General features: G+C 44.6%; 1 protein-coding gene across 3 annotated transcripts; it reads right to left on the bottom strand.

Annotated features, from left to right (window-relative positions):
• Nucleotides 1–40181: 40181 nt before the first annotated feature.
• Nucleotides 40182–42805, bottom strand: LOC120966400 (uncharacterized). 3 transcript variants are annotated; one of them, XM_073501346.1, is made up of 4 exons: nt 42097–42805; nt 41943–42012; nt 41033–41110; nt 40182–40375 (listed from the first exon to the last, which is right to left on the bottom strand). In XM_073501346.1, the coding sequence occupies exon 1, from the start codon at nt 42768–42770 to the stop codon at nt 42462–42464; it is 309 nt and encodes a 102-aa protein (XP_073357447.1). In that variant the 5' UTR covers nt 42771–42805; the 3' UTR covers nt 40182–40375; nt 41033–41110; nt 41943–42012; nt 42097–42461. The 3 variants fall into 3 exon arrangements, with proteins under 3 accessions (XP_073357447.1, XP_045085812.1, XP_045085813.1); XM_045229877.2 differs by having other exon boundaries at nt 40182–41199; nt 41943–42805; XM_045229878.2 differs by having other exon boundaries at nt 40182–42012.
• Between the last annotated feature and the right edge of the window lie 29284 nt (nt 42806–72089).

Below are 72089 nucleotides of genomic sequence, written 5' to 3'. Positions count from 1 at the left end.
GCCATCTAGCTACTAGCTATGGACCCGTAGGTCTGAGGTAAACTAATCACGCTTCATCGGAAGGGCAATAGGGTTGATGTTGATGCCCTCCGTGATCGAATCCCCTCCGTCAGGATGCCAGAAAAGGCCCCAAGATGGGATCTCACAGGAACAAAAGGTTGAGGCGGCGAAAAAGTATTTTTGTGGCTTGCTCTGAGGGTTTTGGAATATATGTGAATATATAGGATGAAGAGGTAGGTCAGAGGATCCCCAAGGGGGCCACATGGTAGGGGGCGCGCCACCCTAGGGTGCGCTCTCCACCCTTGCTGCCGCCTCGTGGCTCTTCTAGCTTGGACTCCAAGTCCTCTGGGTGTTTTCTGGTCCAAGAAAAATCATCGTAAAGTTTTATTCCGTTTGGATTCCTTTTGGCATTCCTTTTCTGCGAAACTCAAAAACAAGGAAAAAACAGAAACTGGCAGCAGGCTCTAGGTTAATAAGTTAGTCCCAAAAATAATATAGAATAGCATAATAATGCATATAAACATCCAAAACAGATAAAATAATAGCATGGAACTATAAAAAATTATAGATATGTTGGAGACGTATTAGCCGCCGCCGCACCATCTTCATCGTTGTTGCCATATACCACCACCACCAACATCTTCCTTATCTCTACCATATACATCCACCTATCCAACACCAATCCGAGTACACATATACATCCACCTGTCCACCACCAATCCAAGTCCACATATACATCCGTCTGTCCACCACCAATTTGAGTCCACATATACATCTGCATGTCCACCACCAATCCGAATCCACATATACCTCTGCATGTCCACCACCAATCCGGGACTTTTCATATTAGGTTTGTTTTTTAGATCCATCTATTTTCATATTCGTGTTTCCTTGCCTGAGTAGGTTTTGAAAAAAGAGTCTGGAGACCCCCGGGCAGTTTTTAGGCCAAAAGTTCAACAGGTGAAAATATTTTTTCCCTATCCTGTTTTTAGGCTTTTCTGAGTCTTTTGAGACACGTGCCATCATAGTTATTTTTATCGCACTTTTTGGTCGTCGCTGCCCTGATTTTCGAAAAAATAGTCAAAAGAATTTCGTTATTGCTACCTCTTGAGCACTGCGTTGGTTTTTCCCTTGAAGAGGAAAGGGTGATGCAGTAAAGTAGCGTAAGTATTTCCCTCAGTTTTTGAGAACCAAGGTATCAATCCAGTAGGAGACCACGCTCAAGTCCCTCGCACCTACACAAACAAATAAGAACCTCGCAAAAACGCGATAAAGGGGTTGTCAAGCCCTTCACGGTCACTTACGAGAGTGAGATCTGATAGATATGATAAGATAATATTTTTGTTATTTTTATGATAAAGAGAAATAAAGATGCAAAGTAAAATAAAGGCAATAGAAATAGCTAAGTGTTGGAAGATTAATATGATGGAGAATAGACCCGGGGGGCATAGGTTTCACTAGTGGCTTCTCTCAAGAGCATAAGTATTACGGTGGGTGAACAAATTACTGTCAAGCAATTGATAGAATTGAGCATAGTTATGAGAATATCTAGGTATGATCATGTATATAGGCATCACGTCTGTGACAAGTAAACCGACTCCTGCCTGCATGTACTACTATTACTCCACACATCGACCGCTATCCAGCATGCATCTAGAGTATTAAAGTCATAAGAATGGAGTAACGCTTTAAGCAAGATGACATGATGTAGAGGGATAAACTCATGCAATATGATATAAACCCCATCTTGTTATCCTCGATGGCAACAATACAATACGTGTCTTGATGCCCCTGCTGTCACTGGGAAAGGACACCGCAAGATTGAACCCAAAGCTAAGCACTTCTCCCATTGCAAGAAAGATCAACCTAGTAGGCCAAACCAAACTGATAATTCGAAGAGACTTGCAAAGATAACCAACCATACATAAAAGAATTCAGAGAAGATTCAAATATTGTTCATAGAGAATCTTGATCATAAACCCACAATTCATCGGTCTCGACAAACACACCGCAAAAGAAGATTACATCGAATAGATCTCCAAGAGAATCGAGGAGAACTTTGTATTGAGATCCAAAGAGAGAGAAGAAGCCATCTAGCTAATAACTATGGACCCGAAGGTCTGAGGTAAACTACTCACACATCATCGGAGGGGCTATGGTGTTGATGTAGAAGCCCTCCGTGATCAATGCCCCCTCCAGCAGGATGCCGGAAAAGGCCCCAAGATGGGATCTCACGGGTACAGAAGGTTGCGGCGATGGAATTAGGTTTTCGTGGTGCTCCTCGATGTTTTCGGGGTACGTAGGTATATATAGGAGGAAGAAGTACGTCGGTGGAGCAACGTGGGCCCCACGAGGGTGGAGGGCGCGCCCAGGGGGGTAGGCACGCCCCCTGCCTCGTGCTCTCCTCGTTGATTTCTTGACGTAGACTCCAAGTCCTCTGGATCACGTTTGTTCCGAAAATCACGTTCCCGAAGGTTTCATTCCGTTTGGACTCCGTTTGATATTCTTTTTCTGCGAAACACTAAAATAGGCAAAAACAACAATTTGGGCTGGGCCTCCGGTTAATAGTTTAGTCCCAAAAATATTATAAAAGTGTATAATAAACCCATTAAACATCCAAAATAGAATATAATATAGCATGGAACAATCAAAAATTATAGATACGTTGGAGACGTATCAAGCATCCCCAAGCTTAATTCCTGCTCGTCCTCGAGTAGGTAAATGATAAAAACAGAATTTTTTGATGTGGAATGCTACTTGGCATAACTTTCAATGTAATTCTCTTAATTGTGGTATGAATGTTCAGATCCGAAAGATTCAAGACAAAAGTTTAATATTTACATAAAACTAATAATACTTCAAGCATACTAACTAAGCAATTATGTCTTCTCAAAATAACATGGCCAAAGAAAGTTATCCCTACAAAATCATATAGTCTGGCTATGCTCTATCTTCATCACACAAAGTATTTAATCATGCACAACCCCGATGACAAGCCAAGCAATTGTTTCATACTTTTGGTGTTCTCAAATTTTTCAATCTTCACGCAATACATGAGCGTGAGCCATGGACATAACACTATATGTGGAATAGAATGGTGGTTGTGGAGAAGACAAAAAAGGGAGAAGATAGTCTCACATCAACTAGGCGTATCAACGGGCTATGGAGATGCCCATCAATAGATATCAATGTGAGTGAGTAGGGATTGCCATGCAACGGATGCACTAGAGCTATAAGTGTATGAAAGCTCAACAAAAGAAACTAAGTGGGTGTGCATCCAACTCGCTTGCTCACAAAGACCTAGGGCATTTTGAGGAAGCCCATCATTGGAATATACAAGCCAAGTTCTATAATGAAAATTTCCCACTAGTATACGAAAGTGACAACATAAGAGACTCTCTATCATGAAGATCATGGTTCTACTTTGAAGCATAAGTGTGGTAAAAGGATAGTAGTATTGTCCCTTCTCTCATTTTCTCTCTTTTTTTATTTTTTTCTTTGGCCTTTTCTCCTTTTTTATGGCCTTTTTTTTAGTCTGGAGTCTCATCCCGACTTATGGGGGAATCATAGTCTCTATCATCCTTTCCTCACTTGGGACAATGCTCTAATAATGATGATCATCACACTTTTATTTTCTTACAACTCAAGAATTACAACTCAATACTTAGAACAAAGTATGACTCTATGTGACTGCCTCCGGCGGAGTACCGGGATATGCAATGAATCAAGAGTGACATGTATGAAAGAATTATGAACGGTGGCTTTGCCACAAATACAATGTCAACTACATGATCATGCAAAGCAATATGACAATGATGGAGCGTGTCATAGCAAACGGAATGGTGGTAAGTTGCATGGCAATATATCTCGGAATGGCTATGGAAATGCCATGATAAGTAGGTATGGTGGCTGTTTTGAGGAAGGTATATGGTGGTTTTATGATACCGGCGAAAAGTGCGCGGTATTAGAGAGGCTAGCAATTGTGGAAGGATGAGAGTGCGTATAATCCATGGACTCAAAATTAGTCATAAAGAACTCATATACTTGTTGCAAAAATCTATTAGTTATCGAAACAAAGTATTACGCGCATGCTCCTAGGGGGGTAGACTGGTAGGAAAATACCATCGCTCGTCCCCGACCGCCACTCATAAGGAAGACAATCAATAATCATGCTCCGACTTCATCACATAACGGTTCACCGTACGTGCATGCTACGGGAATCACAAACTTTAACACAAGTATTTCTCAAATTCAAAACTACTCAACTAGCATGACTCTAATATTACCATCTTCATATCTCAAAACAATTATCAAGCATCAAACTTGATGCAGAGAATCCTACGGTCATCCCCATGGACCTACCATCGTCTCATCAAGAGCCAAGAGGACCCATGACACGAGCACGAGCTAGAGCTCTCGAGAACGAGGTGACTTCTCTCCTTAGTGATATCACGTATGATCCACTCGAGACATGGCTACTACCTAAGTCCGATATGCTATGCATGATTAGGTTTCAAGAGGACCCTCCCGGAGATGTACATGAAGACGGACAAGTCGCCAAGTCCATGGATGAAGAGAACCAACGGAAGAAGGCAAGTTCACCTCCCAGGCCCCGGATATCCGGCCAAGGCCACGGACATCCAGCCCCTGGAGCGTCCACATCAGCAACAACCCAGCCGCCCAAGTCTACAGGGCCCGGACATCCGACGTCCAACTCGGACATCCGGCCCGAGCCCGGAAATCCGGCCAGAAGCCCGGACATCCGGCGCCATGCACCAGAACCTACATAAGCTATCGCCAACAGCCCGGACATCCGGCCCCCAGCCCGGACATCCGGCTCCTCCTGAAGGCCCGAACATCCGGCTCCGCCTGTCTGCGCACAGTAAAGGGCCGAGGCCCATGTACCTCTTTGCCCCCCTAGACTATATATACTCCATCCCCTTCCTCTTTCTAGGGTTAGCATTGGTTTAGCTCATATGTGAGATAGAGCATTGCTCATCCATTACGGATCTACTCCACGAGAGAGACCGCGGCCCCTCTACGGAGAAGATCACCTTGGATTCAAGACCCCCTCTTGGGTGGCCCCCATCAAGACCTCCTTACGGAGAAGAACCGGTTACCTTTGTATCGTCCTTTGTTGGATTTGGATCCTGTATCTCACATTTGAGTTCATCGATCTAGCGCATGTGTGATCTATTCTCGTTGGTTGAGTGATTCTCTCATGTTTCCTCTTGTGATTTCCCTCATTTTCCCCTCGTGTTCTTCGTGTCCTTAGTTGGGATCCGCTCCTTTCATGAAAGATCAGCCGTCTAGGGTTCCACCCTACATCATTTTGGTATCATGAGCCACGTTGATCATGATTTTGGAGCCCCCTCTATTTGTTTTCTAGCTTGACTTTGTCGTTTTTTGTCCTAATCCGAAAATTGCCCCACAAAAATAGCCCCAATTTTTTTTTGTGATTTGTTGGTGTGATGAAGTTTTGTTGGATTTGATCCGCGGATTTCGTGTGTTGCAGGTAGATCTAGCTTTTCCCCATCTTTTTCCCAAATTCCATTCACAAAATCTTCCGAATTTTACCCCGGATTTGCCCTCTCCACGCGGTGTTCTTCGAGTTCGTCCACGGATCCCGAGCCCGGACATCCGGCCCGACAACCCGGACATCCGGCCCGACCCGGACATCCGGCCATCAGCCCGGACATCCGGCCCCTGACAGCATCACTTCCATCCTCCACTCCGTTTCCCGCCTAACTCTCACAAAATTTTCTTCCGGTGCCCACATACACTTCCGTAGACCACCACCACTTCTGCATAGCACCACCATAGCCTTTCCCGCTACCAACTCCGACAATTTTGACCCGTTTTGCTTTGAGAATTTGAGTTGTGGTTTCCGTGTCCAATTGTGTTTCGGCTATCTAGGTACGGTTCGGCATCAACATCCCCACCGCTCATCTTCGCCAAGGACTACTACAAACGGCTACATCACTTTGGTATCAGCTTCACCTTTATATCATCTTGGTATCGTGATATCATCATACTCTCTTGCATTTGCATTGATAACCCCATAGCCTTACTTTTGCGTCACTTACCCATCGAGACTAGCCTTTGAGTATTGCCGGCAACGTGACTTGTGCACATTAGTGATCATACTTCCCATAGCATCCATACCATAACATCGTGCTGCATATCTTGGAATCATCTCTTGTGTCACAAAGTTGTCATCTCATACACAATTGCTATCGTGGTTCGTGAAGCATTGCATGAGAAAAGAGCTCAAACAACAAAGAGCCAAACAAGCTTTTAAGCAAAAGAGGAAAGATAAGCAAAGAGCTTATAAGCAAGAACCATAGCATCATACAACATTAAGATTTTCATACTCGATCGTCTTGGATCATACCATCGGTATACCATACATATAGCATACTTGGGATAGAAGTCGTTGCATTTTTGCTTAGTAGGTTGTGCACAAGTTCGTATCCGCCTATTGTGCAATCGTGCTAGCGTCTCTCTAGTGTTGTGCAACAAGAGCATCTTGGTGGATTCCACATTTTGGCTCACCCTTGGTTGCACAACCCCACATTATCTATTTGCGTGTGTGTTTTCGTGTACCATATATTGCTATTGGTCTACTTGTTGCATTTGCAAATTTGCGAATCTTTTCCAACATTATTGAGTCTCACTTACAATTGCATCAAATTTTGTGCCACCATCCTAACCAAGCTCCACAATAAGCTTTTACTTGTGTAGGTGTGAGAAACCGACAAGAATTGGTACCAATTGTGCTATTTCCTTGTTACACATTGGAGTGATCCTTGATCCATCTTCAACATCGGTCAAGGTACATTTGGTATTGGTTCTTCTTTCTCTCCCACTCACATATATTTGTCTGGAATGATGGATAGGCCAAGTACTTCTACCAACCCACTCTTATTGGAGCAAGACGACGACATGTCATCCTACGCCACCAAAACACAACTATTTGGCGCACACCGAGCTTTGCATCAAGAACAACTTGCTTTGGGCGACTGCATCGACAATCTCGCCGCCGACCTACGACACTCCGAGCAACATACAAGAGACTACTTCGACACATCCATGAGTTCCCTCAAAGAAGATATCCGAACCATGATGGTCAACCTCTTCTATAACTTCGTCCTCTTCAAGACGGAGCCGCTCAAGTCGACACTCCGACGACACTATCTCCGGTTCAAGTACACCGACATTGAACACTCTTCGTCGTGCCGCGCGTCAAGACCGTCAAGCAAACCGCAATCCTCTACACGACACCGATTCTCAAGAGCATCGTCAACGTCAAGCCCAAGCTGCATTCGCACAAGCACAAGAACGGCAACGCCAACGACAACAAGAACAAGAGGAGCGAGCGCGACAACATCAAGATGCACAAGACGCCGAGGCACAACGCCAAGAACAACAACTATGAGAACTCAAGCACTTGAGGCGCAACGTGCCCTTCGAGATCCAAGTAGAGCCGTAGCCAACCGAGGCCGACAAGCTCGTCTACATCAAGAAGCACTTCGCGACGAAGCCCAAGAAAGGATTTATCAAGCACGTGTGCATCGACAAGCTCCCCAACAAGCTCGACAAGTTCCTCCTCAAGCTAGACAAGAACATCAAGTCCATCGAGAGCATGAAGACAATGGACCCCCTCCTCGCCAAGAGCAACATGAGGTCGACAACCCTCCTCGCCAAGAGTAACATGAGGAAGACAACCCTCCTCGCCAAGAGCAACATGCGATTGTCAATCCTCAACGATATGGACGTCATCATCCCCGACCCCAACACAATGAAGAGCAACGATATGGCAAGCTAAAGTTCACCATGCCAAAGTTCACCGGAAGCAATGACCCCGAAGAGTACATCTCATGGGCATTGAAGGTTGACAAAATTTTCCGCTTGCACAACTACGAAGAAGAGAAGAAGATCACAATGGCATCCCTTGAATTCCAAGACTACGTCCTCATTTGGTGGGAACAAGTCATTGAGCGCCGAGTGGCAAGAGGTGAACCACCCATCACTACTTGGGCACAAATGAAGGATGTCATGAGAGCACGATTTGTGCCAAACTACTACAACCGCGACCTTTTCAAGAAACTCCAACTCCTCAAGCAAGGAACCAAGAGCGTTGAAGAGTACTACAAGGAAATGGAGATTGCCATGATACGAGCCAATGTCAAAGAAGATGATGAGCAAACTAGGCACGTTTCTTGAATGGACTCAATTACCCTATCAAGAAGATTGCTGACTTCCAACCATACTCAAATCTCATCGAGCTAGTGCACCAAGCAACCAAAGCGGAACGCCAAGTGCAAGACGACTTCAAGTATGCCAAGTTCTCATCCAAGTCCTATGGCCTCTCCAACAATCAATCTTCGACGACTCCAACACCTTCTACCTCAACCAAGCCATCTACAAGCAACGGCGACAAGTCAAGTTACAAGAAGACTTCGACAAGCTCAAGTCGTCCTCCTACTTCAAGCAACTTCAAGCCGAAAGCTTCATCATCATCTACTCCAACCGATGAGACCATAAAGACGAGTTCCTTCGCTTCACATGCGGCGGCCGAGGCCACAAGTCCTCCGAGTGCGCAAACAAGCGCACCATGATCCTCAATGACGACGGAACCTATGACTCAATGAGTGAAGGAGAAATGCAAGCCCTTGAGCAAGTGGCCATGCACCGGCAAGTGAACAATGAAGAAGAAGATGATCACATCTTTTGTGACGAAGATTCAAGCCCCGCTCTTGTTGTCTCCAAGGTCTTGACTCTTCAACATCAACAAGACGAAGACCAAAGATGCCATATCTTCCACACAAAGGCCGGCATCAATGGAGGGTCCGTCAAGGTCATCATCGATGGAGGGAGTTGCCATAACTTAGCAAGTGAAGAACTATGCTCCAAACTCCAGTTGGTCAAGATGAAGCACCCGCACCCATACAAGGTTCAATGGCTAAGCGACATCGGCACCATCCAAGTCGAGCATAGAGTACAAGTCTCTTTCAAGATCAGAGCTTATGAAGACACTTTGGAGTGTGATGTCCTTCCGATGACCGTGTGCCACCTCCTTCTTGGACGAGCATGGCAATTTGACTGAGGTGTCATCCACAATGGGCGTACAAACCACTATAGCTTCAAGATGAAAGGGAAGGAGTTTGTGCTATGACCTATGTCTCCAAGCCAAGTGCTCGCCGACAAACAAGCCACCCATCGTGGAGAGAACAGTGAGAGAGAGCGAACCACCAAAAAGAGAGTGAGCGCCACAAGCCAAAATTGAGTGCCTCCACGATGAGCGACAAGAAAAACTTAGTTTTATTTGCCACCAATCGTTAGATGAGAGAAGTGTGTGAGAACCCATCAAGTGTCCTACACTATGTCCTATTGTGCAAGGATGGGGCACCAAAAACTAACACCTCTCACGATCTACCTTTGGTGTTATCTTCTCTATTGTAGGATTTCCAAGATGTTTTCCCCGACGAGCTACCTCCGGGTTTACCTCCACTACGAGGCATTGAGCACCGAATCGACCTCATCCCCGGAGCGCCACTTCCAAACAAGGCCCCATACCGCGTCAACCCCGAAGAAACCAAAGAAATACAAAGGCAAGTAGAGCATCTCATAGACCATGGACATGTGCGTGAAAGTTTGAGTCCTTGTGTCGTACCGGTCATTCTTGTGCCAAACGAGACGGTAGCTTTCGCATGTATTCCGATTGTAGACCTATCAATGCTATCACCGTTCGATATAGGTACCCCATTCCACGCCTTGATGATATGCTTGATGAACTTAGCGGTGCCACTATCTTTTCCAAAATTGATCTTAAAAGTGGTTACTATCAAATCCGCATACAAGAGGGTGCTGAATGGAAAACCGCTTTCAAAACAAAGTTTGGTCTATATGAGTGGTTAGTCATGCCTATGGGTTTATCGGAAGCACCCGGTACTTTCATGCGTCTTATGCATTATGTGTTTCGCCCTTACATTGGTGAATTTGTTGTTGTCTACTTCGATGATATCCTTGTGTTTAGCAAATCTCTCAAAGAGCATGTCACCCACCTTCGTACCGTGCTACAAACTCTTCGAAAAGAGCAACTTTATGCTAATATGGAAAAATGCATATTTGGTGTTGATAAGCTTGTTTTCTTAGGTTTTGTAGTATCTTCTAAGGGTGTTCATGTTGATGAATCTAAGATCAATGCTATTAAAACTTGGCCCCAACCAACGAATTTGCAACAAGTGCGTAGTTTTCTTGGTTTAGTCGGTTTCTACCGTCGATTTGTGAAGGATTTTAGCACCATTGCTTCACCTTTGCATGCTTTGAGTAAGAAAAATGCACCGTTTGTTTGGGGAACATCCCAAGACATCGCTTTCAATGAGCTTAAGAATTTGCTTACTCATGCTCCTGTGCTTGCTTTACCCAACTTTGACAAACCTCTTGAGATACATTGTGATGCTAGTGGTAATGGCATAGGAGGTGTGTTAACACAAGAGAAGAGCCCAATTGCTTATTTTAGTGAGAAACTCTCCGGAGCGCAACTAAATTATCCCATCTATGACAAAGAGCTATATGCTTTAGTGCGAGTTTTGCGTGAATGGGAACATTACCTCCGCCCTCATGAGTTCATCATCCATACCGACCATGAAACACTTAAATACCTTAAGGGTCAAACTAAGTTGAACAAGCGTCATGCTAAATGGAGTGAGTTTATTGAGTCTTTTCCTTATGTCATCAAGTATATTAAAGATAAGGAAAATATTGTGGCGGATGCGCTTTCCCGTATATGCATGCTTGTTACTCAACTTGAATTGAATGTCATTGGTTTTGAGCACATAAAAGACTTATATGAGCATGATCCTACATTTTCTATTCCTTATGCCAAGTGTTTGACGCATACTTCTTCGGAACGCTATTACATCAAAGATGGTTATCTTATGAGAGCTAACAAACTTTGCATCCCCGAGTCTTCTCTTCGTTTGTTACTTTTGCAAGAATCTCATGGAGGAGGACTAATGGGACATTTTGGACGCGACAAGACATTCGCCGCACTCTCCAAGAACTACTTTTGGCCTAAGATGTTTCGCGACGTCAACCGCTTCACCAACCGATGCTCTACATGTCCCAAAGCTAAGTCTACAGCCCAATCTCATGGCCTTTACATGCCACTTCCAATTCCATATCAACCATGGGAAGATATTAGCATGGATTTTGTGCTCGGTTTGCCTATAACTAGAAATGGCAAGGATTCCGTTTTTGTTGTTGTGGACCGATTCTCCAAAATGGCACATTTCATTCCTTGCAACAAGATAGACGATGCTTCACATGTTGCAAAATTGTTGTGTAGAGAAATCTTGCGACTTCATGGAGTGCCAAAGACGATTGTCTCAGACGGCGACGTCAAGTTCTTGAGTTACTTTTGGAAGACCTTGTGCGCCAAGCTCGGAATCAAGCTTTTCTTCTCTTCGGCATACCATCCACAAACTGACGGCCAAACGGAGGTGACGAACCGCACGCTCTCCACTCTACTACGCGTGTTGATAAAGAAGAACATCAAGGAGTGGGAGGAGTGCCTACCTATCGCCGAGTACGCCTACAAACGTGCAAGACATTCGACTACCGGCAAGTCCCCCTTCGAGGTCGTCTATGGCTTCAACCCATTGTCACCATTGGACATTCTACCTCTACCGCTACAAGAGCGCACAAACATGGACGCGAGTGCCCGAGTCAACTTCCTCAAGAAGATGCATGAAGATACAAGGAACACCATCGAACGCCAAGTACAACGACTCGCGACCAAGCTCAACGTCAACAAGCAACCCATGATATTCAATGTTGGAGATCTTGTGTGGCTACACCTTTGCAAGGACCGTTTCCCTAACGAACGCAAGTCCAAACTTCTACCACGAGCCGATGGACCCTTCAAGGTGCTTGCACGCTACAACAACAACGCATACAAGATCGACATCCCACGCGACAAGTACTCCGTGAGCGACATCTTCAACATCAAAGATCTCTCCCCGTACCATGGTGATGAGGATTTTGATCCGAGGTTGGATCTTTCCCAAGGGAGGGGAGATGATGCGGAGCATCCTACGGTCATCCCCATGGACCTACCATCGTCTCATCAAGAGCCAAGAGGACCCATGACACGAGCATGAGCTAGAGCTCTCTAGAACGAGGTGACTTCTCTCCTTAGTGATATCACGTATGATCCACTTGAGACATGGCTACTACCTAAGTCTGATATGCTATGCATGATTAGGTGTCAAGAGGACCCTCCCGGAGATGTACATGAATACGGACAAGTCGCCAACTCCATGGATGAAGAGAACCAACGAAAGAAGGCAAGTTCACCTCCCAGGCCCCGGACATCCGGCCCCTGGAGCGTCCACATCAGCAGCAGCCCAGTCGCCCAAGTCTACAGGGCCCGGACATCCGGCCCGAGCCCAAAAATCCGGCCAGAAGCCCGGACATCCGGCGCCATGCACCAGAACCTACAGAAGCTATCGCCAACAGCCCGGACATCCGGCTCCTCCTGAAGGCCCGAACATCCGGCTCCGCCTGTCTGCGCACAGTAAAGGGCCGAGGCCCATGTACCTCTTTGCCCCCCTAGACTATATATACTCCATCCCCTTCCTCTTTCTAGGGTTAGCATTGGTTTAGCTCATATGTGAGATAGAGCATTGCTCATCCATTACGGATCTACTCCACGAGAGAGACCGCGGCCCCTCTACGGAGAAGATCACCTTGGATTCAAGACCCCCTCTTGGGTGGCCCCCATCAAGATCTCCTTACGGAGAAGAACTGGTTACCTTTGTATCGTCCTTTGTTGGACTTGGATCTTGTATCTCACCTTTGTGTTCATCGATCTAGCGCATGTGTGATCTATTCTCGTTGCTGAGTGATTCTCTCGTGTTTCCTCTTGTGATTTCCCTTGTTTTCCCCTCGTGTTCTTCGTGTCCTTAGTTGGGATCCGCTCCTTTCGTGAAAGATCGCCGTCTAGGGTTCCACCCTACATCAAAACTTCTCATAGTATTCAGCTCACTCATAAGAATTTTTTTACTAATCTTGGATGCCTATCATAATTAAAGCAAATTACCATGCTGTTTTGTAGGACTCTCGAAATAATCTAAGTGAAGCATGAGAGAACAATAGTTTATATAAAACAAATCCAACACCGTGCTCTAAAAGATATAAGTGAAGCACTAGAGCAAAAACTATATAGCTCAAAAGATATAAGTGAAGCACATAGAGTATTCTAACAAATTCCAAATCAAGTGTGTCTCTCTCAAAAGGTGTGTACAGCAAGGATGATTGTGGCAAACTAACAAATAAAGACTCAAATAATACAAGATGCTCCAAGCAAAACACATATCATGTGGTGAATAAAAATATAGCTCCAAGTAAATTTACTGATGGATGAGGACAAAAGAGGGGATGCCTTCCGGGGCATCCCCAAGCTTTGGCTTTTAGGTGTCCTTAGATTATCTTGGGGTTCTATGGGCATCCCCAAGTTTAGGCTCTTGCCACTCCTTGTTCCATACTCCATCAAATCTTTACCCAAAACTTGAAAACTTCACAACACAAAACTTAAACAGAAAATCTCGTGAGCTCCGTTAGTGAAAGAAAACAAAATACCACTTCAAGGTACTGTAATGAACTCATTATTTATTTATACTGGTGCTAAAACTACTGTATTCCAACTTCTCTATGGTTTATAAACTATTTTACTAGCCATAGATTCATCAAAATAAGCAAACAACACACGAAAAACAGAATCTGTCAAAAACAGAACAGTCTGTAGTAATTTGTAACTAACGCAAACTTCTGGAACTCTAAAAATTCTGCCAACATAGGACGACCTAAATAATTTTTTTATTGATCTGCTGCAGTTGGAATCAATATTATATCACGTTCTGGTAATTTTTAACAATTGTTTTCGTGAACAGAAAGTTTCTGGAATTTTCAGCAAGATCAAATAACTATCATCCAAGAAGATCCTATAGGTTTAACTTGGCACAAACACTAATTAAAACATAAAAACAAATCTAACCAAGGCTAGATCAAATATTTATTCATAAACAGAAGCAAAAAGCAAAAAACTAAAAATAAAATTGGGTTGCCTCCCAACAAGCGCTATCGTTTAACGCCCCTAGCTAGGCATAAAAACACGGATAGATCTAGGTATTGCCATTTTTGGTAGGCAATCCATAATTGGCTCTCATAATAGATTCATAAGGTAATTTTATTTTATTTCTAGGGAAGTGTTCCATGCCTTTTCTTAACAGAAATTGGAATCTAATATTCCTTTCCTTTATATCAATGATTGCACCAATCGTTCTAAGAAAAGGTCTACCAAGAATAATAGAACATGAAGGATTGCAATCTATATCAAGAACAATAAAATCTACAGGCACATAATTGCTATTTGCAACAATAAGAACATCATTAATTCTTCCCATAAGTTTCTTGATAGTGGAATCCGTAAGGTGTAAGTTTAAAGAACAATCATCAAATTCACGGAATCCTAGCAAATCACATAAAGGTTTTGGAATCGTGGAAACACTAGCACCCAAATCACACAAAGCATAGCATTCATGATCTTTAATTTTAATTTTAATAGTAGGTTCCCACTCATCATAAAGTTTTCTAGGGATAGAAACTTCCAACTCAAGTTTTTCTTCATAATATTGCATTAAAGCATCAACGATATGTTTAGTAAAAGCTTTATTTTGACTATAAGCATGTGGAGAATTTAGCACAGATTGCAACAAGGAAATACAATCTATCAAAGAGCAATTATCATAATTAAATTCCTTGAAATCCAAAATAGTGGGTTCATTGCTATCTAAAGTTTTAACTTCTTCAATCCCACTTCTACAAATTTTAGCATCAAGATCTAAAAACTCCGAGTTTTTGGAACACCTTCTAGGTAAAGGTGGCTCATATTCAGTCCCATCATTATCAAGATTCATATTGCAAAATAAAGATTTAATAGGGGACTCATCAATAACTTTTAGATCTTCATCTTTATTCTCATAAAATTTAGAAGAACACGCTTTCACAAAGCAATGTTTCTTAGCACGCATCCTAGCGGTTCTTTCTTTGCACTCATGAATGGAAATTCTCATATCTTTGAGAGACTCATTGATATCATGCTTAGGTGGAATAGATCTAAGTTTAAAAGAATCAACATCAAGAGAAATTCTATCAACGTTCCTAGCCAATTCATCAATCTTAGGCAACTTTTCTTCAAGCAAAGCATTGAAATTCTTTTGTGAATTCATAAATTCTTTAACACTACTCTCAAATTCAGAGGGCATTTTATTAAAATTTCCATAAGAGTTGTTGTAGGAATTACCATAATTGTTAGGGGAATTACTAGGATACGACCTAGGATTAAAGTTTCCTCTATACGCGTTGTTACCAAAAATATTCCTACCAACAAAATTCACATCCATAGATTCATTATTATTCTCAATCAAAGTGGACAAAGGCATATCATTAGGATCAGAAGAAACACTTTTATTAGCAAATAATTTCATAAGTTCATCCATCTTTCCACTCAAAACATTAATTTCTTCTATTGCATGCACCTTTTTACTAGTAGATCTTTCAATGTGCCGTTGAGAATAATTAACCATAATATTATCTAGGAGTTTAGTAGCCTCTCCTAAAGTGATTTCCATAAAAGTGCCTCCTGCGGCCGAATCTAAAAGATTTCTAGAAGCAAAATTCAATCCGGCATAAATTTTTTGTATAATCATCCGCAAATTCAAACCATGAGTAGGGCAATTACGTATCATTAATTTCATTCTCTCCCAAGATTGTGCAACATGTTCATGATCAGGTTGCTTAAAATTCATAATATCGTTTCTAAGAGAGATGATCTTAGCGGGAGGAAAATACTTAGAGATAAAAGCATCTTGCACTTATTCCAAGAATCAATACTATTTTTAGGCAAAGACGAAAACCAAGCTTTAGCACGATCCCTAAGCGAAAAAGGAAATAACTTAAATTTAACAATATCATTGTCCACATCTTTCTTCTTTGGAATATCACACAAATCAACGAAGCTATTTAGATGGGTAGCGGCATCTTCACTAGGAAGGCCGGAGAATTGATCTTTCATGACAAGATTCAACAAACCAGTATTAATTTCACAAGGTTCAGTATCGGTAAGAGGAGCGATCGGAGTGCTAAGAAAATCATTGTTGTTGGTATTGGTAAAGTCACACAATTTAGTATTATCTTGAGCCATCGTGACAAGCATGCAATCCAACACACGAGCAAACAAGAAGCGAGCGAAAAAGAGGCGAACGAAAAAGAGAGGGCGAATAAAACGGCAAGGGTGAAGTGGGGGATAAGGGTTTGTGATGGGTACTTGGTATGTTGACTTTTGCGTAGACTCCCCGGCAACGGCGCCAGAAATCCTTCTTGCTACCTCTTGAGCACTGCGTTGCTTTTTCCCTTGAAGAGGAAAGGGTGATTCAGTAAAGTAGCGTAAGTATTTCCCTCAGTTTTTGAGATCCAAGGTATCAATCCAGTAGGAGACCACGCTCAAGTCCCTCGTACCTACACAAACAAATAAGAACCTCGCAACCAACGCGATAAAGGGGTTGTCAAGCCCTTCACGGTCACTTACGAGAGTGAGATCTGATAGATATGATAAGATAATATTTTTGGTATTTTTATGATAAAGAGAAATAAAGATGCAAAGTAAAATAAAGGCAACTGAAATAGCTAAGTGTTGGAAGATTAATATGATGGAGAATAGACCCAGGGGCCATAGGTTTCACTAGTGGCTTCTCTCAAGAGCATAAGTATTACGGTGGGTGAACAAATTACTGTCGATCAATTGATAGAATTGATCATAGTTATGAGAATATCTAGGTATGATCATATATATAGGCATCACGTCCGTGACAAGTAAGCCGACTCCTGCCTGCATGTACTACTATTACTCCACACACCGACCGTTATCCAGCATGCATCTAGAGTATTAAGTTCATAAGAACGGAGTAACGCTTTAAGCAAGATGACATGATGTAGAGGGATAAACTCATGCAATATGATATAAACCCCATCTTCTTATCCTCTATGGCAACAATACAATACGTGTCTTGATGCCCCTGCTGTCACTGGGAAAGGACACCGCAAGATTGAACCCAAAGCTAAGCACTTCTCCCATTGCAAGAAAGATCAACCTAGTAGGCCAAACCAAACTGATAATTCGAAGAGACTTGCAAAGATAACCAACCATACATAAAAGAATTCAGAGAAGATTCAAATATTGTTCATAGAGAATCTTGATCATAAACCCACAATTCATCAGTCTCGACAAACACACCGCAAAAGAAGATTACATCGAATAGATCTCCAAGAGAATCGAGGAGAACTTTGTATTGAGATCCAAAGAGAGAGAAGAAGCCATCTAGCTAATAACTATGGACCCAAAGGTCTGAGGTAAACTACTCACACATCATCAGAGGGGCTATGGTGTTGATGTAGAAGCCCTCCGTGGTCAATGCCCCCTCCGGCAGGACGCCGGAAAAGGCCCCAAGATGGGATCTCACGGGTACAGAAGGTTGCGGCGGTGGAATTAGGTTTTTGTGGATGCCTCCGATGGTTTGGGGGTACGTAGGTATATATAGGAGGAAGAAGTACGTCGGTGGACCAATGTGGGCCCCACGAGGGTGGAGGGCGCGCCCAGGGGGGTAGGCGCGCCCCCTGCCTCATGCTCTCCTCGTTGATTTCTTGACGTAGACTCCAAGTCCTCTGGATCACGTTTGTTCCGAAAATCACGTTCCCGAAGGTTTCATTCCGTTTGGACTCCGTTTGATATTCTTTTTCTGCGAAACACTGAAATAGGAAAAAAACAACAATTTGGGCTGGGCCTCCGGTTAATAGGTTAGTCCCAAAAATAATATAAAAGTGTATAATAAAGCCCATTAAACATCCAAAACAGAATATAATATAGCATGGAACAATAAAAAATTATAGATTTGTTGGAGACGTATCACCTGTCCTGTTATTTTCACTTGGGAAGAGTTTTGAGACACTCGCCATTATATAGATTTTTCGCAAAAAGAAGAGAGCGCAAAAAAGAGCGAGAAAAAATTCAGAGTGTGCTTTTCTCTTGTTTACGTGTCGCGTCGCGCTTTTGTTAGCGTTCCAGGCTAGCGTCTCTAGTACGGTCTAGCCTAGCTCCAGCACAATACCGTCATTGAGCGTTTATTCAACTCTGCATCTCTGAATTGATTATTGCTGATATTTTTGCTACCATACACTACTGCAGGATGCTGCTAACTCGACACTACCATAAGAGACCCTTTGATGAAACTATGTGTGATGCATTAATCGCAAACAAGGATGTAAGAAAACCGTCAAAGAAGATGCAAAACGTTTGCGACGGCGGAGACATCAAACACGGTTCAGATTTTACTTATGTGTGCGATGCGGGGCATATGGTTGATCCATACGAACTGTTTGCAATTAGACAGAACAACAGAAACGGACAGTCATATCAATGTGTGTGCGATATACAGCATACAGTTTGCTCCGATGAACTGTTTGCTATTAGGCAATGCAATAGAAACGGTCAGCCAGATCAAGGTGTGTGTGATATATGGCATACGGTTCACTCAGACAAAAATGGTTCAACTTAACAAGATGGGTGTGGTATGCAGCGTACAGTTCACATAGGTGAACTGTTTGCGATGAGCCAAAAGAACACAAATGATTCATGTAAACAAGATGTGTGTGATACACAGCAAACAACCCACTCAGATGAACTGTTTGCGATAAGAAATTATAACACAGACAATTACTATAGTTAGTTCGTGTGCGATTCTGTTTGTAAAAAAACTTAAAAAATGCAAACTAGTTGCTTGTGGTGGCTAGGAGTATCGCACATGATGCGTCTGCCAGTACTCGTGTGCGATGATTAGTAAGTTACACATACGTTTCCTTATGTTAGCACTTGAGTGATAAATAACACGTGGCACTGCATACGGTATTCGGGTTGTGTGTGTGCTCCACTTAGTCTTCTCGCGCTCCACATGGGTGAATTGTAAAATCCACGCCTCTTCCCTTATCGGCTTGCCGCCACCAGCTAATGGCTTGCTGCATATAACCCAGGCGGCAACGCAGCATCGCGACACTCTACGCAGATCTAGTCCTCACCCATCTATCATTAGTTATTCCAAGCATGCCAGGCAACAACCAATGCTTCGACGTCGACCCCTACTTGCCTTACATCTTCGGCGAGGAGAATGATCCGGAGTAGGTCGCGGAGCAAGAGCTTCATCGGCCGGTGCAGGCACCATAGCCATCGGCAACGATATCGGTGTGACAGTCCTTGGGTTCACAATCAACATATTGCAGAGGAGGTGTGATGAGTAGTTTGCCATCCACCGTGCAAAATATCCAGAGCTTCTCGGCGGCAGGATCGACGACCCACCCGAAGAGTCACCGTCACCAGTGCTCATCGAGAGCTTGATGCCCCGCAAGGAATGGGCAGAGGACCTCTGCGAACCAGTCAAGACACTGCCAGCTTGTGGCTTCATCATTGCCTACGGCGGCCGTGTCAACCTCGATCCCGACGATGTGTTGGCTAGGCACGAGCGCATCCTTGGCGGAGTTGACGTCCCCGACGAAGTAGAACATCGCCAATGTGATATCTTGAGGATGCAGGTGATGGATGGAATTTGCTACCAGGGCAGAGACATGGAAATGGAGCGGTTCCGCAGAGATATCATGCGCGCAATTGCACGCTGTCAAGCTCTTCTGGAAGAGGCCCAACAGCCCCAAGAGCCTCCCCCGTGAGCAGCTCCGTAGGGGAGGCGGGGTCGGGACACTTGGAATTAACGGCCGCAAGGGTGCTATGCTGATCATGGAGTCTGAGAAGACCGTTGTCGGAAGGCTGCCGGCTCAGCCTTTTAGTCTATATTTTATTATAATTGTATGCATATGTAGGTCGTGAGTGTTTTGGGCGCTGGCGCATGTGGCATTTTAAATTATCCTGAATATGTAAGACAATTATTAACCGTTGCCATTGTAAATTTGCCCCAACAGCGAGCAGAGCGCGCACAGGGACGCTAGAGCGGAGCGCGCCGCGGCCGCCTCAATGGCGAGGAAATGTGCGGACAGACGCGAGCAGAGCGCATCGTCATGTCTACTATGCAACTTTATCCTTGTAGACTTTGTTGGGCCTTCAAGTGCAGAGTTTTGTAGGACTGCAGCAAATTTCCCTCAAGTGGAAGACCTAAGGTTTATCAATCCGTGGGATGCGTAGGATGAAGATGGTCTCTCTCAAACAACCCTGCAACCAAATAACAAAGAGTCTCTTGTGTCCCCAACACACCTAATACAGTGATAAATTGTATAGGTGCACTAGTTCGGCGAAGAGATGGTGATACAAGTGTAATATGGATGGTAGATATGGGTTTTTGTAATATGAAAAATAGAAAAACAGCAAGGTAACTAGTAGTAAAAGTGAGCGAAAATGGTATTGAGTGCTTGAAAACAAGGCCTAGGGTTCATACTTTCACTAGTGCAAGTTCTCTCAACAATGATAACATAATTAAATCATATAGCAATCCCTCAACATGCAACAAAGAGTCACTCCAAAGTTCCTATGGCGGAGAACATAAGATGAAATTGCTTGTAGGGTACGAAACCACCTCAAAGTTATTCTTTCCGATCAATCCATTGTGGTATTCCTATAAGCGTCACAAACAACCCTAGAGTTCGTAGTAAAATAACACCATATGACACATCAATCAACCCTAATGTCACCTAGATACTCCAATGTCACCACAAGTATCCGTGGGTCAATTATACGATATGCATCAAACAACTTCAGATTCATAATATTCAATCCAACACAAAGAACCTCAAAGAGTGCCCCAAGATTCCTACCGGAGAAACAAGGACGAAAACGTGCACCAACCCCTATGCATAGATTACCCCAATGTCACCTCGGGAATCCGTGAGTTGAGTGCCAAAACATACATCAAGTGAATCAATAGAACATCCCATTTCCACCACGAGTATCCCACGCAAGACATACATCAAGTGTTCTCAAATCCATAATAGTATTCAATCCGGTAATAGTGAAACCTCAAAGGTAAAACTCAATTCATCACAAGAAGGTAGAGGGGAAAGCACCATATGGTTCAACTATAGTAGCAAAGCTCGCGGTACATCAAGGTCGTGCCAAATCAAGAACACGAGAGAGAGAGAGAGACAGGGATGGAACACATAGCTACTAGTACATACCCTCAGCCCCGAGAGTGAACTACTCCCTCCTTGTCATGGAGACCGCCGGGATGATGAAGATCGCCACTGGTGATGGTTTCCCCCTCCGGCAGGGTGCCGAAATGGGCTCCTGATTGGTTTTTCATGGCTACACAGGCTTGCGACGGCGGAACTCCCAATCTAGGTTTCTTTTTCTGGTGGTTTCTGGATTTGTAGGAATTTTTGGCGTCAGTTTCACATCAGGGGGTCCATGAGGCAACGGCAAGACAGAGGTGGAGGGCGCGCCCTAGGGGGTGGGCGCGCCCTCCACCCTTGTCGTTGCCTCGGGACTCTTCTGGCCCAACTCTTGTGCTTCGGGGGCTTCTTTTGGTCCATAAAAAATCAACGTAAATTTTCAGCTCGTTCGGACTCGTTTGGTATTCCTTTTCTATAAAACTCAAAAACAAGGAAAAAACATAAACTGGCACTGGGCTCTAGGTTAATAGGTTAGTCCCAAAAATAATATAAAATAGGATATAAATTCATATAAAACATCCAAGATGGATAATATAATATCATGGAACAATAAAAAAATATAGATACGTTGGAGACTTATCAAGCATCACCAAGCTTAATTCCTGCTCGTCCTCGAGTAGGTAAATGATAAAAACAGAATTTTTTATGTGGAATGCTACCTAACATATTTATCAATGTAATCTTTTCTATTGTGGCAAGAACATTCAGATCCATAAGATTCAAAACAAAAGTTTAATATTGACATAAAAACAATAATACTTCAACCATAGTAATAAGGCAATCATGTCTTCTCAAAATAACATGGCCAAAGAAAGTTATCCCTACAAAATCATATAGTCTAGCTATGATCCATCTTCATCACAAATAGTATTTAAATCATGCATAACCCCGATGACAAGCCAAGCAATTGTTTCATACTTTTGATGTTCTCAAACCTTTTCAACTTTCACGGAATACATGAGCGTGAGCCATGGACATAACACTATAGGTGGAATAGAACATGGTGGTTGTGGAGAAGACACAAAGAAGGAGATAGTCTCACATCCACTAAGCGTATCAACGGGCTATGGAGATGCCCATCAATAGATATCAATGTGAGTGAGTAGGGATTGCCATGCAACGGATGCACTAGAGCTATAAGGGTATGAAAGCTCAAAAAAAGAAACGAAGTGGGTGTGCATCCAACTCGCTTGCTCACGAAGACCTAGGGCAATTTGAGGAAGCCCATCATTGGAATATACAAGCCAAGTTCTATAATGAAAATTTCCCACTAGTATATGAAAGTGACAACATACGAGACTCTCTATCATGGAGATCATGGTGCTACTTTGAAGCACAAGTGTGGAAAAAGGATAGTAACATGGCCCCTTCTCTCTTTTCTCTCTTTTTTGGGCTCTTTGGCCTCTCTTTTTTTGTCCGGAGTCTCATCCCGAGTTGTGGGGGAATCATAGTCTCCATCATCCTTTCCTCACATGGGACAATGCTCTAATAATGGTGATCATCACACTTTTTTTTACTTTACAACTCAAGAATTACAACTCGATATTAGAACAAAAGATATGACTCTTTGTGAATGCCTCCGGCGGTGTACCGGGATGTGCAATGACTCAAGAGTGACATGTATAAAAATTATGAATGGTGGCTTTGCCACAAATACTATGTCAACTACATGATCATGCAAAGCAATATGACAATGATGAAGCGTGTCATAGTAAAACGGAACGGTGGAAGTTGCATGGCAATATATCTCGGAATGGCTATGGAAATGCCATAATAGGTAGGTATGGTGGCTGTTTTGAGGAAGGTATATGGTGGGTGTATGGTACCGGCGAAAGTTGCGTGGTACTAGAGATGCTAGCAATGGTGGAAGGGTGATAGTGCGTATAATCCATGGACTCAACATTAGTCATAAAGAACTCGCATACTTATTGCAAAAATCTATTAGTCATTGAAACAAAGTACTACGCGCATGCTCCTAGGGGGATAGATTGGTAGGAAAAGACCATCACTCCTCCCCGACCGCCACTCATACGGAAGACAATCAATAAGTAAATTATGCTCGAACTTCGTCACATAACGGTTCACCATACGTGCATGCTATGGGAATCACAAACTTTAACACAAGTATTTCTACAATCCACAATTGCTCACTAGCATGACTCTAATGTCACCACCTTTATATCTCAAAACCATCATAAGGAATCAAACTTCACATAGTATTCAATGCACTTTATATGAAAGTTTTTATTATATCCCTCTTGGATGTCCATCATATTAGGACTAAATTCATAACCAAAGAAAATTACAATCTGTTTTGTCTTTCCTTATCCAACTCTCTAAGATGAACTATTATGTGAGAAGAAACAATCTGATAATGAAGAGCATGAAATAACAGATGGATGGTGATAAAGGCGGTGAAACAATAAGTGGCAGCGGAAGATGACAGCGAAGCAGGTGATGTTGTATGTGGACACGGCGTGAATAAAACGTGACTAGAACTCAAAACTCTAAAAGTTTAACACTAAAACCAGCAACTCGACACACGATGCAACCAAAAATTCACAATGCAAAAACTAAGTGATAGTAGCGAAAGGCTCAGACTGTCTGGGACATGGATGAACTAATCTAACTCTTTTTGTGTGGCTTTTCTTGTACTCTAGGTATGAAGAACAGATGCAATCTAGACTATGAAAAACTGGAGAAACTCACCGAGCAACCTGAAAACTGATACCACTTGATAGAGGCGAGGGTCCCGATCTTTTGATGAGATGATAACTATCGATTTGGTAGAGACGACTTTGACGATCCAACTACAAACATGCACGACATTGCGCATTAGCAATTGCTGAACCAACTCCGAGAGGTTATTGACCACGTCGGAGCACGATCAACCTGACTATGAAGGTCTATTCCTGCAAGCAATCAAAGAACAAGCAAGAATATGATAAAGCAATTTGAATATTGCGAATGTATATGAGGTGTTGATAAAAGTGGGGTTCTAAAAGCGGTCTTGGTCTGGTCGTTGGACACAAACGAAGTACACGAAGTTGCAATAGTGGCTAACTTTTAACTAAATAAAACCCCCATCTAAACGATGCCTTAAGGTCTATATTTATAGGGGAATAGTGAGGGGATTTCGTCCACCCTTGGCAAGGTGGGACTAAAATACCTCCCGGTTCATTTCCCCTACAATATGGACTCTAAAAACAGCCTGTGGAATAGTATTTCAAAATTATATGGGCCTGGCCCAAAAGTAAGGTGGCGCAGCACCAATAATAAGCTATGGACGAAATTTATAAAAGTCCATCTTGTATATTTCGTCCATCTTCTTGTATGTCATCATGGTGGCTTCAAAGTGCGGAAATCTCCACTACAAACTGCGTTCTTGTTCTCTTCCCACGCGCCTTCCTCTTCATGCTTGATAATGCTCCAATGTTCATCTTTCTTGTCCATGCTAGGCCCTTCAACTATAAGCAACAAAAATGTATCGAAGTTAGGCAGAATCATATTCTCATGAACTTCAGAAGCATTACCAAGAGACAAAAGTACCTGATAAATATAACTGGCGTGCGCGATCTATACTATTCGATCCGAACGAAGTTTGTAGGGGCTGTGGGTGCAACTATGACCTCCATGTCCTCATCACGTGGCCGCACTTAAATGGTTACGGGAACACATGGTTCGTATAATACAACCGTTTGCGGTATTAACGTGTCAGCTATCTGTTTCAAAAGGACTTTGTTGGCTATTAATATGTGTGCCTTGTCTCAAACTAGAATTTTTTTTACCATGGCATACATGTGCCATGTCATGAAACCATGCCAAGTTACATTTTTTTTAGTGAGTTTTCGATTTACTGGGATTTAAAAACCGAGATCCTCAATGTTTCGGGATGACGAGAAGTTTTTAATTCATTCCCATTCCTTCAATGAGACCTAAACATGCACCCAATGACACATGTACGATTTTCCACCCATTTTGCTTCACTAGAGCATGTGCTTGTAGTTAAAATTTGAATTATGGACTACATTAAATGCCAAGAAAATTCAATTAATATATAAAATGGCCAAACGAACCCTGAACAGTTTCAAATTTCAGCTCGACACTCATGTTATTCTATGTTGCCTATAGGGAACAAAGTTCAAGGCGAGAAGAGGCAACGATTATCGTTTTCGCCAACAAGAGGGGCATGTTTCCCTACCGGAACCACAAGGGTTGCGAGAAGCTTCGGTTTGTAAGAGTCTTGTAATACAGCTTGGCCCAAATCGGACAATTATTTTACCACGACGTATATGTTCCATGTAGTGACACCATGCCAAGTTTCATGATTTCCTGGTGAGTTTTGGATTTAAAGAGATTTAAAAACCGAGATTCGCAATGTTTGTGGCCAAGCCAGGACGCCGAGACGGTTGAATTTATTCCCATTCCTTCCATGGGACCTAAACATGCACCCCAATGACACATGTACGTTTTTTCTAGCCATTTTGGTGCACTCGAGCATGTATTTGTAGTTCGGATTTGAATTATGGACATTAAATGTCTAGAAAACTCAATTAATGAATAAAAAAGGTCAAACAAACCCTGAATAATTTCAAAGTTCAGCGTGAATCTCCCGTTGTTCCATGTTGCGTGTAGAAGAAAATACAAGGCTGGAAGAGGGAGCGATTATCGTTTCGCCCACAAGGGGACACGATTCCCTATCAAAACCACGAGGGTTCTTGCGACAGCATCCGGTTTGTAAGAGGTTTGTATTAAAGCATGGCCCAAATTGAACAATGTTTTTACCATGACATATATGTGCCATGACGTGACACCATGCCAACTTTCATGACTTGCTGGTGAGTTTGGATTTATGGGGATTTAAAAACCGAGATTCCAAATGTTTGAGGACGAGCCAGGATGCCAGTACGGTTGTAATTCATTCCCATTCCTGGCATGGGACCAAAACATGCACCCAAGGACACATGTATAATTTTCTAGCCATTTTGGTGAACTGGAGCATGTATTTGTAGTTCAGATTTGAATTATGGACATTAAATGCCTAGGAAACTCAATTAGTGTATAAAAAGGCCAAACGAACCCTGAATAAGTTTAAATTCAGCACGGATATCCTGTCATTCCATATTGCCCGTAGAAGAAATACAAGGCGAAAAGCGGCAGCGATTATAGTTTCGCCCACAAGGGGGGCACGTTTCCCTATCGGAACCACAAGGCTTCTTTGAGAGAAACTCCGGTTTGTAAGAGGTTTGTAATAAAGCTTGGCCCAAATTGGACAATGTTTTCACCACGACATATATGTGCCATGACGTGACACCATGCCAACTTTCATGACTTTTTGGTGAGTTTTGGATTTATTGGGATTTAAAAACAAAGATTACAAATGTTTGAGGACGAGCCAGGACGCCGGTACGGTTGTAATTCTTTCCCATTCCTCGTATGGGACATAAACATGCACCCAAGGACACATGTGTAATTTTTCTAGCCATTTTGGTGAACCGGAGCATGTATTTGTAGTTCAGATTTGGATTATGGACATTAAATGCCTATGAAACTCAATTAGTGTATAAAAATGCCAAACGAACCACGAATATGTTTAAATTTCAGCACGGATATCCTATCGTTCCATGTTTCCCGTAGAAGAAAATACAAGGCGAAAAGAGGCAATGATTATCGTTTCGCCCACAAGGGGGACACGTTTCCCTATCTTTGAGACAAGCTCCAGTTTGTAAGAGGCTTGTAATAAAACTTGCGCCAAATTGGACAAAAAAATTCCTCGACATATATGTGCCATGTCGTGACACCATGCCAAGTTTCACGATTTTCGGGTGAGTTTGGGATTTACGGGGATTTAAAAACCAAGATTCTTCTCACGAAATGTTTTCAAATAGCACACGGTTCACTCACGAAAGCCGTGTGCCTACCAAACCGTGGCCGATGCCCCCCTGCTACGCGCGCGATCTGAGTCATGTGTTCTGATTGGCCAGAACCCAAACCCCACGGATCATACGTCTGCACAGTTGGATGCTCCTAGATCGAACGATAATCCTCATCCCTTTCGACAGAACATGCAATATATGGGTAAGCACTGTATGCATGCGTCATGCTAGATCACGCTACCTTCTCTACTAAGTTTTCTATATTAATGTTGTTATATATCCAAACACGCTACCGTTTCTGGCCACTCCTCTCATCGGTATCCTGCCTCTTCTCCCATCGTTTTCCCGCTGCCAGTGTCAGTGCTCATTGAAGGCTAGGCGGCAAAACACCAGCCATGTAAATATCAGACAGAGTTTCTAAAAGCAAAAATGTGTGTGATAGGAGGGAGTAGTTCCCAAAGGGTGACCAACGTGAAACGCCTTAAAGGAAAGGAGGCAATTCCTATCAGCAAGGGGTGGCTTCCCATCCGCTAGCCTAGTCGAATAGAACGCATAAGTTAAGCGTGCTCCGGCTGGAGTAGTCTAAGGATGGGTGACCCGGTGGGAAGTTGCATATCTCAAGCTTCATTTAAACGCTATGACACGGTCATTATAGAGATAAATGTCTCTATACTGACCTGTCATGGCGATTATATAAACCTTGGGATCCTTGTTTTGCTAATTTGTAGACTATGTTTTTATTGGTTATTTTGTGCTCTAAAAAATCATAGAATGATTGACTCTATACTGACCTGTCATGGTGATTATATAAACCTTGGGATCCTTGTTTTGCTAATTTGTAGACTATGTTTTTATTGGTTATTTTTTGTTCTCAAAAATCAAAGAATGATCGACATCTGTAGGCCCACATAAATTATCCCCTTGACTGTAGCACGAGAAGGGTTTACTCTTTGCTTGATGTGCTATGTTAGCAAATCAAGTTTCAGCACATGCCTTGGACGACACCCGGTCCCTCCCCCCACATCCGCCTCGAAGTTGTATTCCCGACACCGTACGTCTTTAACCTGACCACGGGGGGGGGGGGGGTACGATGTTCAGTTTGTAATGTTATTGATGTAGTTGGTGCCCCATCGAACTTGTGCTTTCGGGATTTGAACAAATAGCACACCAGACCCATACATTTTTTTCAGGTCACATGCAGGGTATAGGGGGCCGGGTGTTCTGATCAACCATGTCTCCCTTGTGCGGTTTATAGACGCTGCATATATATATCTGTGGGCTCCCCAAGGTATATATATTATCCTTGACCGATAACGACGGGGGCCCACCACCCCCCGCCGCCTCGAAGTTGGGAAACCGACATAGTACGTATTGAACCAGGCTTGGGGTCGGGTACGGTGTTTGGTTTGTAATATAGTTGGTGGCCCATCGAAGTTGTGCATTCGGGATTTAAACACATCACACAGGGGTCTTCTAATCGACCACGTCTCCCTTGTGCGGTTTTTTGTGTCGACACACATATCTGTGGGATCCCCGAGTGTATATATATCATCCCTTTGACCGGTAACGAGGAGTATGTGTTGGCCATGAATGGATTCTTCCGAGTTCTTGTAAGGGCCGGTCACCGTCACATGTCGTTCAACCGAAGCTCGATTCCCTCCCACATGCTCGGATTGCTGGGTTCGACCTACACTGTACCCTGCGTATCTCGTCCCTAACTACCTATCCTTCATGGTTGTTTTCTGTATCGAGAGGTAGGCACCACATCTAAATTTTACATTATTCTACATTGAAAACACACATCACCCCTTCCAACGTACATCATTTTGGGCCGCATGCAAGAGGTGCTGGTGGTCCCTCTCATGCGATTTTTTATGACGGTTCAATCTATTGGCCCAAGCGGTTTATCAACAACAACAGTTGTTGTTTGACCAAACGATAGATCCACTGGTCCATCTTATGGTAGGTCATGGCGACATGCATGTATGACCAAAGTATCGTTACGTGCATCCGCCCCACTGACACGAAGTGGGAGGTGGGTCAAGTACACTAGCTAGCTATGACATTATGTCATTATAGATATATCGAAGGGTGCTTTCGGGTTTGCGAGGCAGGTGCCACCAAAGTTGTGCATTGTGTATTTAAAGTTTTAAACATCACACACTATATTCCTACATATATTTGGCCACTTCCAGGTGGTTCTTGACTTCTGGCCCCTCTCATCGATCTTCGATGACGCGCCCAACCGTGGGTCGCGTGGTCAAAGTTGTGCATTGGAATTTGAACATCGCACACCACCCTTTTCAATCATATATATTTGGGACACATGCGTGTGTGGCTGTCTTCTGACCCTCTCTAACGTTTTTTTGCTGCAAAGACTCTGATGACGCTCAACGGACACGGGTATAATGTCTTAACCGTGTCCAATGCAAGTGCGCTGTGAATGACGACGACTACGCAACCACGAGCAAAGGTGGAGGTACTGGCTCAACCGTGTGCGATGCAAGTGCGCTGTAAAATCACCACGGTTGCGCAAGTGCGAGCAAAGGTGGAGGTACTGGGTTAACCGTGTGCGATGCAAGTGTGCTGTAAAATCACCACCCGCGCAAGCTAAAGGTGGGTAGTTTATTTAGATTGAATTCCATGTCTGCGTCTAAAAATTAGGACGAACCATGTGCGATAGTCCAACTAGCTAGAAATATAAAGACAAACTACCCGCCTTGAGCGTTGCAAAAATCGGCGGTTCCTCCACTTTACCTTATTATCATACACGCGTATTCTTATTGGACCGTGCGCGATCTTTGGTACTCCCGCCCCGCATCAACTCATTTACCCAAATTTTAGTAGTCGTCGTACTTCAATCGTCGCCCACACTCCTCCAGCACCGACCTTATAGTAAAATTGAAGTAGCTGAGGCATTTGAACCGTCACCCTCCCACGTCCACCACCATCTGCACCCACCACTACTAAAATTTTCAGTAGCCGCGACGTATCCTCAAACACCCCCCTCCATAGTCCCCCCACCTAGCCCCTCCACCCTCGAACCCTAGGTCGCCACCGCCGCCGCCAACCCTACCGGTCTGCCCGTTCCTCTTAGCTTAGTTAATAAAGTTCAGGTTACCTAATGATTCCCATACCGTCTCCCCACCCCCCTGAGTTTTTAGATGAGGCATGCGATGTCCCTCCCCGCCAGATCCACCTCCCCTGCTCCAGAATGTCGCAGCCTAAGCTCGACCACGTATCCCGGGGAGCCCGATGAGCGTTCGGCCAAGAAGAGGTTTATCATGGCCTCTCCGACGGACGTTGGCAAGGTGGCCGCCGTTCGCCCCGACCTGTTATTCCAGGAGCAACACGTCGCCGCGGAAGCCGGCGAAGATGTTGACTACGTTGCCATGCCGAAGGCTTCACGTCAGCGGGCCAGCGTATTACTGTTGGGGAACGTAGTAATTTCAAAAAATTTCCTACGCACACGCAAGATCATGGTGATGCATAGCAACGAGAGGGGAGAGTGTTGTCCACGTACCCTCGTAGACCGACAGCGGAAGCGTTATCACAACGCGGTTGATGTAGTCGTACGTCTTCACGATCCGACCGATCAAGTACCAAACGCACGGCACCTCCGAAGTTCTACACACGTTCAGCTCGATGACGTCCCTCGAACTCCAATCCAGCCGAGTGTTGAGGGAGAGTTTCGTCAGCACGACGGCGTGGTGACAATGATGATGTTCCACCGATGCAGGGCTTCGCCTAAGCTCCGCGACGGTATGATCGAGGTGTAATCTGGTGGAAGGGGGCACCGCACATGGCTAAAATATCGTATATCAAGTGTGTTCTTAGGTGCCCCCTGCCCCCGTATATAAAGGAGCAAGGGGGAGGCCGGCTGCCCTAGGCGCGCCAAGGAGAGAGGGGGAGTCCTCCTCCTAGTAGGAGTAGGACTCCCCTTTCCTAGTCCTACTAGGAAAGAACGGGGGAAGGAAAGAGAGGGAGAGGGGGAGGGAAAGGGGGCTGCGCCCCCCTCTCCTAGTCCAACTAGGATTCCCCTTGGGAGGGGGCGCGCCACCTCATGGCTGCTGCCCTCTCTCTCCCCTCAAGGCCCACCAAGGCCCAATACTTCCCCGGGGGGTTCCGGTAACCCTCCGGCACTCCGGTTTAATCCGAAACATCTCCGGAACACTTCCGGTGTCCGAATATAGTCGTCCAATATATCAATCTTTACGTCTCGACCATTTCGAGACTCCTCGTCATGTCCGTGATCACATCCGGGACTCCGAACAACCTTCGGTACATCAAATCACATAAACTCATAATATAACTGTCATCGTAACTTTAAGCGTGCGGACCCTTTGGGTTCGAGAACTATGTAGACATGACTGAGACACCTCTCCGGTCAATAACCAATAGCGGGACCTGGATGCCCATATTGGCTCCCACATATTCTACGAAGATCGGTCAGACCGCATAACAACATACGTTGTTCCCTTTGTCATCGGTATGTTACTTGCCCGAGATTCGATCGTCGGTATCTCGATACCTAGTTCAATCTCGTTACCGGCAAGTCTCTTTACTCGTTCCGTAATACATCATCTCGCAACTAACTCATTAGTCACAATGCTTGCAAGGCTTATAGTGATGTGCATTACCGAGTGGGCCCAGAGATACCTCTCCGACAATCGGAGTGACAGATCCTAATCTCGAAATACGCCAACCCAACAAGTACCTTTGGAGACACCTGTAGAGCACCTTTATAATCACCCAGTTATGTTGTGACGTTTGGTAGCACACAAAGTGTTCCTTCGGTAAACGGGAGTTGCATAATCTCATAGTCATAGGAACATGTATAAGTCATGAAGAAAGCAATAGCAACATACTAAACGATCGGGTGCTAAGCTAACGTAATGGGTCACGTCAATCACGTCATTCTCCTAATGAGGTGATCCCGTTTAATCAAATGACAACTCATGTCTATGGCTAGGAAACATAACCATCTTTGATTAACGAGCTAGTCAAGTAGAGGCATACTAGTGACACTTTGTTTGTCTATGTATTCACACATGTATTATGTTTCCAGTTAATACAATTCTAGATGAATAATAAACATTTATCATGATATAAGGAAATATATAATATTTTATTATTGCCTCTAGGGCATATTTCCTTCAGTCTCCCACTTGCACTAGAGTCAATAATCTAGTTAACATCACCATGTGATTTAACATCAATAATTCACATCACCATGTGATTAACACCCATAGTTCACATCTCTATGTGACCAACACTCAAAGGGTTTACTAGAGTCAATAATCTAGTTCACATCGCTATGTGATTAACACCCAAAGAGTACTAAGGTGTGATCATGTTTTGATTGTGAGATAATTTTAGTCAACGGGTCTGTCACATTCAGATCCATAAGGATTTTGCAAATTTCTATGTCTACAATGCTCTGCACAGAGCTACTCTAGCTAATTGCTCCCACTTTCAATATGTATCTAGACCGAGACTTAGAGTCATCTAGATTTAGTGTCAAAACTTGCATCGACGTAACCCTTTACGACGAACCTTTTGTCACTTCCATAATCGAGAAACATTTCCTTATTCCACTAAGGATAATTTTGACCGCTGTCCAGTGATCTACTCCTAGATCACTATTGTACTCCCTTGCCAAAATCAGTGTAGGGTATACAATAGATCTGGTACACAGCATGGCATACTTTATAGAACCTATGGCCAAGGCATAGGGAATGACTTTCATTCTCTTTCTATCTTCTGCCGTGGTCGGGCTTTGAGTCTTTACTCAATTTCACACCTTGTAACACAGGCAAGAACTCTTTCTTTGACTGTTCTATTTTGAACTACTTCAAAATCTTGTTAAGGTATGTACTCATTGAAAAACTTATCAAGCGTCTTCATCTATCTCTATAGATCTTGATGCTCAATATGTAAGCAGCTTCACCGAGGTCTTTCTTTGAAAAACTCCTTTCAAACACTCCTTTATGCTTTGCAGAATAATTCTACATTATTTCCGATCAACAATATGTCATTCACATATACTTATCAGAAATGATGTAGTGCTCCCACTCACTTTATTGTAAATACAGGCTTCACCGCAAGTCTGTATAAAACTATATCCTTTGATCAACTTATCAAAGTGTATATTCCAACTCCGAGATGCTTGCACCAGTCCATAGATGGATCGCTGGAGCTTGCATATTTTGTTAGCACCTTTAGGATTGACAAAACCTTCTGGTTGCATCATATACAACTCTTCTTTAATAAATCCATTAAGGAATGTAGATTTGTTTATCCATTTGCCAGATTTCATAAAATACGGCAATTGCTAACATGATTCAGACAGACTTTAAGCATAGATACGAGTGAGAAACTCTCTCATCGTAGTCAACACCTTGAACTTGTCGAAAACCTTTTTGCGACAATTCTAGCTTTGTAGATAGTGACACTACTATTAGCGTCCGTCTTCCTCTTGAAGATCCATTTATTTTCTATGGGTTGCCGATCATTGGGCAAGTCAATCAAAGTCCATACTTTGTTCTCATACATGGATCTCATCTCAGATTTCATGGCTTCAAGCCATTTTGCGGAATCTGGGCTCACCATCGCTTCTTCATAGTTCATAGGTTCGTCATGGTCTAGTAACATAACATCCAGAACAGGATTACCGTACCACTCTGGTGCGGATCTTACTCTGGTTTACCTACGAGGTTTGGTAGTAACTTGATCTGAAGTTACATGATCATCATCATTAACTTCCTCACTAATTGGTGTAGGAGTCACAGGAACAGATTTCTGTGATGAACTACTTTCCAATAAGGGAGCAGGTACAGTTACCTCATCAAGTTCTACTTTCCTCCCACTCACATCTTTCGAGAGAAACTCCTTCTCTAGAAAGGATCCATACTAAGCAACGAATGTCTTGCCTTCGGATCTGTGATAGAAGGTGTACCCAACTGTCTCCTTTGGGTATCCTATGAAGACACATTTCTCCGATTTGGGTTTGAGCTTATCAGGATGAAACTTTTTCACATAAGCATCGCAACCCCAAACTTTAAGAAACGACAACTTTGGTTTCTTGCCAAACCACAGTTCATAAGGCGTCGTCTCATCGGATTTTGATGGTGCCCTATTTAACGTGAATGTAGCTGTCTCTAATGCATAACCCCAAAACGATAGTGGTAAATTGGTAAGAGACATCATAGATTGCACTATATCCAATAAAGTACATTTATGACGTTTGGACACACCATTATGCTGTGGTGTTCCAGGTGGCGTGAGTAGTGAAACTATTTCACATTGTTTGAACTGAAGGCCAAACTCGTAACTCAAATACTCTTCTCTACGATCAGATCGTAGAAACTTTATTTTCTTGTTACGATGATTTTCCGCTTCACTCTGAAATTATATGAACTTTTCAAATGTTTCAGACTTCTGTTTCATTAAGTAGATATACCCATATCTGCTCAAATCATGTGTGAAGGTCAGAAAATAATGATACCTGCTACGAGCCTCAATATTCATCGGACCACATACATCTGTATGTATGATTTCCAACAAATTTGTTGCTCTCTCCATAGTTCCGGAGAACGGTGTTTTAGTCATCTTGCCCATGAGGCACGGTTCGCAAGCATCAAGTGATTCCAAAATCCCATCAGTATGGAGTTTCTTCATGCGCTTTACACCAATATGACCTAAACGGCAGTGCCACAAATAAGTTGCACTATCATTATTAACTTTGCATCTTTTGGCTTCAATATTATGAATATGTGTATCACTACGATCGAGATCCAACAAATCATTTTCTTTGGTGTGTATGACCATAGAAGGTTTTTATTCATGTAAACAGAACAACAATTGTTCTCTAACTTAAATGGATAACCGTATTGCAATAAACATGATCAAATCATATTCATGCTCAACGCAAACACCAAATAACACTTATTTAGTTTCAACACTAATCCCGAAAGTACAGGGAGTGTGCGATGATGATCATATCAATCTTGGAACTACTTCCAACACACATCATCACCTCGCCTTTTACTAGTCTCTGTTTATTCTACAACTCCCGTTTTGAGTTACTACTCTTAGCAACTGAACCAGTATCAAATACCGAGGGGTTTCTATAAACACTAGTAAAGTACACATCAATAACATGTATATCCAATATACCTTTGTTCACTTTGCCATCCTTCTTATCCACCAAATAGTTGGGGTAGTTCCGCTTCCAGTGACCAGTCCCTTTGCAGTAGAAGCACTTAGTCTCAGGCTTAGGTACAGACTTGGGCTTCTTCACTTGAGTAGCAACTTGCTTTCCGTTCTTTTGAAGTTCCCCTTCTATCCCTTTGCCCTTTTCTTGAAACTAGTGGTGTCGTCAACAATTAACACTTGATGTTTTTCTTGATTTCTACCTTCGTCGATTTCAGCATCACGAAGAGCTCGGGAATTACTTTCGTCATCCCTTGCATACTATAGTTCATCACGAAGTTCTACTAACTTGGTGATGGTCACTAGAGAATTCTGTCAATCACTATTTTATCTGGAAGATTAACTCCCACTTGATTCAAGCGATTGTAGTACCCAGACAAACTGAGCACATGCTCACTAGTTGAGCGATTCTCCTCCATCTTTTAGCTATAGAACTTGTTGGAGACTTCATATCTCTCAACTTGGGTATTTGCTTGAAATATTAACTTCAACTCCTGGAACATCTTATATGGTCCATGACGTTCAAAACGTCTTTGAAGTCCCGATTCTAAGCCGTTAAGCATGGTGCACTAAACTATCAAGTAGTCATCATATTGAGCTAGCCAAACGTTCATAACGTCTGCATCTGCTCCTGCAATAGGTCTGTCACCTAGCGGTGCATCAAGGACATAATTCTTCTGTGCAGCAATGAGGATAATCCTCAGATCACGGATCCAATCCGCATCTTTGCTACTAACATCTTTCAACATAATTTTTCTCTTGGAACATATCAAAAATAAACACAGGGAAGCAACAACGCGAGCTATTGATCTACAACATAATTTGCAAAATACTATCAGGACTAAGTTCATGATAAATTCAAGTTCAATTAATCATATTACTTAAGAACTCCCACTTACATAGATATCCCTCTAATCATCTAAGTGATTACGTGATCCATATCAACTAAACCATGTCCGATCATCACGTGAGATGGAGTAGTTTCAATGGTGAACATCACTATGTTGATCATATCTACTATATGATTCACGCTCGACCTTTCGGTCTTTGTGTTCCGAGGCCATATCTGTACATATGCTAGGCTCGTCAAGTTTAACCTGAGTATTCCGCGTGTGCAACTGTTTTGCACCCGTTGTATTTGAACGTAGAGCTTATCACACCCGATCATCACGTGGTGTCTCAGCACGAAGAACTTTTGCAACGGTGCATACTCAGGGAGAACACTTTTATCTTGAAATTTTAGTGAGAGATCATCTTATAATGCTACCGTCAATCAAAGCAAGATAAGATGCATAAAGGATTAACATCACATGCAATCAATATAAGTGATATGATATGGCCATCATCATCTTGTGCTTGTGATCTCCATCCCCGAAGCACCGTGCTCGTGATCTCCATCTCCGAAGCACCGACATGATCACCATCGTCACCGGCGCGACACCTTGATCTCCATCATAGTATCGTTGTCGTCTCGCCAAATAATTGCTTTTACGACTATCGCTACCGCTTAGTGATAAAGTAAAACTATTACATGGTGATAGCATCTCATACAATAAAGCAACAACCATATGGCTCCTGCCAGTTGCCGATAACTCGGTTACAAAACATGATCATCTCATACAACAAATTATATCACATCATGTCTTGACCATATCACATCACAACATGCCCTGCAAAAACAAGTTAGACGTCCTCTACTTTGTTGTTGCAAGTTTTACGTGGCTGCTATGGGCTTAGCAAGAACCGTTCTTACCTACGCATCAAAACCACAACGATAGTTTGTCAAGTTGGTGCTGTTTTAACCTTCGCAAGGACCGGGCGTAGCCACACTCGGTTCAACTAAAGTGAGAGAGACAGACACCCGCCAGTCACCTTTAAGCAACGAGTGCTCCGAACGGTGAAACCAGTCTCGCGTAAGCGTACGTGTAATGTCGGTCCGGGCCGCTTCATCTCACAATACCACTGAACCAAAGTATGACATGCTGGTAAGCAGTATGACTTATATCGCCCACAACTCACTTGTGTTCTACTCGTGCATAGCATCAACGCATAAAACCAGGCTCGGATACCACCGTTGGGGAACGTAGTAATTTCAAAAAAATTCCTACGCACACGCAAGATCATGGTGATGCATAGCAACGAGAGGGGAGAGTGTTGTCCACGTACCCTCGTAGACCGACAGCGGAAGCGTTATCACAACGCGGTTGATGTAGTCGTACGTCTTCACGATCCGACCGATCAAGTACCGAACGCACGGCACCTCCGAAGTTCTACACACGTTCAGCTCGATGACATCCCTCGAACTCCGATCCAGCCGAGTGTTGAGGGAGAGTTTCGTCAGCACGACGGCGTGGTGACGATGATGATGTTCCACCGACGCAGGGCTTCGCCTAAGCTCCGCGACGGTATGATCGAGGTGTAATCTGGTGGAGGGGGGCACCGCACACGGCTAAAATATCGTATATCAAGTGTGTTCTTAGGTGCCCCCTGCCCCCGTATATAAAGGAGCAACGGGGAGGCCGGCTGCCCTAGGCGCGCCAAGGAGAGATGGGGAGTCCTCCTCCTAGTAGGAGTAGGACTCCCCTTTCCTAGTCCTACTAGGAAAGAAGGGGGGAGGAAAGAGAGGGAGAGGGAAAGGGGGCTGCGCCCCCCTCTCCTAGTCCAACTAGGATTCCCCTTGGGAGGGGGCGCGCCACCTCATGGCTGCTGCCCTCTCTCTCCCCTCAAGGCCCACCAAGGCCCAATACTTCCCCGGGGGGTTCCGGTAACCCTCCGGCACTCCGGTTTAATCCGAAACTTCTCCGGAACACTTCCGGTGTCTGAATATAGTCGTCCAATGTATCAATCTTTACGTCTCGACCATTTCGAGACTCCTCGTCATGTCCGTGATCACATCCGGGACTCCGAACAACCTTCGGTACATCAAATCACATAAACTCATAATATAACTGTCATCATAACTTTAAGCGTGCGGACCCTTTGGGTTCGAGAACTATGTAGACATGACTGAGACACCTCTCCGGTCAATAACCAATAGCGGGACCTGGATGCCCATATTGGCTCCCACATATTCTACGAAGATCTTTATCGGTCAGACCGCATAACAACATACGTTGTTCCCTTTGTCATCGGTATGTTACTTGCCCGAGATTCGATCGTCGGTATCTCGATACCTAGTTCAATCTCGTTACCGGCAAGTCTCTTTACTCGTTCCGTAATACATCATCTCGCAACTAACTCATTAGTCACAATGCTTGCAAGGCTTATAGTGATGTGCATTACCGAGTGGGCCCAGAGATACCTCTCCGACAATCGGAGTGACAAATCCTAATCTCGAAATACGCCAACCCAACAAGTACCTTTGGAGACACCTGTAGAGCACCTTTATAATCACCCAGTTACGTTGTGACGTTTGGTAGCACACAAAGTGTTCCTCCGGTAAACGGGAGTTGCATAATCTCATAGTCATAGGAACATGTATAAGTCATGAAGAAAGCAATAGCAACATACTAAACGATCGGGTGCTAAGCTAACGTAATGGGTCATGTCAATCACGTCATTCTCCTAATGAGGTGATCCCATTTAATCAAATGACAACTCATGTCTATGGCTAGGAAACATAACCATCTTTGATTAACGAGCTAGTCAAGTAGAGGCATACTAGTGACACTCTGTTTGTCTATGTATTCACACATGTATTATGTTTCCGGTTAATACAATTCTAGCATGAATAATAAACATTTATCATGATATAAGAAAATATATAATACTTTATTATTGCCTCTTGGGCATATTTCCTTCAATTACTATATCTCGGGAAAGCTGGCTACGACATCAAGCTCATTGACAGCGACGGCTTCACGCGGGCTATGTCACATGTTAAGTGGTCCATACCCAACCCCTCTAGTTCAACGGCCATCAATCTCTTTGACGCCCTGCCGCTGATCTCCTCCGCCACGCGGTCAAGGATTTGCGATCCTTTTACGCCATCGAGCCCATTTTGTCATTTGTGAAGGACATGTTTTACGGTGGTGACTTGGGATCCTCAATTGCCAAGTCAGATCTCATCGACCACGACCACGAGGAGGGCACCCACAAAAGTTCATCCAAGGTGAAACAACCCATCTGTGACATCAGAGAGCGCACCATGGGTCTGTGCTATTCTAACTGGAAGGATCCCGTCCATGACATGTGAGGCAACATCCTATCAGCAAATCTTACCTTTTCTAGCTTGCCAACCTGTACCCTTTGGATTAGTGGCATTTGCCGGGCGGTGTTTTAACCGTGTCGTGTTTAATTATTCCAGTTATGCAAAAATGTATTGTTTAATAGGGCTATGTGATGTTTAAGTATGAATTGTCCAGTTCAGTTTCACGAATCACTACAGGGATAAGAAACTTTGCCATCTGCCATGGCGGACGGCAAAGGCATGCCTTGCGGACGGCAAAGGCCTTTGCCGTCAGCCAGCAGACGGCAAAACGTCCGGCTGAACGAGCTACGACAAAGGTCACTTTGCCGTCTGCGGGCAGACGACAAAGATGCAAAGGCCTTTGCCGTCAGCCAGTGGACGGCAAAGGGCATGGCTCTTTGCCATCTGCTGGCAGATGGCAAAGGCTGCAGGCTCTTTGCCATCTGCCAGCTGATGGCAAAGAGCCTATATTGCCCCATTTAATTTTGTTTTTTCTTATATCAATTCATTTTCACAGAAAATCAAACACACACACACACACAACACACACATATATATATGTGTGTGTGTGTGTGTGTGACCAATATAGCATATCCAACACATATTACCAATAATCATGAACACATATATATCCAACACATATCCAACACATGTTACCAATAGTAGCAAGTTTCGTCCATACATATACATAGTTTCATCAATATTACACAGTTTCATCGATAGGTAGCAAGTTTCACAAAGTCAAAACTATCTTATTACTAAGATCTTCTCTGGATCTTCTTCTTTTCTTCCAACCTGCATAACAAAAATACTAAGAAAGAGAGAATGGGTTAGGAGTAGAAATGTAGCATTTCACTTGGTGAAATGCAATGTTGTAGGATGTATTAGTGAGTAAAATATACTTTTTAGATTGTTCAAGATGTATTAGTGAGTAAAATACACTGCATTTAAACTGCGAGCACAAAGGCAGGAAGCACTGCATGCACCCACAGATTTAAGATTGTGCCTTCATTTCATATAAAAATATATGTTCATTTGATGGTATAAATCATGCTCTCTACATCCGGCCGGTCCAATGATTTAATTAATTATTTTTGGATTATTTGGCATACTGCTGTAATTAAACGAGACCAATTGAGAAGAAAATACAAAACTCTCAAGGCATACACAGAAGTCGCAACTAAATTAATATTGAGATGACACATATAATCAGTACTACTATATGGTAGAAGGGGGGAAACTGAAGGCAATGCTCTAAGAGGAACTTTTTATTGTGTGTAATAACCTCCTTGTGAAAATATGTGGAGTCACCATTTAAGTTGATTTTTCCAAACTACTCCAATCCTTTCAGATTAGTTACATCAGTATAAATGAACAGGCTCATATAAACTAATAATACTTGCCAGCCAACACCACTGGGTATTACAGAACTGAACACCAATAAAATAGTAGAGGGTGTCAAAATTACCTACTCATTAGAAGAATTGTGATGTCAACCATAGCAGAACCATTTGTAGAACCACTAAATACATGAAACCAAGTCCCGCTGTCCAAATTAAAATATGAGGCGTCAGGTCGATCTTACTGAACAAAAATGCACATGAGTCATCTGCAAGTCACTCCACTGTTGTTATCCTGTACAGTTCAACAAACACAATGACATAAGCACATCTTTTTCAAACAGGAAAATAGAGGGCTGAATTGTGGAGAGCAAAAGGGTAGCCTTGAAACTGATTGAACTAAAGGATAGAGTTTAGTATTATCAAGGCCAAAACCAAAAACCATCCTAGTTATAACACATGACATACACAACGTACAGACAAAAAAGGGCCATCTAAAATGTCTACTTGTTGTAGTGGCCAACACGTGGTAACAGGCAAAAACATCCACAAAGTCTCTCCTAAACCTCATAGCATTCATTCACAGATGTCTTGTCAGGTGTTTTCTACTTGTTCATAAAGCATCTATGTCAAGAGCAACATGGATAATGCTGGATACATGGAGAACAGAGTCATATAACATTTCTAGAGTCATATAACTTCTTGTAGGAACAAAAAAGAAAAGAAAACAGCTGAGTCTGAATCTGACCATGCTACAAGACTATACTGACCACACACATTTCGAGTCAGCATTTTAAATCGGAATGTGCTGGTAACTACTGCTGATATGGTCAGTGTGAGCTTAATTATGAAAAATAAAGTGCATTGAAATCAACTTGATCTGGCGTTGCCGATTTTTACATTTATACACCCATTTGGAGGCAAATCAAACAAATTTGGCACGGCGGACTGCTCCAACTACGAGTAGGACCAACCCCAAAATAGCAAATTGCAGCCAAGAGACGAGAGGAGGGCTAAGCTAAGAAGCTAATCATTCACCTCTCCCAAAGCAAACGACGAGCAAGCACGCCAGTAGAGCCGCCTTGAGCAACCCGCGACCCTCCATGCCCTGAAACTTAAGAGAGAAAATCAGAGTAGACTCCAGCGAAAATCCCGCCAATCTTAGCGCACAGGAGCCGCGGAATCGCCTTACCGGAGGCCCAAATCGCCTTACTGGAGCCGGGGAATCTGCCGACGATCCAGCATTATCCATTACCTCATAGCATCGGCCATGAACCTGGTGGCCGATGGGCTTGGACGGCGCTGCCCCGGCGAGGGGCATCACTCCGGCGAGGAGGAGGCCCGTGCGGCGAGGAGGAGGCTGGATCCGGAGTGGTCGGACGTCCGGCGGCCGGATCCGGACGCGAGGTTCTTGACCCAGGTGGATATGGATGCGAGATTGGCCTTCTGGACGAGGTTGCGGAGCTCGACCCGGAGCTGGTCGGGGTCACGAGCGGGCAGCCTGAGTGAGTGGGGCTCCGGGTCGGAGGGGTCGTCGATCCTGAACCCGCACTCGCACTAGGCGAGGACCTCCTCGTAGGTGTGGTTGTCGCTGGCGGCCTTGTAGAGGAGGAGGGTGTGGAAGTGGGCGAGCTCGAGGGAGTCGGGCGCGAGGTCGACGACGCGACACGCGGCGGGGTCGGTGAGGACGGCGGTGATGCGGGAGTGGACGGTGCCGTGGGCGCGGAGGAGAAGCGGCGACCCCTCGCCGTGGCGGGCGAGGGCCTCCTTCATGAGGCGCAGCGCCTTGGGTTGGTTGCCCCGCTGGAGGCAGGCGAGGGCCTGGTCACACTCGGCCCGCACGGCGGCGGGGTCCGGGCCCGCCATCGCCGGCGCATCGACGAGGCGGAGGAGGGCGCCAGCGGGCGGATGCGGGGGCGGAGTAGGGTTTGGTCGGGGGCTGCGCTTCTTTCAGCCCATCGGGGGGAATGAGATCCCGCGGCCGGATCCGAAGATAGCCCCCCTCTTTGCCATCTGCTGGCTGACGGCAAAGATTCTTTGCCATCTGTTGGAAGACGGCAAAGAGGAGGAGTGGACCGTTACTGGCATCCGCTGGCACCTATTTGCCGTCCGCTGGCAGATGGCAAATATTCTTTGTCATCTGCCAGCAGACGGCAAAGAAATGACAGATGGCAAAGACCTTCTTTGCCGTCTGCTAGATCTTTGCCGTGTATTGTTTGGTAGCTGATGGCAAAGACCTTCTTTGTTGTCCGCAAGCAGACGACAAAGAACTGGCAGACGGCAAAATCCTGATTCCAGTAGTGAAATATTTGGTTGTTTATAGTGAGTAGATGCCTTATTTATCTGTATTTGGTTGTTAGGTTGGTTGAAGTGAGAAATTTTCCAGTTATCAAGCAGATGCCTTGTTTATATGTATTTGGTTCTTAGATTGGTTGTAGTGAGCATTTGTCCAGTTATCAAGCAGATGCCTTGTATATCTGTATTTGGTTGTTAGGTTGGTTGTAGTGATCATTTTTCCAGTTTTCAAGCAGATGCCTTGTTTATCTGTATTTGCTTGTTAGGTTGGTTGCGGTGAGCATTTGTCCAATTTTCAAGCATATGCCCTGTTTATCTGTATTTTGTTGTTAGAATGCAATGTTTGTCCTTACCAGGTGGACTAATGTTTACACTCACCATAATCTCTCGGATTTCCTTCCAAAGGAGTGCCAATGGGTTCAGAAACTTGTCTTAAAAACTATGGCAAATGATGTTCTTTGACTTTCAGGGGCAAAAAGTCCTACTTAGCGGCCAAATTTGAGGGTCCTCCTGGCCTCCTGGTGCAAGCGTGGAGTATTTTCTAGATTCCCATGCTCATGGCGAGAATTTGTGTACTTGTGGGTCCGAAACGGACTCCGATGACAAAGTTATGACCATATTAGTGAACACCAGTCCTTTATATGACAGTCCTTGAAAGAACTTCATTTTCCCATGACGCCTCCTAGTGCGCCGCCCTGAAATTTTTTGTCCTCCATAGTGGAGATATTGTTTCCACATATATATTGACTGATGCGAGCAATGCCCTCTTGTTCTGTGCTGTCACACACTTATGTTACAACATGCTACACGGCGAAAACAAGGAGAATAAGGCTTATAGTCGCCGTATTTTCCTAAATTGACAACCAAATGGGATTCCCCGGATCATAGAACATGTGCAGAATGCAACGTTTGTCCTTATCTGGTGGACTAGTGTTTATACTAAACATAATATCACGGATTTCCATCCAAAGGAAGTTCAAATGTGTTAAGAAACTTGTGTGAAAAGCAGCAGTGAATGATGTTCTTTAAATTTCATGGCAAAAAGTCCTTCTTAAGCGCCGAATTGGAGGGTCCTCCGGGCCTCCTGGCATAAGCAGGGTGTATTTTCTAGATTCCCATGCTTGTCGCGAGCATTTTGTGTACTTGTGTGTCCGAAACGGACTCCGAATGACACAGTTATGCCCATTTGAGTGAACACTGGTCCTTTATATGGAAGTCCTTGAAAGAACTTCATTCCCCCGTGACACGTTCTCGCGCGCCGACCCGAAATTTGTGTCCCCCATAGTGGAGATATTGTTTCCACATATATATTGACCGATGCCAGGAATGCCCTCCTGTTTTTGGCTGTCACACACGTATGTTAAGGCATGCCACATGGCAAAACAAGGAGAATAAGGCTTATAGTCGCCATATTTTCTTGAATTTACAACCAAATGGGATCCTCCGGATCACAGAGCATGTATAGAATGCAATCTTTGTCCTTACCAGGCGAACTAATGTTTATACTCACCATAATCTCTCGGATTTCTTTCCAAAGGAGTGCCAATGGGTTCAGAATCTTGTTTGAAAAGAAGTGGTGAATGATGTTCTTTGAATTTCAAGTGTAAAGAGTCCTTCTTAGGGGCCGAATTTGAGGGTCCTCCAGACCTCCTGGCGCACGCCGGGAGTATTTTCTAGTTTCGCACGCAAGTCGCGAGCATTTTGAGTAATTGTGGTTCTGAAACAGACTCCAAATGACAAAGTTATGACCGTTTTAGTGAACACCGGTCCTTAATATGCGAGTCCTTGAAAGAACTTCATTTTCCCGTAACGCATTCTAGCGCGCTGCCTCCAAATTTTGTGTCCTCCATAGAGGAGGTATTGCTTCCACATATTTATTGACCGATGCCAGGAATTCCCTCTTGTTCTTGGCTATCACACACTTACGTTATGACATGCAACACGACGAAAAGGAGAATAAGGCTCATACTCGTCGTATTTTCTTGAATTGATAACCAAATGGGATTCCGCAGATCATAGAAGATGCAGAATGCAACATTTGTCCTTACCTGATGAACTGATGTTTATACTCACCATAATGTTGCGGAGTTCCTTCTAAAGGAAGTGACAATGGGTTCAGAAACTTGTGTGAAAAGCAGTGGCGAATGATGTTATTTGACTTTCATGGGCAAAAATTCCTGCTTAGAGGCCGAATTTGAGGGTCCTCTAGGCCTCCTAGCACAAGAGGGTACTGTTTTCTAGATTCCCATGCTCGTATCGAGCATTTTGAGTAATTGGGGGTCCGAAACGGACTCTGAATGACAAAGTTGTGATCGTTTTATTAAACACCGATCCTTTATATGGCAGTCCTTGAAAGGACTTCCTTTTCCCGTGATGCTTTATGGCACCCCGACCCGAAATATTGTGACCTCCATAGTGGAGATATTGTTTCCACATATATATTAACCGATACCAGGAACCCTCTTGTTCTTGGCCGTAACACAATTAGTTACGTTATGCCACACGATGAAAACAAGGAGAATAAGGCTTATAGTCACCGTATTTTGTTGAATTTACAACCAAATCGGATTCCCCGGATCATAGAGTATTTATAGAATGCAATATTTGTCCTTACCAGGTGGACTAATGTTTATACTCACCATAATCTCTCAGATTTCCTTCCAAAGGAGTTCCAGTGGGTTCAGAAACTTGTCAGAAAAGCAGCGTTGAATGATGTTCTTTCACTTTCAGGGGCAAAAGTCCTGCTTAGGGGGCGAATTTGAGGGTCCTCCAGGCCTCCTGGCGCACGCCGGCAATATTGTCTAGATTCCTAAGCTCGTTGTGAGCATTTTGAGTACATCTGGGCCCGAAACAGAATCCGAATGACAAAGTTATGACCATTTTAGTGAACACCGGTCCTTTATATGCTAGTCCTTGGAAGAACTTCATTTTCCCATGACGCGTTCTAGTGCGCTGCTCCAAACTTTTTTTGTCCTCCATAGTGGCGATATTGTTTCCACATATATATTGACCGATGCCAGGAATGCCCTCTTGTTCTTGGCTGTCACACACATATGTTGCGACATGCCACGCGGTGAAAACAAGGAGAATAAGGCTTATAGTCGCTGTTTTTTCTTGAACTGCAACCAAATGGGAAACCCCGGATCATAGAACATGTGTAGAATGCAACATTTGTCCTTACCTGGTGGACTAATGTTTATACTCACCATAATCTCACGGATTTCCTTCCAAAGGAAGTGTCAATTGTTTCAGAAACTTGTTTGAAAAGCAGCGGCGAATAATGTTCTTTGACTTTCAGGGGCAAAAGTCGTACTGAGGGCCGAAGTTGAGGTTCCTCCGGGCCTCCTGGCACAACCGGGGAGAATTTTCTAGATTCTCACGCCCGTCGCAAGCATGTTGAGTACTTGTGGGTCTGAAACGGACTCCGAATTACAAAGTTGTGACCATTTTACTGAACACCAGTCCTTTATATGGAAGTCCTTGAAATAACTTCGCTTTCTAGTGTGGCGTTCTAGCGCCGACCCGAAATTTTGTGTCCTCCATAGTGGAGATATTGTTTCCAAATATATATCGACCGATGCCAGGAATGCCCTTGATGTAGGGTGGAAACCCTAGGGCCGATCTTTCACGATTGGAGCGGATCCTATGAAGAACACGAGGGGAAACGAGAGGAAACACTCAAATCAACGAGGAACGATCACACATGTGTTAGTTCCAACATAAAGTGTGATACAAGATTCAAATGCAACAAAGGACGATACAAAAGGTCTTGTCCGCGAGGTCCTGAGGGTCTTCCCGTGATGAGGTCTTGAATCCACTTGGGGGATCTTCTCCGTAGAGGTCGTGAACTCCGATGGAGAAGGTATCAAGTGGATGTGCAAAGCTCTATCTCCCAAATGAGCTAATCCTTTGCTAACCCTAAAAACAGGAAGGAGGAGTATATATAATCTATGTGGACGAAGGGGTACATGGGCCTCGGCCCAACACGCTGTCAACACACAGGCGTCAGACGTCCGACAGCTACCGGTCGTCCGGTGGCTCGTGAGGCTCCGGTCGTCTACTACTTGTCGGAAGTCCGACGTTTGGCTCGGGATGGTCGGCATCAGATTTCTGTCTGAGGTTGGACGTCTGGGGCGTCGGTCGTCCGGTGGTCTCCATACTTTTGACGTTTTGGTTTGTGATGGTGGTGCCGGTCGTCCGAAGGGGCTCGGTCGTCCGGGGGCTGGAGCATGTCCGACGTCCGGTCGGTGTCGGTCGTCCGGCCGCTGGAGCATGCACAGGCTGGGACTCGGCTGGCTGGCTGGTGATACATCTCCAACGTATCTATAATTTTTTATTGTTCCATGCTGTTATATTATCATTCTTGAATGTTTTATAGTCATTTTATATCATTTTTTGGTACTAACCTATTGACATAGTGCCAAGTGCCATTTGTTGTATTTTGCATGTTTTTTCCATCGCAGGAAATCAATACCAAATGGAGTCCAAACGCAACGTAACTTTTTGTGGATTTTTTATGGACCAGAAGACATCCACTGGGCCGAAGAAGCACCTCGGGGTGTTCCGAGGGGAGCACAACCCATCAGGGCGCGCCTAGAGGCCCAGGCGCGCCCTGGTGGATTGTGCCCACCTCGGGTGCCCCTCGGACCGCCTCTTTACTCTATAAATACCACAATATTCCAGAAACCCTAGAGGACTCGACGAAAATCAATTCCATCCGCCGCAAGTTCCAGAACTACCAGATCCAATCTAAACACCATCACGAGGGGGGGTTCATCATATCCATTGGTGCCTCTCCGATGATGCATGAGTAGTCTTTTGTAGACCTACGGGTCTGTAGTTAGTAGCTAGATGGCTTCCTCTCTCTCGTTTGATTCTCAATACAATGGTCTCTTGGAGATCCATATGATGTAACTCTTTTGCGGTGTGTTTGTTGGGATCAGATGAACTTTGAGTTTATGATCAGATCTATGTTTTTATCCATGAAAGTTATTCGAGTCTTCTTTGATCTCTTATATGCATGATTGCTTATATCCTCGTATTCTTCTCTGATATTTGTGTTTTGTTTGGCCAACTTGATCTATTTAACTTGCAATGGGAAGAGGTGCTTTGCAATAGGTTCGATCTTACGGTGCTTGATCCCAGTGACAGAAGGGGAACCGACACGTATGTATCGTTGCTATTAAGGATAACAAGACGGGGTCTATTTCTAAATAAATAGATCTTATCTAGATCATGTCATCGCTCTTATTGCATTAATCTGTTTTCCCATGAACTTAATACACTAGATGCATGCTAGATAGCAGTAGATGTGTGGAGTATAGTAGATGCAGGCAGAAGTCGGTCTACTAATCTTGGACGTGATGCCTATATAATGATCATTGCCTGGATATCGTCATGATTATTTTGAAGTTCTATCAATTGCCCAACAGTAATTTGTTTGCCCACCTTTTTCTATTTTTCTCGAGAGAAGCCACTAGTGAAATCTACGGCCCACGGGTCTCTTCTTTAATATATTTGCCTTTGCTTCTATTTTCAGATCTATTAAACCAAATATACAAAAATACCTTGCTGCACTTTATTTTATTTGGCGTTTGATCTATCAAATTATTACAACTTTCTCACGTCCGTTTGCCAATCTCTGGCGCCGTTACCCGAAAGGGATTGACAACCCCTTTAACATGTCGGGTTGCGAGTATTTGTTATTTGTGTGCATCATCCTTTCCTCTTTGGTGAAATACCGACGTAGTTCTAGTAGACATCAACTAGAGCTCCCAGGCGTCTGACGTCCGACGAGTACCGGTCGTCCGGTAGCTGTAGATTCCTGGTAGCTATACTTGGCCAAACCTCGGGCCGGGCCGGGCTTCGGGCCGGGCCTAGCCAACCCCGAGGCAAAAAACTTAGGCCCGAGCCCGGCCCAGCCATCGGGCCTGATTTTTGGGCCCAAGTCCGGCCCGAATGCGTAAAAGCCCGTTGGGCCTCGTGCCGGGCCTCTTGAGGAAAGCGCAAAAATGACAGGCCCGGGCCCAGCCCGGCCCGGCCATCAGGCTCAAATCTAGGCCAAAGCCCGGCCCGGGAGCAGCGTCGGGCCGGGCCGGGCTTCCCATGGCCAGGACTACTGGTAGCTCTTCCTCTTGGTCATCGTACTTGGTGTCCTCGCCGTTTTGTCCGTTGGGTGTGGCTGTCCCGTGGCTTTCCCCCAAGTACCTGTTCACACATAGGGTCTCCACTTGAGGTAGTAGCCATGTCTCATATGTAGAAAGTGGTAGTTTGGAGAGGAGCGAGTTCACCTTATCTTTGGTAGACTTTGCTCGAGCTCTTGTCATTGGTCCAAGTGGTGTCCTGGGAGACGTAGGTAGGTCCATGGGGATGACCATAGGATGCTCCGCATCATCTCCCCCGCTTGGGAAAGATCCGACCTCGGATCGAAATCCTCATCACCATGGTAGGGAGAGAGATCTTTGACGTTGAAGTCGATCTTGTACGCATTGTTGTTGTAGTGCTCGAGCACCTTGAATGGTCTGTCGGCTCGTGGTCATAGTTTGGACTTGCGTTCGTTGGGGAAGCACTCCTTGCGAAGGTGTAGCCATACAAGATCTCCAACGTTGAATATCATGGGTTGCTTGTTGATGTTGAGCTTGGTCGTGAGTGGTTGTACTTGGTGCTCGATAGTGTGCCTTGTATCTTCATGCATCTTCTTGAGGTAGTTCACTCGTGCACTCGCGTCCATGTTGATGCGCTCTTGTAGTGGGAGAGGTAGAATGTCCAATGGGGACAACAGGTTGAAGCCGTAGACAACCTTGAAGGGGGAATTGCCGGTAGTAGAGTGTCTTGCGCGATTGTACGCATACTCGGCCATGGGTAGGCACTCTTCCCACTTCTTGATGTTCTTCTTGATCAACACATGTAGGAGGGTAGATAGCGTCTGGTTTGTGACATCCGTTTAGCCATCGTTTGAGGATGCTATGCCGAAGAGAACAAAAGTTTGATTCCGATCTTGGCGCATAGAGTGTTCTTTGATGTAATAGCACAAAGTCCATACTAATATCTTCCCATGGGATGAAAGGAGCCATTTTAGAGAATCGGTCCACAACAACAAACATGAAATCTTTGCCATTTCTAGTTCTAGGCAAACCAAGCACAAAGTCCATACTAGTATCTTCCCATGGGTGATACGGAATAGGAAGTGGCATATAGAGGCCATGGGATTAAGCTTTTGACTTAGCTTTGCGGCATGTAGAGCATCGGTTGGTGAAACATGAGATGTCGCGGAACATCTTGGGCCAGAAGTACTTGGAGAGTGTGGCAAATATCTTGTCGCGTCCGAAGTGTCCCATAATTCCTCCTCCATGAGATTCTTGCAAAAGTAACGAACGAAGAGAAGACTCGGGGATACATAGTTTGTTAGCTCTCATAAGATAATCATCTTTGATGTAATAGCGTTCCCAAGATGTATGTGTCAAACATTTGGCATTTGGAATAGCAAAAGTAGGATCATGCGCATAAAAGTCTTTTATGTGCTCAAAGCGAATGCCATTCAATTCAAGTTGGCTAATAAGCATGCATCTACGGGAAAGGGCATCCGCCACAACATTTCCTTACCTTTGATGTACTTTATGACATAAGGAAAAGACTCAATGAATTCACTCCACTTAGCATGAAGCTTGTTCAACTTAGTTTGACCCTTAATATATTTAAGTGTTTCATGATTGGTGTGGAGAATGAACTCATGAGGGCGGAGATAATGCTCCTAAACATGCAAGACTCGAACTAAATCATATAGCTCTTTATCATTGATGGGGTAGTTAAGTTGCACTCCGAAAAGTTTTTCACTAAAGTAAGCTATGGGGCGCTTCTCTTGCATTAACACACCTCCTATGCCATAACCGCTAGCATCGCAATGTATCTCAAATGGCTTATCAAAGTTGGGTAATGCGAGTATGTGTAAGCAAATTCTTAAGCTCATTAAATGTTGTATCTTGGGATGGTCCTCAAATAAATGGTGCATTTTTCTTACTCAAAGCATGCAAAGGGGATGCAATAGTGCTAAAGTCCTTAAGGAATCTACGATAGAAGCTGGCTAGGCCAAGGAAACTTTGCACTTGTTGCAAGTTGGTTGGTTGAGGCCAAGTTTTAATAGCATTGATCTTATATTCATCTACATGAACACCCTTAGAAGACACACAAAAACCCAAGAAAAATGAGCTTATCAACACCAAAAAGGCATTTGTCCATATTAGCATAAAGGTGCTACTTTCTAAGAGTTTGCAAAACGATTCTAAGATAGGTGACATGATCTCTTAGGGATTTTCTAAACACAAGAATATCGTCGAAATAGACCACAACAAATACGCCAATGTAAGAGCGAAGAACAAAATGCATCACGCATAAAGGTGTTGGGTGCTTCGGATAAACCCATTGGCATGACCGACCATTCATACAAGCCAAACCTGGTTTTGAAAGCGGTTTTCCATTCATCACCTTCTTGGATGCGTATTTGATAGTAGCCACTTTTAAGATCAATTTTTGAGAAAATTGTGGCTTTGCTAAGCTCATCTAGCATGTCATCTAAGCGTGGAATGGGGTAGCAATATCTAATAGTGATAGCATTGATAGGATGACAATCGGAACACATGCGACATGTACCATTTTTCTTGGGAACAAGGATTACCGAGATGGCACATGGGCTCAAACTTTCTCGTACATGGCAACTGTCGATGAGTTGTTGTACTTGTTGTGGGATCTCCTTGGTTTCCTCAGGGTTGACGCGGTAGGGAGCCTAGTTAGGAAGAGGTGCTCCGGGGATGAGGTCGATTCGGTGTTCGACGCCTCGTAGTGGAGGTAGACCCAGAGGTAGCTCGTCGGGGAATACATCTTGGAATTCCTGCAATAGAGAAGATAACACTAAAGGTAGATTGTGAGAGGTGTTAGTTTTTGTCGCCTCGTCCTTTTACAAAAGGACATAGTGCATGACACTTGATGGGTTCTCACACACTTCTCTCATCTCACTTTTGGTAGCGAATAGCACTAGGTTTTTGTTGTCGCTCATCGTGGAGGCACTCAATTTCGACATAGTGCATGACACTCCAAAGGAAGTGTAAATGGGTTCAAAAACTTGTCTGAAAAGCAACAGCAAATGAGATTCTTTGAATTTCAAGTGCAAAAAGTCGACCTTAGGCGCCGAACTTGAGGGTCCTCCGAGGCTCCTGGCACAAGTGGGGAATATTTCTTTGGTTTGCATGCTCATCGCAACCATTTTGGGTACTTGTGTCTCAGAGACAGACTTCGTATGGCAAAGTTATGACCCTTTTAGTGAACACCGGTCCATTATATGGCACTCCTTGAAAGAATTTCATTTCGCGTAACGTGTTCTAGCGCGTTGTCCAAAATTTTTGTGACATCGATACTAAATATATTGTTTCCTCATATGTATTGATCGATGTGAGGAATACCCTCTTGTTCTTTGCTGTCGCCTACATACTTTACGACAAGCCACTGGAGAAAAAAGGAGACTAAGGCATATAGTCGCTAGATTTTCTTGAATTTACGACTAAATGGGATTGCCCCGATCATAGAGCATGCACACAAAGAAGTGTGTGTCCTTACCAAGCGGGGTAATGTATATACCCTCCACAATCTATCAAATTTCATTCCAAAGGAAGTTTCAATAGGTTCATAAAATTGTGTGAAAAGCAGCGGTGAACGATATCCTTTGACTCTCCAGTGCAAAAAGTCTGGCTTAGGGCTCAAATTTGACGGTCCTCCGAGGCTCCTGGCGCAATCTGGGAGTATTTCTTGGGTTTGCACACTCGTCGCGAGCATTTTGAGTACTTGTGGGTCAAAAGCAGACTCCGTATGGCAAAGTTATGACCGTTTTAGTTGAGACCAGTCCATTATATGGCAATCTTGAAAGAACGTCATTTTCTCGTGACGCATTCTGGCGCGTTGTCCCAAAATTTGTGACATCCATACAGAGGATATTTTTCCACATTTGTAATTATGAATGCGAGGAGTACCCTCTTATTCTTTGTTGTCTCGCACATACTTTACGGCATGCCACTTGCAGAAAAAAGGAGAATAAGGCTTATAGTCACTACATGTTCTTGAATTCACGACAAAATGGGATTGCCCCGATCATAGAGCATGTGCACCAAGAAACATTTGTCCTTACCAAGCGGGCAAACGTGTATACCCACCATAATCTGTCGAATTTCACTCCAAAGGAAGTGTAAATGGGTTCAAACACTTGTCTGAAAAACAGCGACGAATGAGATTCTTTTACTTTCAAGTGTAAAAAGTCCACGCGGGGAGTATTTCTTGGGCTTGCACGCTCGTCGCGACCATTTTGAGTACTTGTGGGCCAGAAACAGACTCTGTATGGCAAAGTTATGACCGCTTTAGTGAACACATGTCCATTATATGGCACTCCTTGAAAGACCTTCATTTTCCCGTGACCTGTTCTGGCGTGTTGTCCCAAAATTTTGTGACATCGATACTAAAGATATTATTTCCGCATATGAATTGATTAATGTGAGGAATACCCTCTTGTACCTTGCTGTCGGACACATACTTTACGGCATGCCACTGGGCAAAAAAAGGATAAGAAGACTTATAGTCGCTAGATTTTCTTGAATTTACGACAAAATGGGATTGCCCCGATCATAGAGCATGTGCACAGAAAAACGTTTGTCCTTATCTAGTGGGCTAATGTGTATATCCACCACAATCTATCGAATTTCATTCCAAAGGAAGTGTCAATGGGTTCATAAATTGTCTGAAAAGCAGCGGTGAATGATATTCTTTGACTTTTGAGTGCACAAATTCTGGCTTAAAGCCTGAATTTGAGGGCCCTCCGGGGCTCCTGGCACAAGCTGGGAGTATTTATTGGGTTTGCACACTCGTCGCGAGCACTTTGAGTACTTATGGATCAGAAACACACTATGTATGGCAAAGTTACGACCGTTTTAGTGAACACCAGTCCATTATATGGCACTCCTTGAAAGAACTTCATTTTCCCGTGATGCGTTCCCACGCGTTGTCCCAACATTTTGTGACATTGATACTAAGGATATTGTTTCCACATATGTAATTATGAATGCAAGGAATACCGTCTAGATCTTTGCTGTCGCGCACATACTTTACGGCATGTCACTTGGAGAAAAAAGGAGAATAAGGCTTATAGTCGCTACATTTTCTTGAATTTACAACCAAATGGGATTGCCCCGATCATAGAGCATGTGCACAAAGAAATGTTTGTTCTAACGAAGTGGGCAAATGTGTATACTCACCATAATCTATCGAATTTCACTCCAAAGGAAGTGTAAATGGGTTCAAAAACTTGTCTGACAAGCAGCAAAAAATGAGATTCTTTGAATTTCATGTGTAAAATGTCCACACTGGGAGTATTTCTTGGGTTTGCACGCTCACCGCGACCATTTTGAGTACTTGTGGGTCAGAAACTGACTCTGTATGGCAAAGTTATGACTGTTTTAGTAAACACCGGTCCATTATATGGCACCCCTTGAAAGAACTTCATTTTCACATGACGCATTCCGGCGCGTTGTCCCAAAATTTTAATGACATCGATACTAAAGATATTATTTCCACATATGTATTGATGATGTGAGGAATACCCTCTTGTTCATTGCTGTCGCACACATACTTTACAACATGCCACTGGGCTAATGTGTATACCCACCATAATAAGTCAAATTTCATTCCAAAGGAAGTGTCAATGGGTTCAAAAACTTGTCTAAAAAGCAGCGGCGAATGATATTCATTGACTTTTGAGTGCAAAACATCTAACTTATGGGACGAATTTGAGGGTCCTGCGAGGCTTCTGGTGCAAGCTGAGAGTATTCTTGGGTTTGCACACTGCCCACGAGCATTTTGAGTACTTGTGGGTCAGAAACAGACTCTATAAGGCAAAGCTATGACCGTTTTAGTGAACACCGGTCCATCATATGGCACTCTTTGAAAGAACTTCATTTTCCCGTGACGGTTTCTGGTGTGTTGTCCCAAAATTTAGTGACATTGATACTAAAGATATTGTTTCCCCATATGTATTGATGGATGCGAGGAATACCCTCTTGTTCTTTGATTTCGCGCAGATACTTTACGGCATACCACCGGGCGAAAAAAGGAGAATAAGGCTTACAGTCGCTAGATTTTCTTGAATTTACGACCAAATGGGATTGCCCCGATCATAGAGCATGTGCACAAAGAAACAGTTGTCCTTACGAGGTGGGCTAATGTGTATACCAACCACAATCTATCAAATTTCATTCCAAATGAAGTGTCAATGGGTTCATAAAATTGTCTAAAAAGCAGCTGTGAATGATATTCTTTGACTTTCCAGTGCAAAAATTCTGGCTTGGGGCCCAAATTTGAGGGTCCTCCGGGGCTCACCGCACAAGCTGGGAATATTTCTTGGGTTTGCACACTCATCGCGAGCACTTTAAGTACTTGTGGGTCAGAAACACACTCCGTATGGCAAAGTTATGGCTGTTTTAGTGAACACCGGTCCATTATATGGCTCTCCTTGAAAGAACTTCATTTTCCTCTGACGTGTTCCGGCGCGTTGTCCCAAAATTTTGTGACATTAATACTGAAGATATTGTTTCCACATATGTAATTATGAATAAGAGGTATACCATCTTGTTCTTTACTGTCGCACACATACTTTAGGGCAAGCCACTTGGAGACAAAAAGGAGAAAAAGGCTTATAGTCGCAACATTTTTTTATTTACGACCAAATGGGATTGCCCTGATCATAGAGAATGTGCACAAACAAACGTTTGTCCTTACCAAGCGGGCAAATCTGTATACCCACCATAATCTATCGAATTTCACTCCAAAGGAAGTGTAAATTGGTTAAAAACACTTGTCTGAAAAGGAGCAGCGAATGAGATCTTTGACTTTCAAGTGCAAAAAGTCCACACGGGGAGTATTTCTTGGGTTTGCACGCTCGTCGCGACCATTCTGAGTACTTGTGGGTCTGAAACAGACTCTGTATGGCAAAGTTATGACCGCTTTAGTGATCACCGGTCCATTATATGGCTCTCCTTGAAATAACTTCATTTTCCCGTGACGCGTTCCGGCGTGTTGTCCCAAAATTTTGTGACAGCGATACTAAAGATATTATTTCCACATATGTATTGATTATGTGAGGAATACCCTCTTATTCTTTGCTGTCGCGCACGTGCTTTATGGCATGCCACTAGGCGAAAAAAGGAGAAAAAGACATATAGTCGCTAGATTTTCTTGAATTTACGACCAAATGGGATTGCCCCGATCGTAGAGCATGTGCACAAAGAAACGTTTGTCCCTACGAAGCGGGCTAATGTGTATACCCACCATAATCTGTCAAATTTCACTCCAAAGAAAGTCTCAACGGGTTCAAAAACTTGTATGAAAAGCAGCGGCAAATGAGATTCTTTGAATTTCAAGTGCAAAAAGTCGACCTTAGGGACCGAACTTGAGGGTCCTCCGAGGCTCCTAGCACAAGTGGGGAATATTTCTTCGGATTGCATAGTCGTCGCGGCCATTTTGAGTACTTGTGGCTCAGAGACAGACTTCGTATGGCAAAGTTATGACCCTTTTAGTGAACACCGGTCCATTATATGGCGCTCCTTCAAAGAATTTCATTTCCCATGACGTGTTCCGGCGCGTTGTCCCAAAATTTTGTGAAATCGATACTGAAGATATTGTTTCCACATATGTATTGATCATGTGAGGAATACCCTCTGGTTCTTTGCTGTCGCGCACATACTTTACGGTACACCATTGGATGAAAAAAGGAGAATAAGGCTTATAGTCGCTAGATTTTCATGAATTTACTACTAAATGGGATTGCCCCGATCATAGAGCATGTGCACAAAGAAACGTTTGTCGTTACCAAGCAGGCTAATGTGTATACCCACCACAATCAATCAAATTTCATTCCAAAGGAAGTGTCAATGGGTTCATAAAATTGTCTGAAAAGTAGCAGTGAATGATATTCTTTTCCTTTCCAGTGCAAAATGTCTGGCTTAGGGCCTGAATTTGAGGGTCCTCCTAGGCTCCTGGCGCAATCTGGGAGTATTTCTTGGGTTTGCATACTCGTCGCGAGCATTTTGAGTACTTGTGGGTCAGAAACAGACTCCGTATGGCAAATTTATGACCGTTTTAGTGAACAACGGTCCATTATATGGCAATCTTGAAAGAACTTCATTTTCCCGTGACGCGTTCCGGCGCGTTGTCCCAAACTTTTGTGACACCGATACTGAAGATATTGTTTCCACATATGTAATTATGAATGCGAGGAATACCCTCTTGTTCTTTGTTGTCGCGCACATACTTTACAACATGCCACTTGGAGAAAAAAGGAGAATAAGGCTTAGAGTCGCTACATTTTCTTGAATTTACGACCAAATGGGATTGCCCCGATCGTAGAGCATCTGCACTACGAATCGTTTGTCCTTACGAAGCTAGCAAATGTGTATATCCACCATAATTTGTCAAATTTCACTCCAAAGGAAGTGTAAATGTGTTAAAAAACTTGTCTGAGAAGCAGCGATGAATGAGATTGTTTGACTTTCAAGTGTCAAAAGTCCACGCGAGGAGGACATCAACACCATTGTTACACCCAGAGCCCCTACTGCTACTTATACTGGACCAATTACTAGAGCTCGCGCACGCCAATTAAATTATCAGGTACTTTCGTTTCTTGGTAATGATTCTAATGTTCATGAGAATTTGATGATGCCTAAATTGGATACATTTGTTTTGCTTACAAATGAAGGGCCTAGCATGGATAAGAGGGATGAACACTGGAGCAAGACCAAGCATGGAGATGATGGCATGCGCAAGGGGAACAAGAACGGAGTTACAAGTGATGATTTCAGGACATTGAAGCCACCATAATGAGTGCATGAAGCCTTGGACGAAATATACAAGATGCCACTTCATAAATTTCGTCCAGAGGCTATTCTAGGTGCTGCGTCACCTTATTATTGGGCCAGGCCCATGTAATTTCGAAATACTTAAGTATAGGCTGTTTTTAGAGTCCGTATGTGTGGGGAAACAAGAGTTAGGCTTGGTTTCGGACCCCTCCTCCAAGGGCCACGAAATCCCCCCCCTCTTCCTCCATATATATAGCCCTTAGGGCGTCATTTAGACTTTGGGTTTTGTTTAGATTAAAAGTTCGCCATAGCTGCAACTTCGCGTACTACTTTTGTGTTCGACGACCAGACCAAGGCGTCACAGAACCCCACTAGATTAATAAAGCTTTCCTATTTTATTCGCAATATCCAGATTGCAATTTCAGTTTCTTGCTTGTTCTTCGTTTGCTTGCAGGAAATAGACCCTAGTGGTCAGGTTGATCGTGCTCTGGCGTGGTCAGTAACCTCTCAAAGTTGGTTTAGAGATTGCTAAGGCGCGACATCCTCGTACGTTCATAGTCGGATTGTCATAGTCTACTCCACCATAAACGATAGCCACCATCTCATCGAATGACGGGACACCTTTGCCTCAGATTTCTAGGTTGCTCGGTGAGATTTCACAGTTTTTCATAATTTCGACCGAGTCTGTTCTTCATATCTACGGTCCACGAAAAATCCAAAAAAATAGGGTTAGTTCATCATATCCGAACCAAGTTGAGCCTTTGCATAATGTTTTTAGGGTTTTTTCTTTGTTGAATTTGCGGTTGCATCGTCGTGTCTAGTTGTTGGTCTTAGCGTCTAGTCCTTTAGAGTTTCGAGTTCTGTCACAGTTGTCACGCCGCCGCCACACCATCTTCATCGCTGCTACCATATACCACCACCGCTGCCATATCCTACCACCGCTGCCATATCCTACCGCCCCGCTCTGAATCCATATACCACCACCGATCCGTATCCATATACCACCACCGATCCGTATCCATATACCACCACCCCTGCCATATACCACCACCGCTGTCATATACCACCACCGATCCGTATCCATATACCACCACCATATATCCACCACCATTCCGAGTTCTTTTCATATTAGGTTTGTTTTCGAGATCGATATATTTTTCGATTCGTGTTTCCTTGCATGAGTAGGTTTCGAAAAAAAAAGTCTGGGGACCCCGGGCAGTTTTTAGGCCAAAATTTGTTGGTCTTAGCGTCTAGTTCTTTAGAGTTTCAAGTTCTGTTCACAAGTTGTCATGATGCCGCCGCACCATCATCATCGCCCCTGCCATATACCACCACCGCTTATCCTCTACTTCCCTGAGTCCATATACCACCACCGATCCGAGTCCATATACCACCACCGCTCCGAGTCCATATACCACCACCAATTCGAGTCCATATACCACCACCGATCCGAGTCCATATACCACCACCGATCTGAGTTCATTTCATATTAGGTTTGTTTTCGAGATACATCTATTTTTCCGATTCGTGTTTCCTTGCCTGAGTAGGTTTCGAAAAAAAAGTCTGGAGACCCCCGGGCAGTTTTTAGGCCAAAATTTCAGCACGCGAATCTATCCTGTTTTTAGGTCCCAGGGAGCGTTTTGAGACACTCGCCATCATAGTGATTTTTTGTCGCATTTTTTCGTCGTCACTGCCCTGATTTCCAAAAAAAGTCAAAAAAATTTGTGCCTATCCTATTATTTTGAGTTGGGAAGAGTTTTGAGACACTCGCCATTATAGTGATTTTTCGCAAAAAAAGAGGAGCTCAAAAAAAGAGCACAAAAAAAGAGCGCAAAAAAAAGAGCGAAAAAAGATTCCTGAGTGTGATTTTCCCTTGTTTACGTGCCGCGCCATGATTTTGTTAGTGTTCTAGGCTCGCGTCTCTAGTACGGTCTAGCCTAGGACCAGCACAGTACCGTCGTTGAGCGTTTATTCAACTTTGCATCTCTGAATTGATTATTGCTGACATTGTTGCTACCATATAATAAGCCTTCCCAGCTCCAAATACCTCTACGTCGTGCGTTTGACTCTCTCTGGTAATTGCTCTATCCAAGCTTTGAGAGTTTTGACTACAACTGTTGCCGATCACCACCTGCTGCTGGGTAAGAACTGGTAAGAACTTGAGGTTTGCTTGATGGATTTGTGACACCCCGCCACTTTCTAGTAGGCTATAGGATCATATTCTTGTGTGTTTCTATTGCTGCTAACCATGGCAGGACCACAACCTGACGAGATTGACTAGGAGAACATGACGAGCAAGGAGCTGCATGATAAATTTCAGCAAATGATGAGTGGCCAGGTGGAAGATGTGCTAAACATATTTGAAGAGGCCATGGAGAACATAGATGGCATGGAGAAGTTATTCAAGATAAAGCTAGATAACAAGTTAAATCAATTGCTCACTGAGGGAGTCCTGGACAAAGGGGTCCTCAGGCGTCTGGCCTATTAGCCATGGGCCGGACTGATGGGCTGTGAAGATACGAAGATCAAAGACTCCGCCCGTATCCGGATGGGACTCTCCTTGGCGTGGAAGGCAAGCTCAGCGATTGAATATGAAGATTCCTTTCTCTGTAAACCGACCTTATGTAACCCAAGATCCCTCTGGTGTCTATATAATCCGGTTAGGTCTGTAGAGCCGAAGACAGATAGCCATAGTCATACAGGCTAGACTTCTAGGGTTTTAGCCATTATGATCTCGTGGTAGATCAACTCTTGTAATACTCATATTCATCAAGATCAATCAAGCAGGAAGTAGGGTATTACCTCCATAGAGAGGGCCCGAACCTGGGTAAACATTGTGTCCCCCGTCTCCTGTTACCATCGACCTTAGACGGACAGTTCGGGACCCCCTACCCGAGATCCGCCGGTTTTGACACCGACATTGGTGCTTTCATTGAGAGTTCCGCTGTGACGTCAAAGACAGGACCGATGGCTCGCCTCGTTCTCAAGGACGACATCACCTCTGGAGGAGCACTGGCCCCAGGCCAAACCCTCCGGCTGGGTGGTTTTACCATGACTGCCCGGTCGGCCGTTAAGCCGACGATGACCTCTCACGTCATCAAAAATTCCCTTCGTATTGATTCCGAGCACTCCAAGCAGATGGATCCAGCGGAGCTTTCGTCTTTAAACGAGATCCTAGATCGCATCGCCGCCCTGGGGGTCACTACATACTACGATCGAATCAGGCTTAAACCCGACCAGAGAGAAATAAGAACTCCACCAATCACCCACCAGATAGCGGTAATCGAGGAGCGAGATGACAACTCTTCCTCTATACTTAGGACGGACTATATTCGGATCTCCAACCTCGAAGAGCCGGACACTCACCTGCGAAGAGATACATCCCACCCTCCAAACATAAAATCGGACGACGGGCCTAAGAATACAGTTGATACCCCGGAGCCCGAACTGTTAAGTTCGGAGGATCTTCAGACTCCGGATCCAAAACTGGGTCAGGGTTCGAATTTAAGTCCACCCACCCACCCAGATATAAGCGCTCACATGAGCATACAACAGCAGTCTCAGGAAACAGTCCATCACTTATGGGCCAGATTCCTCCTTGTCAAAGACAAGATTAAAGATTGCCGCGACGAAGACACGATCTTAGTGTTCCGCAACAATTGCACGGACGAAGGAATCCTCAACGCCATCAACCACCGTCGCATATTACACTTCGCTGACTTGGCAACTATAGTACAGAAGTACAGCGCAATGGAAAGCGCTTGGAAAACTCAGGCGGCCCGTTGGGAATCATCGGTCCCCACTAAAACCCTCGTCCAGGCGAAAAGGGCGCACCCTCGTGGCACGCCCGGTCCAATAATAAAGAAATATAAGTCAATTACGGGGCGCGGAACCGTTCTGGAAGGATGGCTCGATGAGCCATGCAAAATACACACAACACCGAATAACATACCGACCCACAACCTTAGAGCATGTTGGATACTCCGGGAAGTGGCCAAGAGCGGCGAGGATATCCTCACCAAAAATACCCCAGAACAACACCCCCTAGAAGACGACGACCTCAAAGTATTGACGGTCTTCGAGACATTTGCTTCAAATAATAGGCGCAAAAGGGCACTCCGCGAACTCGCCGAAGTCTGCCAAATTGCAGCAATAAACCCTTGGAATGACACAGCTCTAACTTTTAGTGCCGATGATGAACCCAAATATAGGATAGTCCGGGCACCAGCCGCCTTGGTCCTTAGTCCAATCGTGGACGGCTTTCGGCTCGCCAAGGTTCTCATGGACGGCGGCATCACACTAAACCTCATCTATGAGGATACACTCCACAAAATGGAAATAGACAGGAGCCGCATCGAGCAAAGCAGCACAACCTTCCGAGGAATCATTCCCAGTCGGGAGGCGCGGTGTGCGGGAAAAATCACACTTGACGTGGTATTCGGCACGCCGGAGAATTATCGGTCCGAAGAGATAACCTTCCAAGTGGCACCTTTCAACAGTGGATATCACGCCCTCTTGGGGCGAGAGGCATTTACACGCTTCCAAGCCATACCTCATTACGGGTACATGAAGCTTAAGATGCCCGGGCCTAATGGTATAATCACTCTCGCTAGTGATCCGGACATAGCACTCCGTGCCGAAAACAAAACCGCATCCTTGGCCCTTGAGGCCCTATCCGAAGCCCTCGCGGCCAAAGAATTAACCGCACTACGCTCCACGGTGGACAGGGATGATGTGATCCTAGACAAACGACCCAAATCCACCTCATTCAAACCGGCAGAAGAAATAGTCAAATTCCAAGTCCATCCAACGGACCCCAAGAAGACAGCATCTATTGGAGCACAACTAGACCCAACGGTTGATGCCGCGCTACGGGAGGTCCTGTGCGAGAACTGGGATATATTCACCTGGCACCCTTCTGATATGGCAGGAATCCCACGCAAGTTGGCGGAACACAGCCGCAATATATTGAAGGGATATCAACCAGTCAAACAAACACTGCGGCATTTTTTCGAACCCAAATGTCAACCTATGGGGGAGGAGCTAGCCAAGCTAATAGAGGCCGGATTCATTAGAGAAATAAAACACCCGGACTGGCTGGCAAACTTGGTGATGGTGCCAAAGAAGGACAAATCCTGGCGCCTGTGCGTCGACTTCAAAGACCTCAATAAGGCTTGCCCCAAGGATCCCTTCCCCCTCCCCTGCATCGACCAAATTATTGATGCTACCGCAGGACATGACTCACTGTGCTTCCTCGATGCATATTCCGGATACCATCAAATTAAAATGAAGGAGTCCGATCAGGCTGCAACAACATTCATTACCCCATATGGGCCATTCTGCTTCAACCCCATGCCCTTCGGGCTCAAAAACGCCGGCGCCACCTATCAACGCATGATCCAAACATGCCTGGAGAAACAGATCGGCAAGACAGTTGAAGCATATGTGGACAACGTCGTCATCAAAACTAGACACATCGAAACACTCATAGACGATTTACGTCTCACATTCAACAACCTCCGTGCATATGACATTAAGCTCAACACGGAAGAATGTGTTTTCGGCGTCCCCGCTGGAAAACTGCTAGGCTTCATGGTCTCCAATAGAGGAATTGAAGCAAATCTAGCCAAAATCTGAGCTTTGTCACAATTGGCTACACCAACGGACCTCAAACAGGTCCAAACACTTGCCGGTTGCGTGGAAGCTTTAAGCCGCTTTATCTCTAGATTGGGAGAAAAGGCATTGCCACTCTATCGCCTTCTACGGCACACCGATCACTTCGAGTGGACGGATGCGGCAACGGCCGGACTGAAAGAAATAAAAACTCTTCTGGCAAGCAACCCAATCCTGGCCGCGCCGCATGTCGGCGAACCCATGTTATTATAAATAACGGCAACACACTAGGTGGTGAGCGTTGTGCTCGTCGTTGAACGAGAACAGGACGGACACAAATTTCCGCTTCAGAAGCCAGTATACTACGTATCCACTGTCCTCACACCATACAAATCCCGGTACCCCCATTATCAAAAGATAGCATACACGGTCTTCATGGCATCTTGGAAGCTACGACACTATTTCCAGGAGTGTTCGATCACGGTGGCTTCCGAAGTAACACTCAATTACATAATAAATAACTGTGATGCTACGGGCCGGGTTGCCAAATGGGCCATTGAGCTCCTTCCATTCAACATAACATACAAACTGTGTCGAGCCATTAAATCCCAAGTACTGGATGACTTCGTCGCCGAATGGACAGAGGCCGAACTCCCTAAAGAGTACGACACATATTGCAACTGGGTTATGTATTTTGATGGTTCCAAAATGCTGGCAGGACTAGGAGCGGGCGTCGTTCTAACGCCCCCCACTGGAGACGTCGTCCAGTATGTACTCCAAATATTATACACAGACTCTAATAACGCAGCCGAATACGAAGCCTTATTGCATGGCCTTCGGATGGCTGTCTCCATGGGCATACAGCGCCTGGAAGTGCGCGGGGACTCGAACCTCGCAATATCTCAAATAAATGGAGATTTCGACACCAAAGACCCGAAGATGGCGGCTTATCGTAATGCCGTCCTAAAAATGTCGGCTCGGTTCGAGGGGCTCCAGTTTCATCACGTGGCCCAAGAAAGTAATCAAGTGGTGGATGTCCTCGCCCGCATCGGCGCCAAGCGCGACCCCGTCCCACCTAACATCTTTCTGGAAAGGCTTTTTAAGCCATCCGTGGTGTGGCAAGGGGAGAGCGGCAACACTAGTTCGGACCCGAACACAACCCAGGATTTCGAACAAACCGATATCATCGGAGGCTCAGTCACCGAAATAACACCGTTGGCCCATCTCATCATGGCAGTCATTGCACCATGGACCGGACCCTTCTTGGCCTACCTTAGTAGGAAGGAACTCCCTGAGGATCAGAATGAGGCCCGCCGCATTGTCCGGCGTTCGAAGGACTACAAGGTTCACGATGAAGAGCTCTACAAGAAAAGCACTACCGGAGTCCTTCAAAGATGTATCTCCGAGGAGGAGGGGCGGCAGCTCCTGGTTGAGATTCATGCCGGTCTCGGCGGGCACCATGCCGCAGCTTGGGCCCTTGTTAGCAAGGCCTTCTGTACAGGATTTTATTGGCCGACGGCCCGAGCAGATGCACAGGACCTTGTCCAACGTTGCGTCGGCTGCCAACTCTTCGCCAACCAAAGCCATATGCCCCCACTGCCCTACAAACAATCCCCATCACTTGGCCTTTTGCGGTCTGGGGACCAGATATGGTCGGACCCCTTAAAGGAGGAAGCCATAAGAAAAAATATCTGCTGGTCATGGTGGATAAATTCACTAAGTGGATAGAGGCCAAACCAGTTAAAACGGTCGAGTCCGGGCCGGTGATAGAATTCATATCCAGCGTGGTACACCGTTATGGGGTTCCACACAGCATCATCACTGATAACGACTCTAATTTCACGACCGATGAAGTACAAACCTAGTGCGCTAATCTGGGCATCAAGCTCGATTATGCCTCTGTCTACCATCCACAAACAAACGGTCAAGTCGAACAGGCCAATGGTCTTATTATGAGCGGCATCAAGCCTAGATTAGTGCGGTCTTTAAAAGAATCAGACAAGCACTGGGTTGAGCTCGACTCCATACTCTGGGGGCTGCGGACCATGCCCAATCGCACCACTGGATACACACCTTTCTTCATGGTGTACGGCGCAGAGGCAGTGTTACCTTGCGACATTATTCATGACTCACCTCGAGTGCACATGTACGAAGAGAGAGAGGCCGAGCTTGATCGGCAAGACAGCTTAGATGCCCTGGTGGAGGAGCGCGACGTCGCAAAAGCTCGTTCCTCATTTTATCAACAGCAGGCTCACAGGTATCAAAGCAGAGAAGTGCGGGCCAAGACTTATAACGTTGGCGAACTCGTTCTACGCCTGCCGGAGAAGAAAAAGGACAAACACAAGCCCAAGTGGGAGGGGCTCTTCATCATTGACGAAGTTCTCACCGGAGGAGCGTACCGCCTGCGTGATGCGTCACACAATCGCCTAGAGCCGAACCCCTGGAACGCGGCCAGACTCCGAAGATTTTATGCCTAGCGCCGAACTCTTTGTTCGTCTCCTTCTCCCTGTTTTTTCCATCATTTTTTCACTCTTTTCGTTTTTTCTCTTTAGCCCTACAGCTTTCGTGCGGTTAGACCGTGCACACCTGACGCATACATCTCCAAATATGTACGTCCATTATACCTGGGGGCTTCTTGAACAGAAGTTTGCTATTATTATTCCCCGAGCATCAAGCTCATCACATATGCGTTTTTTCCGTATGTACCTTTTCTTCGCCATTATATGCATCGATATGACTTAAGTTTTGGCCAAGTTGGGTTGCCTGGCTCCTGTGCTTATGCCCTACGTTCCCGTTCGTTCAACTAGGGCATAAAGGGAGCACCTCTGTGATTGTTACTGTCGGGTCATCCGGATGAGTACCTCAGACTAGGTGAAGCCGAAAGCTAGCATTCTTAAGGGAATATTCGGTCGGTGAATTAAAGATGTTTTTTGCATTCACTCCATTGTGAACCCCCAGAAGTTAAATATACTGCGATTTTTCAATCACAGTTCAGACATGCACTTTAATGCATGCACACCCAGGGAAAGGAACCCATAACGGAACTATTCTCTCTGGAAGATGTTTCTTACAATCTTAATGTAATATAACATAACTAGCCGGATACAACTTGTCTGTTCAAGCAACTATGACCCCTACACCTGGTTTCCACGCATACCCCGGTCCATTCGGCCGCACTGGTATTCGGAAACACTCCGCACCTTCGGGTCTAGAGGTTGATGCGAAAAGGTCCGCCACGACATCGTTTTACAATTCAGCTAGAGTTACATATATCAAGGAAAGTACATAGTCACTTGGACTCATAAATCTCCTCCTCTATACCGTCCAACAGGCTGTCTAACTTACAATCCTGTTGAGAATATTTGGCAGCTACTACTACTTGGTCATATACCAAATTAACAGGAACTTCTTTTCTGTCTGACCCGGGCCATGCGATTCAGATCAAGCTTGGTATACTGTGTCTTCACCATGGCCCAGGCCTCTCGCGCACCCTCCCGGCAGGCTGATATTTTCCATAATCAGATACGCCGCCACGCTCCCTTGAATAGCTCTACAAGCTCTCCCATACTTCCTGGAAGGGAGGCGGATGGCCATAAGGCCTTGGCAACACTCCGCATTGCCGGCCGAGCTTGCTCGTGCATTTGCGACAGCCCTTGCAACAGATCGTCTGACAATCCAGACATCTTCTCTTCGGGACGGCCCATCAGCATACCTGCAAACATAATTCTATCAGTTCCTTTCATCTCCGAACTATCATAAGGTAAGTTCGGCCACATACTGAATATGCCGCCTCGCAGCCTTTTATTCTCCTTCACGGAGTCGGCCAGCTGGGCCTGCACATATTTCAGTTCTTCGCCCAGCTGGGCGTTTGAATCTTAGAGTTTGTTTTTCTCCTCTCTGACTCGGGTCAGAATGCGCTCACCTGCGGCGTGTAGTCTTTTCGCCTCTTTCTCGCCCGTTTGAGCGGCTTTCAGTTTCTCCTCCAATTGGTCGGACGATCCTGTTATGATAAGCAACAGTATTAGCACAAGCTGGTATATAGTTAGTATTTCTTGATGGAGGGAAATATTACCAGACGATGCCTTCTTGGACTCCTCCAGTTCGGCGGTAACAGCAGTTAGCTGTGTTCGACACTTTTCCAGCTCTTGGGCTAGCAGGTCGTTCTTCTCTGTAAGAACCTAGTTATACAACGATCCTTAAATCACTTGTACCAACTGCTTCAAGTCTCGGGGCTACTGGCATATGGTCATCATATTCGGACAAATTAAACTTACCTGTACATCTTTTAAATGCTGCTCCGTGGCTCTGTTAAGACCATCTCGAGCAGCCCGGATGTATGCATCAGCCGAGCTGAAGGCACTGAACGCCTCTTTTGAGAAGCGGGGATCTCGTAAAACGGCCCTCCGGCACCGATGATTCATGGCGCTCTCCACTTCCGAGTTAGTAACGGACATATCTTCCGAACCCTCAGCCGAAGGACAGTCTGGCGTCGCTCCCATATTGACCTCTGTCTCCTCGGCTAGGACCGAATCCCGGGTGTTGGGAGTACGACTGGCCGGATTCCCGGACATAGTCCGGCAAACCCTTTCCCTGATACAGGGCGAACATAAAAGTCACAGTTGGATGCGACTACTAAAGAACATATTTGCGAATCCATACTTCTTCGATGAAGGCTCGGCCGTATCTTTGATTGCCTTCCTCTTCGAAGGCTTGCCCGACGTAGGGACCGCTCTCTTTGGAGATACCCCTGGGGCAGCATGGCGTGCCGAACGCCTCCCCTTTTGAGCACAGGAAGGTGCGGTGGGTGAGGTAGAATGAGAGAACTCTTTCGGATAAGGCGTCTCCTGATTACTTACGTGTGAAGCGTGGAGAAGACCGGGATAGTCGGTGATGATGTCCACTTCTGTGCTGTCATAGCTCGCCTGGTAAAACACCCTGTCCTCGAGCACCACGAATATATCCGGATCCTCTTGGAATCTGGGGTCAAGGTCCCGATTGTGGCCCTCGGGCTGTGGGGCGGGGCTGTGAAGCCCTTTGGAAATCTTTCTCTAGTGCTGTTATAAAAGGACGAGTTAATATTCATTGAAAGAAGTTCAGGGAGTGGAATGAGTAGAGCAGAGGAGTTGGGGCTTACCCAGCTAGGAGGACTATACATGGAATATCCATCTCTGCGCTTGATATGCAAGAACTCCTCTTCCTCCCCTTTGAACAGTTCGGCCAATATTTTGGCCAAAGCGGCAGGGGTGTCCGGACCCTTCCTGCCGCAGCGGGAGGCGTCGTCCTCCCCATTATAGTGCCACATGGGAAGCCCTCTATATTGGAGTGGCTGAACCCCCCGTACTATGGAGGTCGCCATCACTTCGACTATCGATAACCCGGACTAAGCAAGCGTCCTTATCTTGCTCAAGAGTTGACGAACGTCCGCACTATCTTCCTCCTCGAGGCTCTGAGGGCGCCAGCTGTGGCGTTTCTTCAAAGGGACGCTTGTGAACTCGGGGAGGCCCCTCCGAACTGGGTCTGGAAGTGCGACATCCTCAATATAGAACCATTCGGAAGGCCACTCTTCGGACGCCTTCTTTGGTGTGCCCGATAGGTATCCGATCTCGGCGATGCGCCATATTTCGGCTCCACCCACTTCAAATATTGATCCCTCGTGATTACGCGGGACGAGGCAGAATAGCCTTCTCCACAGTTCAAAGTGGGCCTCATGATACGTCTCCAACATATCTATAATTTTTGATTGCTCCATGCTATTATATATTCTGTTTTGGATGTTTAATGGGCTTTATTATACACTTTTATATTATTTTGGGGACTAACCTATTAACCCAAGGCCCAGTGCAAATTGTTGTTTTTGCCTATTTCAATGTTTCACAGAAAAAGAATATCAAACGGAGTCCAAATGGAATGAAACCTTTGGGAGCGTGATTTTTGGAACAAACGTGATCCAGAGGACTTGGAGTGGACGTCAAGAAACGAACGAGGAGGCCACGAGGCAGGGGGCGTGCCTACCCCCTGGGCGCGCCTTCCACCCTCATGGGCCCCTCGTGGCTCCACCGACCTACTTCTTCCTCCTATATATACCTACGTACCCCGAAACCATCGAGGAGCACCACGAAAACCTAATTCCACCGCCGCAACCTTATGTACCCGCGAGATCCCATCTTGGGGCCTTTTCCGGTGCTCCGCTGGAGGGGGAATCGATCACGGAGGGCTTCTACATCAACACCATAGCCTCTCCGATGATGTGTGAGTAGTTTACCACAGACCTTCGGGTCCATAGTTATTAACTAGATGGCTTCTTCTCTCTCTTTGATCTCAATACAAAGTTCTCCTCGATCTTCTTGGAGATCTATTCGATGTAACTCTTTTTGCGGTCTATTTGTCAAGATCCGATGAATTATGGGTTTATGATCAAGATTATCTATGAACAATATTTGAATCTTTTCTGAATTCTTTTATGTATGATTGGTTATCTTTGCAAGTCTCTTCAAATTATCAGTTTGGTTTGGCTTACTAGATTCATCTTTCCTGCAATGGGAGAAGTACTTAGCTTTGGGTTCAATCATGCGGTGCTCGATCCCAGTGACAGTAGGGGAAATGACATGTATTTTATCGTTGCCATCGAGGATAAAAATATGGGGTTTAAATCATATTGCTTGAGTTTATACCTCTACATCATGTCATCTTACCTAATGCGTTACTCTGTTCTTATGAACTTAATACTCTAGATGCATGCTGGATAGCGGTCGATGTGTGGAGTAATAGTAGTAGATGCAGGCAGGAGTCGGTCTACTTATCACGGACGTGATGCCTATATACGTGATCATGCCTAGATATTCTCATAATTATGCACTTTTCTATCAATTGCTCGACAGTAATTTGTTCACCCACCGTAATACTTATGCTATCTTGAGAGAATCCACTAGTGAAACCTATGGCCCTCGGGTCTATTCTCCATCATACTAATCTCCCGTCAACGAGCTATTTCTGTCGCCGTTTATTTTGCTTTCTTTACTTTTAATCTTTATCATAAAAATACCAAAAATATTATCATCTCTATCAGATCTAACTTTTGTAAGTGGCCGTGAAGGGATTGACAACCCCTTTATCGCGTTGGTTGCAAGGTTCTTATTTGTTTGTGTAGGTACGAGGGACTTGCGTGTGGCCTCCTACTGGATTGATACCTTGGTTCTCAAAAACTGAGGGAAATACTTACGCTACTTTGCTCCATCACCCTTTCCTCTTCAAAGGAAAAACAACGCATGCTCAAGAGGTAGCAAGAAGGATTTCTGGCGCCTTTGCCTGGGAGTCTACGCACAAGTCAAGACACACCAAGTACCCATCACAAACTCTTATCCCTCGCATTACATTATTTGCCATTTGCCTCTCGTTTTCCTCTCCCCCACTTCACCCTTGCCGTTTTATTCGCCCTCTCTTTCCGTTCGCCTATTTTTCGCTTGCTCCCTGTGTGTTCGTTCTCTATACTACCGCCATGTCTGAAACGGGGGAGGTTATCATTGATAAGGATAATAGTATGGAAAATTTTGATGTTTTTGTCGATCCTCTTGAAGATCCTACTATTTTTACACACTAAAAAGTTTTAGATTGGTAGCGGTAATATTATTGGGAAAGGAGTTCTTCAAGATTTCTTTACTTGTGTCGGTACCTTACCCTCTATGGGTGGGTCTATTCTTCCTAGAACTAGTAGTCTTGCCGAGGCTATATCCTTGCTCATAGTTGAACTTGAAAGACAATTTATTCATTTGCATCTTTGCATACAAATGATCTTTCTAGAGTTCTCCAATATAGAGCATTCTTCTGTTAAGCGAGCTGCTACTATTTTTTTGGCACATGAGTTCAGATTTATAATGAAAGAGGCCAATGAAATATTTGCGCATTATAGGGTGGACGCTGGTCGTCCTCCCATAGAGGCTATCCTTTTTAATCAAGAAGATTTAATGCGCTTACGATCCGTAGATCATGTTGCTTACAAGGAAAACCTTAGAAAAAGGTTCCTACCGATGTTCTAGTTCATAAAATTTCTGAACTTAATGATGACTTTGCTATTCAGAACAACGGGTTAGGTTTTTTTCTTGAACAAAGGCTCATGACTTATTGCCAAAAGAATGCTTATAATGATGAATTGATTGTGCAATACAAGGGGCCAAAGGAGGAACCCATACCTCCCGAGCTTGATCTTGGGGACTTTTGTCCTATTAAATTTAGCCCTTTTGATTACTTTTGCTTGCCACAAAGAAAACTTGCTGCTGAACGTAGGGAATATGAGATGAGTTTTCGTGATTTACCTTACCATCATTATGGCAGCACCTAGATGTATCATTGCCTTTATGCCTAGCTAGGGACGTTAAACGATAGCGCTTGTTGGGAGACA

The sequence above is a fragment of the Aegilops tauschii genome, chromosome 6, assembly GCF_002575655.3.
Source record: "Aegilops tauschii subsp. strangulata cultivar AL8/78 chromosome 6, Aet v6.0, whole genome shotgun sequence".
Classification (NCBI taxonomy): Eukaryota; Viridiplantae; Streptophyta; class Magnoliopsida; order Poales; family Poaceae; genus Aegilops; species Aegilops tauschii.
This window is presented reverse-complemented; position numbering and strand designations above follow the sequence as displayed.

Excerpts from the sequence above, each read along its gene's own strand:
- LOC120966400 (XM_045229877.2), bottom strand. The coding sequence starts at position 42,770 with ATGGCGGGCCCGGACCCCGCCGCCGTGCGGGCCGAGTGTGACCAGGCC.